The sequence below is a fragment of the Eleutherodactylus coqui genome, chromosome 11 (assembly GCF_035609145.1).
Source record: "Eleutherodactylus coqui strain aEleCoq1 chromosome 11, aEleCoq1.hap1, whole genome shotgun sequence".
Classification (NCBI taxonomy): domain Eukaryota; kingdom Metazoa; phylum Chordata; class Amphibia; order Anura; family Eleutherodactylidae; genus Eleutherodactylus; species Eleutherodactylus coqui.
In genome coordinates, this window is record NC_089847.1 from 53,932,606 (window position 1) to 54,004,694 (window position 72,089).

The following is a 72,089-nucleotide window of genomic DNA, read 5'->3' on the forward strand; positions in this document are numbered from 1 at the left end:
AATTCACACGTTTTTACATCACCGGCAGCCAAATGTGTAAAACGCTGAAGCCCGTGTGAATAAGCCCTCATGCTGTAATTTAGCTCATTTTGGACATGTTCCAGTTAAACTAATATTATGGATTGTCGGTGTTTTTGAGGTTGTTGTCTAGCCTTTGTTCCTTTTCTAGCAATGAAGCTTTTTAGTGTCTGATTTGCTGTTCTTTTCCAAAATGACAATTCAAATATCTATATGAGTTTTGAAAAATGCTGGTTTTATTTAGACAATTGAAAACTTATGAACTGAAATGCAGCAAGCAAAAAATTGTCTGTTTTCCATGAGAAGCCATTAAAGTGCAAATGAAATTAGTAGCAGTCATGCACAGTGTTGCGATATTGAGGCTTTAAATACCCCTTGAATAATTTTTTAGGTTTGTAGTAAACAAGTGCTTTGCAGTTCCACAAAGATGAGTGTCAAGTGCTCCCAGACAGCAGCAGCATTCACCACAGAGCTTCTTTTGGTCACTGACTATATTGCTGTTTCATGATCATTTATATGATCAGGCATGCTAAGTAGAATGTTTACTTTTGTTGGCGCCACATGAAACCATCAGCAATAGATTAGCCGGTTTTCTGCATTGTGATGAGTAATTTCAGCCCTTCAAGATCATTCAATGGCTTTGTGTTTTTTGCACCATATACAGAGTTTATCCCACATCCTTCAAATGTTGAGTTTTTCTCAATCCTCTGGTAAAGTTCTGGTCCAGAATTTAGTACCAAAATGTGACAAGCTTAACTTTTTTTCAAGTTCTTCTGTTCTTTGTTTTTAACCATTGACAGCCAAACAGGCCCACAACATGATACAAAAAAAGCAGCAGTAAATGACTGATGCCAAAAATGCAATACCTAACCCAATGTACTGTACGATGAGGGTCCAAAATGCAAAGAGGTACAAAACATTATGGCACTGTCCATGGTACGAGAGGTAGTGACGGAAAACCCAGATACTTCCTAAAAGAGGAATCCAGAGTTAGATGCATATAACACTTTCAAAACAAACAGAATTACTGTAATGGCATGCTAAATGTTATCTATCTGGCTAATGCCTGCACTAAAGTTTATTCTAGTCATATTATAGTTAACAGGTAAACAGTTTAGTGTGGGTTTTTAGGGTGAATGCACACAGGGGCGGATTTGAATTGCAGAATCCGGAGTGGACGACCACCTCCGGATTCTGCAGCAAACACCGCCCATTTCTTGTGGATTTTGCACAGACGGCTTCCGTGGGAAGAGTAGGAGTTTAAAAACAATCTGCACTGCGCAGGTCCGACGGCGAGTCATGAGGACCATCCACAGCACAAGAAGAAGATAATGAAAGCAGGTAACCTCAGACGCCGCTGCTGCCAAGACCTGATTCCGCTGTGGGATTCTGTATGCGGAATCCGACCCGCCCATGTGCATGCGGCCTAAGGATATGTGCAGAAAATCTGCGCCAAATCCACTGCAGCAAAATTCCCACCAAATGTGGCAGATTTGCAATGGATTTCAGCCATTGCATTTATTCTGGCACACATCAGCTCTCTGCACTTAAAGAACCCTGGCCATGGCAAATAGCTGATTGGCTGATTGCTACTAAACACAATGGGACCACGCAAAAAAAAATCTGAAAAATCTTAGTAAAGTGGCTTTCCCAGTTGAAACTATTGATGATCTATCCTCAAAATGTTCTCATTAGTTGATAAACAGAGGTGTGGCAACCAGCATTAATAGCATAATTTTTTTAGCTAATAGCATTCATTCACTTATTTTCTGTCTAATGTAAGAGAGACCAATGGCAACAAATGTCTGATTGGTTGTTTGTGAGCACTTCACGTGTATAAATTCTTCAGTTCTTACCCGTTATCAGCCAACAGAACCAGAAGATGGACAGCGTGCAGAAGAACAAAAAAAACAAGATTAACTTGTCACTTGAAAGTAGCATCACAAGTGTGCATCCAATTAAGAAGAAAAGTACTCCTTGCACCAGCACGTAGACAGGGATGTGTTTTTCCAGCGCACACTCACCCAAGTAGAATGTTCCTGTGTGAAGGCAAGTTATTAATCCCACTATTCATATGAAACGTCCTGTAAACTTACATCTGTCACCGAAATGCCTATGTCTATTTGTGCTGCTAAACCAGCCATTTTATAATCATAGACCAAATATATTTTGCACTTTTCAACAATGCAGGGTTTCTTAGTATAACTGACATTATGACATATTTTTTGAATTAAAATAACTGGCCATGTTATATATTAGGATTGCTGAACAGAGGATATGTCAGGTTTCTTCAACAAAACATTTCCGACTTTGGAACAATCTATATTTATGGGAAATTAGTAAAATGTTGGGAATATGTGGTATATTTTTTGAAAAGGGGTATAGTAAATCTAACACAGATTTTGGACAGGGACACATATATGGATTTTATTTTTTTTTAAATTTTGCACTGAGGGATAAAGATAAGTGCATTTATTTCCAATCATATCATGTGTTAATTTTTGAAATAATGGCAAATAGACAATTGGTAACTGGGAAGTTATAGTTTGGGCTGAAAAAGTTAAGGTGAGGAAAAGTTAGATTGGAAATCCCAATCATAACTGCGGAGTGGAGTCTAAGGTATTGTGAGATCTTTGTCATAGAACCTGATAGAGGGGGTATGGATTTTCCCACAGGGAAACCCCAGGTCTGTATAGTCTTCATTACCAACAGCTGATGCATGCATGGATGGATAGGATATACAGATTTCTGGGCAGTAAAAGTAGTCAGTTGGGCTGAGGTCAAGGCTAGCAGAGTATGTTCACAGAGATAGAGAGATCTAGGGTAGAGTCCAGCAGAGGTCAGACACAGCTATAGACAGCTAGAAGGTAAGGGTGGTCAGCTGACAGGTAGACATGGGCAGAAGAGAAGCTGGACCAAATGCCAAGAATATGGAACAGATGAACCCTATTTCAGCTATTGGTGCAAAATGGACCATATAGCTCCATCAGTGTTTATTAGGGAAAGGGTCCTTAAGAAGCCTGGAGTGGCTGGGCATTGGCTGGAGATGGAGAATTTTGACACACTACACACTGACCTTTTAATGAAACAGGAGTCAATATGCATGCACCTGAGACACAACACCATGGATAGAAGAAGTAGACGTGCGGCTTTGTGCAGACATATGTATGCATGTAAACACGCTCGTCTGCATGAGCCTTGACATTGTTACTTTTTCAGAACATGAGCAGTCTAAAGGTTCGTTTATTGAGAGGGGAGCTGTAGTTTCCATTGATGCCATTTTGCAAAAGGATATTGTTAAGTTGTGCATCTGGGAATTGTGGTTATACAGGTTTCCATGTGCACAACTTCACAGGTGGAGGATAATTGAGCTTGCTGGGCATGGTATTTGCCAGCCAACCAATTCCTCTGGTCTGCTGCATATAAATACCAGCTTCTCTTGCCAGAGAAGGCTGGTCATTTTATCATGTTTATACATTCTCTGTTAATCCCACTCTGAGGTTAGTTTTAGGGATGTCTAGTCTGTAGTGTCTCTCTCACTTCCCATTAAGACGGTCTGGACATATGCACACCCCCTCTTCTCTTCCCTTTTACAGGTGCAGCCTCCAGACGTCTGATGTCTTATGTGTGTGTCAGGTGGGTGATACCTGACACTGTTCTCCGTATGTTAGTATGGTGTGTGACTCTTTCCCCTTGGTGTGAGGACACTTGCTCTAGCAATGGTTTATCTGTATGCATGTGAGCTCTGAGTGAGGTTTTTTAGATTGGGTTTCTTTGTCACCCTAGGGTTTTGCTTTTATGCATGATGTGTGGTGCGTGTATGAACAGTGTTGTGTTCATTGGGTCTGTGCAGATACTAGACAAGGTGTATGAACAGTCCTGTTCTATCTTGCGTGCAAGTCCCTGGGGTGATGATGTGAACTTTGACATGTTCAGTGTCTGTCTAGATTTCCAGACATCAGGTGTGAACAGTCTTGTTCTGTGAGTTGGTGTGAGCTGCATCCAGTCCTACTGTGGATCATTTGCCATCCAGGGATAGGTAGGTCCCTAGTTTCCAGTACGGGGTCGTCCTTATCGGGACAATCGCCCTGCCTGTAGGCAGCTTCCACGTAGTGGCTGTCCTGTGAGAGTAGGGATATGTTATGTCTGCCCGTGAGACAAGTTCACAGTCCTACGTAGGCATTCAGTATGCATTTTGTGTGTACGTATGGCGTTTGTGTGAACGCCGTCCTGCGTGCGCGCTGAGGCTTGGTGCCCTGGTGTTGCACGAACATAACAGTTATGCATGCAACTCTTTGATAGTCTTTTCTTGCATTTCTTTGGGAGATGGATGAATGATAAATGGCAATTTTGGCTTTTTAAATTAATTTCTATGCCTTCACAGTGCACGATAACAGACATAGTATTTTTATAGTGCAGATCATTACGAACGCAGCGATACATAATGTGTTTATTTTTCGTATTTTTGCCTAAAAGGGGTAATTGTGTTTTTTTCTTGTCTTTGTTAACGTGTTTTTGTACTTAACTTTTTTCACATTTTTGTCTTTCAGGTGGACTTAAAGATGACATCCTTTGATCACTAGTATATTACACTGGACAGATTATGTATTGCAGTGTAGTATACTTTTGACAGTTCTCCTATCGGACCCTGCCTCTGCAGGGTCTGATAGCCTGGTTTGCATGTCAGCCCCCTCCCCCTATCAGCCACCTATATGGCATGATCTTTATTGAGTACAACATGTAAGGGGTTAAACGGATGGAATCAGGAGCCAGACTGTGAGTAGGCAGCTAAGTCCCGTCTCTTCCTGGCACATGACATTCATGCCAGTCTTAGACTAGGCCATGATGCTTTTAAGGCAGTAATTACTGTAAAAGTACATATGGCTAGCTAGAAGGGGTTAGAGGAGTTATTCGTAAACATTTATTTTAGAACATGCTGTTCAGCATGCTGTACTAGAATAAAAAGATATACTCATCTTCCTAGCTCTTCCACCTGCTGTTTTTCTAGCTCCTGGTCCCCGCTGACCTTCCATTTTGGGTGCAGAGCATTGATGTCAGCAACACCTAGTCATGTGATCACTGCAACAGATCACTGGCTAAAGGGAACTGGTTATTAGGAACAACAGTCACATGACCCTGGAGTTAGTGACATTATTGCCGACTCCCTATGCCTGCTAGCCAAGACTTACGTTTCGGGAGATGGGGAGGAAAGCCAAATTAGATCTTTGCCTCCGAGTGAAGGAAACACTGGCTACACCTCTGGTAATAGACAATCATACAATTTCACCTATTCCAATTATGTTTTCTCTATAATACATTCATCATGTTTAAATTGTGAACTCAGTAACTTACCAACAATTATGAAAGAAATCCCAGTTATGCACAATACAGCAACTGCAAGGCACACACCAACTGTAAAAAAAATGTTGAAATCAGAAATTATTGTCAAAAATCTAAATTTAAATACATATGAGAAGGTTGAATGAAATATATTAAGATATATAAGTTCCAAATGAAACAGTAGAAGTATGAATGATTTACTGACTACCTGTTTATATAACTCAGGATCTAGTGTGGGTTGCCACTGTTTGAGCTTATGGTTAGCACTGATGGCATAATCCTACACACTACTAAAAAGAAAGGGCAATACTTGCCAATTTCTGCACTGACTAATTTTTTTAATTATGTAAGGAAAGGAAAGCCTGGGGTGACTAGCTAAACTCCTATGTGTACAAACAGATAAATACAAAGCAAGTAGCCTTTGTAATTCATTACAAAGAGTAATCTAATGAATTCTGAATAATGTGGTCTTGCTGATAAAATATAAGGCTCTTTTCAAATTACTGTTTTTTTTCAAACTATGCTTTCTTTTGGCACTTTGGATTGCATATTATCACAGCGGGTCTAAACATATTGGATACTGAATGCACAACGTGTTTGGTTTGGCTTTATATCAATTCGTGGGTTCACACAGTGTGGATTTGCTGCGGATTGCCGTTGCATATCTGCACTGCGGCAAAACCGCTGCGTTTGCAGTGCAATGCAGCACAAATGAGTTTTACCAAAAAGCTGTTCTCACAGCGCGGCAAAAAGTAAAAAAAGCGCTGCGGGAAAAAAAATCACTTGCGGATTTTTCCGCACGAAAATCCGCAGGAAAATCCGCAAGCCCAAATTAACCTTTGAAGCGGTTTTGCCGCAGAAGCAATTCTTCTGCGACAAAACCGCGGCAAATCCGCCCTGTCTGAATCCTGCCTTAGGCCTCATGTGCACTAGCTAAATGGAATTGCGGATTCCACAGCAGATTTAGCCCATAGGGAATCATTGCCCATCCACGGTCTATTAAATTGATTTTTGCACCCACGGATGGCATTTTAAAAGAATTGCGTTTTTCACACGCGGGAGAAAAAACACGGCATGCTCCATTCTGCCGCGGATTCCGCGCGGATCGGCAACATTGCTATCACATGGATAGCAATGTGTGCAGATATCTGCATGCAAAAAAAATACCATTTAAAGCAAATCCGCGGCAGATTCTGCGCGGATTGTATTTTTCTAGTGGACATGAGGCCTTACTGTTTTTCCTATAAAAGTCAGTTGGGTACAAAATAGATTCAGTATTGGAGACTCTTTTTGTCCTTAGGCCGAGTTTCCACGGGCATATTCCACCGCGGGGTACCACTAATGTCACTCCAATTTTCTGCGCAATTTTCCACGATGAACCTATCTTAACGCTAGGCTCATTGCGGCATGCTGCGATTTATAGACAAGAGTGGAAAATCGCAAGCGATTTTCTGCTCTTGTACATTGGGCTGTGCTTTCCATAGTTATCCTATGGAAAGCGTGTCATGCGTGTTCCGCGTTCGATTTATCGCCACGGAGCACTCTATGACAGATCGCCCGTGGGCACTCGGTTTTAGGTTTCATGCACATCGCAGAGACATGCAAAACACTTTGTCTCCCCATTGCTTCATACTACGGAGTGTGTTACAAAATGGTATGTCTGTTTGCAGAATATATTTTGGTCTCTTTAACCCTTCAGAGATTAAAAGGGTATTCCAGGACCAACATATTGATAACCTATCCTTATAACACTTGGAAACAAAACAGGTTCAGGCAGCACAAGTCATTGTGGCAGGATGTGTAGGTGAATATGGAGTCCAGGAAGTCAAACTGAGACCTGTGATAGGTTCAAAAAGTTGGTAGAAACCTTAAGTCGGGAAAAGCACCAAGATGGCTAGGCAGGAAAATCCTGAAACTTTATTAAGTTACATAGCATCATAAGGCTGAATGCCCATCGACGGATAATCGCTGTGGGATTCACGGTCAGACACCCGCCGCGAATCCCACAGCAATAGCCGTTCATAGACATGCTGTGTTAACAGATTCTCCCCTGCCCACGAGGGGAAATCAAGTACGATTTTCCACTCACGGGGAAGAATCGCAGCATGTTCTATTCATCACGAAAAATAGTGCGGATGGCTTCCATTGCAGTCAATGGCAGCCGTCCGTCCCGCGATACTCCACGCTGTGAGCACAGCGGAAGTATTGCGGGAAATAGCTTTACCGTCCAGTGCCGGCATGTCATGTGCTGCACTGCGGATGCATGTAGGCTCGCCGGTAGAGACTCTCGCTGCGGATCCGGAGAGCTGAGTATGGGGTCTCTGGGGGGAGCTGAGGCTGATTCCGCTGCAAGATTTTGCAGGCGGAATCCGACCCAGCCGTGGGCAGGAGGTCTTAATCATTAGAAGCTGTATCTATTATGCTGTGTTTGTTTAATGGCAGGCATGCTAGTACATGTGTTGGCCAAAGAGTTCCACTCTTGACTCATCTGTTCGTAGAACATTACCCCAAATAGCTGTCCTTGGCAGGGTTTGTTATATCCAAATGTCAGATGAGCTTAGGAATTGTTCATGTAAAGCAGTGGATTCACTTTGCTATCACCCCACAAATCCAATTTTAGGTCGCTCATCTTTATCCAATCGTCATGTATTGCATTATATGTCCTTTCTCTACCCATTTGCAGCAGACAAGTGGTTACAGATGAGCTTTCACTTTCCAAAATGTTAAAGGGCTTTTCCGGCACTAAACTATTGATGACCTGTCCTCAGGATAGGACAACATTACCCTGTTTCCCTGAAAATAAGACATACCATGATTTTCCAGAATTTTTGAGAATGCAAAATGATTTTTCAGGTTTTTTGAGGATGCTTGAAATATAAGCCCTACTCCAAAATTAAGCCCTGCTAACAGTTAATTAAAAAAGTCAAATTAAATAGTATCCAGGCAGCTATACATGTAAAAAGGTTAAACCTTTTTGAACAAAAATTAATATAAGACACTGTCTTATTTTTGGGGAAACGCGGTAGCACACTGGCAGGGTTCAGACACCAGGCACCCCACCAATCGGCTGTTTTTGCAAACCGCAATGATAGTGCTAGTAACTGCATTGAAACTACCACAGTTCTGTACATTGTACAGTGGCCAGGAATTATTGTTTATCTAGTTAAATTAGCACTTGATCTAAACAAATCATGTGGATTCATACTTAGGCCTTAGTCACACGGGCGTTTTTGCCACGATTTGCGGATCGCATGACGGATGCGCTTCCGCAAATCGCGTGACCGGGGCCGAAAAATCGCCTGAAAAAACTGCTCCTAGCCGCGTTTCAATAGAAACGGGCCGGAGCAGTTCAGCGCTGTCCAGCGCATTGAATTCAATGGAGACGGCAATACAGCCGGCTCCATTGAAAGCAATGGGCTGCGGGCGATCTCACGATGAATTTTCGGGAAGGGCTTAAAAATATAAGTCCTTCCCGGAAATTCAGCCAGAAATGTGTAAAAATAAAAAAATAAATATATACTCACCTGGTCCCGGCAGACGGAGTTCAGCCGCGGCCGGCCGGCAGTTCTCCTGAACTGCTGTGAGTAGTATTCAGCAGCCCGCGATTTAAAATCCCCGCCTGCTGAATGAGCTGCCTCATATTGGTCACAGCCTGACCAATCAGAGGCAGCTCTCACTCACACCCATTCATGAGTGAGTGCTGCCTCTGATTGGCTGAGCGCAGGGACCAATCAGGGGCAGCTCTTAGCTGTCATTCAGCTTAATGGTTTTCTACTGGATACCGATGGACTATTTTTCAATAGATCATATGACCTATTAAGCATATACATTTACCGCATGCGCCACAGTGTCTGTTTGTTTGTATTTGTTAACCCCTTAATGCTACAAGAGAATCTATATAATGAAACAAAAAAAATGTTGTATCCCTGCATCTGTAAAAGTCTGATTTATGAAAATAACACATTATTTACCCTGTACGGTGAATGTCATCAGAAAAAAAATAACGACAGAATTGTGCTCTTTGGTCACTCTATCTCCAAGAAAGAATGCATTGAAATGTAATTAGAACATTGTATATACTCTAATTTAGTACTAATAAAGACTACAAGACATCCCACAAAAAATGAGCCCTCGCACAACTATGTCAACAAAAAAATAAAAAAGTTATGGCTGTCAGAAGATGGCGGAAGAAACTAATTTAAAATAATTAAATATCTTTGGAAAGTAGTACAGCAAAAAAATATATAAATTTGTTACCGTAGTAATCGTACTAACCCATGGAAAATAGTTATGTCATTTTTGTTGCAGTGTGTACACCATAGAAACAAGACGCACCCAAAGATGGTGGAATTTTGTGTTTTTTTTTTTTCCATTTCACTCCACTTAAGACCTTTTTTTACAGTTTTTCAGTATATTATATGGTACATTAAATGGTACCATTGAAAAATACAGACAGAACACAGAAATAGCAAAACAGACTTCACAGACAGAGTTTAATACTCGCCGACAAGGAGAACTCAGACAGAACTGCAGGACAGAGAGACAGACTACGTACTTGTGGACCTGCACGCCTAGCCAGATGGAATAAGTATAGGATGTACAAGGTATTCATTCGTATTTTGGCCAAGATACTTAAGCCCATGAGCCCGTATCAAAGGTCCTCATTATCTTTTTGGTCCCTACACTAACAAGACAACTAACCCTAGGAAACTGCTTGCATGCGGGGAAATCGTCCTAACAGGGATGATCCCGCACTGGAACCTAGGGACGTACCTAATCCTAGATGATAAATGATCTCCAGCAAGACACAGTTCACATTGCACGTACGGAAACCTGCACAGATATGCAGGAACATGACACTGATACTTAAACATACTGAACATGCCCGCTCACACCTCATGTCCAGCCACATGCAGAGACACGCAGGGACATGGCACTGTTCATACTGAACATACTAAAAGCTGCAAAGACACACAGGAACATGACACTGTTTACACGGAACATACTGAAGGCTGCACAGACACACAGGAAATAACACTGCTCACACTGAACATCCTGATCAAGCAGAGAAAAGACCAGCAGCCACAGCTGTGGCTGGTATATATGAGCAGCAGACCTGGGGGATTGGCTGGTTGGGGAAATCCCCACCAAGTTAGCTTAATCAACCCCACCTGTGGAGCTAAGCTACTGGGAAACCATGTAGAACAACAGATCCCAGCAGAATGCTCTAACACTGTTGTGTCCCTTGCCGGTGCTGTGTATTTTGCTCCTGTGTTTGCTTACAGGCTACAGCCTGTCCAGTTTATTGAATGTCACAGTCACTGCAGCCAATAACAGCGCCAACCGATTGATCGCTGGGCTCTGTTATTGGCTGCAGTGCCTGTGACATCTCATAAAGAGACTAGGTCAGCCTGTAAATGTCACAGGGAACATCCAGAGCTGCACCATGGAAGCAGGGGGAAAAGTGAGTATATTCCTGTTAGTTATCTTATTGCATGGGCAAGCCCTTTGTTAAATTCCACAACTCAGAAACCCCTTTAACATTCCCATTGACATCTGCCCATCTGCCTCTAAACTTCTATCATTAACCTCCTCCCTAGGCTTTCAAACTTACAGGTTCACCACCAAACAAAGACAGTAATACAACCCGAATTCCCCCAAAAGTTGGAATACTGTAAAATGTAAAGAAAAAAAATAATGCAATGATTTGGAAATCTCATATAACTATATTTTATCTGCAATAGAACAGTGGGAGGTCATTTAGACGAGCATGCTTATGTACGGGCATTGGTGCACACAAAACCGCGCGTTTATTTAGAACCATTGGTTTCCTAAGTTGTGTTCACATATCCGTGTTTAACAGGTGTGCAAACACGCACGCCTGCAAAAGATAGAACATGCGTGAACCACACAGGTCCGTGGTGCATGTAAATATTTCCCACGGGGAGTCCCCTTGTCACTGAACACTGTGACAGCGGGGAGTAAAGAATCCCCTGCCACAGCTGTGGCAGAGGATCGCAATGTTGTTCCATTGCTTTCAATGGGGCTGCCGCTGGCCAGCGGCCCCATTGAAAGCAATGGGATGCAGGCAACCACTGCAGTGATTTTCTGGGAAGGGCTTTAAACCCTTCCCGCCCCATGACGTAAGGGTACGTCATGGGAGTGGGGTACTTCCCGCAAAATGACGTACCCTTACGTCATAGGGATAGCGGGAGATCATAGAAGATCTCGCGCTATCCCGCAGCGGGAGTTGGCTGTCACTAGATGCACCCCCCGCTGTTAACCCCTTCCCTGCCACGATCTAAGTAGGTTGCGGCACGGAAAGGGTTCACAGAGAGAGCGCGCCCCTCTGTGACTCCAGCCGGCTCTCACGATAACATTGCGAGAGCCCGGCTGGTTACTATGGCAACAGGATGCCAGATATCGGCGTCCTGTATTGCCATAGCCTGTGATCGCTATAGTAACCGATAAGGCATGGCAGGAGAGAAGTCCTGCCATGCCTTATCATAGCGATCTGCAGTCCTGCTGTGTAAGTCCCTCAGAGGGACACAAATGGTGTAAAAATAAGAACAAAATAAAGGACGAAAAATAAAAATGTAAAAAAAGTTAAAAAACCCTTTTTTATGCTTTTTCTCATACTAGCATAAAAATTTTTTTTTAAATTAAAAATCCCACATATTTGGTATCGACACGTCCGTAACGATGTGTACAATAAATTGAACATGTTTTTATCCTGTACGGCAAAAGGTGTTAAAAAAATGCTAAAAAATTGAGGCAAAATGCTAATTAGCAATAATAAAACTTTTACAATGTAGTCTACGTCACCAAAAATGGTACCAATAAAAACTACAGTTCGACGGGAAAATAAAACAATTATGCCTTTTGAAAAATGGAGATGAAAAAATACCAAAAATCGTTTGGTCCTCAATGCCAAAATAGGCGTTGTCCTTAAGGGGTTAAATATAAGACCTTCCCTGAAAATCATTCCTAGCTTGTGTAAAAAATAAAAAAATGTATATACTCACCTCTCCGAAACTGTCATGAGTCTTCTCTGCTTGGTCCCCGACACTGTACTGAATCTCTTTCAGCAGGTGGGGATTTAAAATCCCCGCCTGCTCAAAGGGTTGTATCTGATTGGCAGAGCACTCAGCCTATCACGGGCAACACTCAGCCTTTCATTGAATGACAGCTGAGCGCTGCCTGTGATTGGTCACAGTACTCAGCCAATCACAGGCAGTGTTTGGCCATTCATTGCTTGTCTGAATGAGGCCTTATCAGAAGTTGAGAGTGCAACATTTTTCCATTTTTTAAAAAAATTGACTCCTTTAGAAATTGATCGCAGCAACACATCTGACAAAAGTTGGGACAGGAGTAACAAAAGGCTGGAAAAGTAAGTGGTACTAATGAAAAATACACTTTTCTACTAAATCAAGAAAGACATCTAGTCCCCTCTTAAACTCTTCTTTTTTGCCATCACCATGTCCTCAGGCAGAAAGTTCCACAGTCTCACTGCTCTTACAGTAAAGAACCCCTTTTTGTGTTGGTGATGAAACCTGCTTGCTTCTAGACGTAGAGGATTCCCTCTTGTTACTATCGGAGTCCTGGGTATAAACAGATCATGGGAGAGATCCTTGTATTGTCCCCTAATGTATTTATACATAGTTATTTGATCGCCCTTTAGACGTCTTTTCTCTAGGGAGAATAGTCCTAATTTTGATAGCCTCTCTGGGTATTCCAGTCCTCCCATTCCATTTATTAATGTAGTTGCTCTTCTTTGAAACCCCTCAAGTACTGCAACATCTTTCCTGAGCATTGGTGTCCAGAAGTGGTGGAAGAATAATGTTCTCGTCCCTTGCCCCCATACCTCTTTTAATGCTCCTGAAGACTTTATTTTTCCCTTGCAGGAGCTGATTGGCATTGATTACTCCAGTTAAATCTACAGTCCACTAGTACCCAGGGGTCTTTTTCCATTTTACTTTTCCCTAGCAGTATCCCATTTAGTGTACATTGATGACATCCATTTCTCTTGCCCATGTGCACTTTTCCAATTATTGAAGTGAGACTTACCAGCTTGTAGTTACTGGTTCTCTTTTAGACCTCTTTTTGTATATTGGAACCACATTGGCAATACGCCAATCCAGCGGTACAACCCCGGCCTCAATAGTGTCAATAAAGAAATAACGCTCTAGCTATAACGTCACTTAGTTTCCTTAGAATCCTTAGGTGTATTCCAACTCGGCCCAGCGATTTATCAATTTTAATCCCCCTGTGTTAGGCATGCAATATTTACTGTTTATATAATTGAAGAATAGTTTAGGGTTATTTTTGCTCTCTTGCTGGCTCCTCAGCAATTTTGATCTTTTCTTTACATTTTTTTCCCTGTATGATTTTAGTGCTTCAACCTGCCTTCTTGTTTTAATAGTTTAAATTCTTTCTTTTTTTCGTTTATTTTCCCCCTTACAGTCTTGTCGAGCAACATTGGTTTCCTTTTACTTGTAGTTCTTTTATTTTTAAAGGGTATGAACTGCTCACATGAGGTAATTAACCCCTTAGTGACCAGGCGTTTTTGCTTTTTTCCATTTTTGTTTTTTCCTACTCCCTTTTAAAAAATCGTAGTTCCTTTATTTATCCATCGACGTCGCTGTATGAGGGCTTGTTTTTTGCGGGACGAGTTGTATTTTTTAATGGCACTATTTATTGTACCATATAATGTACTGAAAAACTTAAAAAAAATTCTTAGCGGAGAGAAATGGAAAAAAAAACGACATTCCACCATCTTTCGGTGCGTCCTGTTTCTACGACGCACAAACTGCAACAAAAATGACCTGATATTTTTATTCTATGGGTCAGTACGATTACTACGATACCAAACTTATATAGTATTGTTTTTGCTGTAGTACTTGTATTTTTTTTTAAGATATTACATTTTTTTCAATTATTTTCTGCGGTCATTTTGTGCGCGCGATAACTTTTTTATTTTTCCGTCAACGTAGTTGAGTGAGGGCTCATTTTTTGTGGGATGTCCTGTAGTTTCCGATAGTATCAATTTGGAATACATACGACTTTTTGATCGCTTTTTATTGCGTTTTTTCTGGGAGACAGGGTAACTAAAAAATGTATTTCTGGCGTTCTTTTTTCTTTTTTTCGGACGACGTTCACCGTGCAGAAAAAATAATGCACTACTTTGATAGATCAGACTTTTACGGACGCGGCGATATCAAATACATATTTTTATTTTATGATTTAGATTTTTTAATAATAGATATGGCAAAAGGGGGGTGATTTAAACTTTTATAACTTTTTTTTTTTTTTTACAATTTAAAAAACTTTATTGATCTTTTTTTTTTACTTTACTTTGAAGTCCCCTGGGGGACTTTAACATGCGATGCTTTGATCGCTCCTGCAGTATGACGTAATGCTATAGCATTACGTCATACTGCTTTTTTACAGGCAGTCTTTCAAGCCACCCTGTGTGGATGGCTTGATAGGCAGTCTGCTAAGGCAGCCCTGGGGCCATTCATTAGGCCCCCGGCTGCCATGACACCTGCACGGATCCCCCGATCTCACCGCGGGGGGGCCGTGCGGGACCCCCAAACAGCGTTCGGGGGATTTAAATGCCGCTGTCAGAATTGACAGCGGCATTTAAAGGGTTAATAGCTGCGATCGGCCGTACGGCAGAGCGCGGCTATTGCCCGCGGGTGTCAGCTGTAATAAACAGCTGACGCCCGTGCTGTATGGAGGGAGATAGCGGCGCTACCTCCCTTCATACACGTCCTGCAGCTGCAGGACGTAAAAACACTATGGCCCGGTCGTTAAGGGGTTAAGTAAACTTCTCTCATGAGGATGTTGTCCCAATCAATGTTACCGGTAGTAGTTCTTAGATAATCAAATTTTGCTATACTAAAGTTTAGGGGTTTTTTGTCGCTCCCTTATAAAGCTGCTTATTTAATGACAGCTGGAAATTAATTACATTGTGGTCACTATTTCCCTAGTGTCCCTTACCGTGCACCCCTGAGATTCTGTCTGGTTTGTTAGTTAATACTAAGTCCAGAGTGGCCCTTCCTCTAGTTGGGTATGGTAGTTCTCTTTAATTGTTCTCAAGAACTTATAACCCATGAGAGATTTGCCTGGCCCCGGAGCCCACTGCCGGACATCGGAGCCCGCCGCCTGGCCCCGGAGCCTGCCGCCATGCCCCCGAAGCTGCCGCTGTGCCGCCCGAGCCTGCCGCCGTGCCCCCGATGCTGCCCGCCGTGCCTCCGGAGCCTACCGCCGGGGCCTATACATACATACATACATACACGCATACATGCATACACACGCATACATATATACACATGCACACACACACACATATATACACATGCACACACACATACACATATATACACACACATACATATATATACATGCATACACACGCATACATATATACACATGCACACACACACACATATATACACATGCACACACACATACACATATATACACACACATACATATATATACATGCATACACACGCATACATATATACACATGCACACACACACACATATATACACATGCACACACACACATACACATATATACACACACATACATATATATACATGCATACACACACATACATATATACACATGCACACACACACACATACATATACATACATACATACACACACATATATATATACACACGTGTGTGTATGTATGTGTATATATATATATATATATATATATATATATATATATATATATATATATATATATACATATACACAGACACACGTGGGTGTATATATGTATATATACACACGCACATATACAAACACGTGTGGGTATATATATATGTGTGTGTGTATGTATGTATATATATGTATGTGTGTGTGTGCATGTGTATATATGTATGTGTGTGTATGCATGTGTGTATGCATGTATATATATGTATGTGTGTGTATATATTCTTTATATTTATTTTGCTACTAATGGTACTATTAGATGTTCTGTCAGTTCTAACTATACTAACCCCACCCCCTGCTTGACCTGCATTCCCATTACTTGGTGCCAGGTCTATATCTACACTGTCTACCCCCTGTTTCTCTTTTTGCCCTCCCCCAGTTACTAATTTAAACTGTCCTCCAGCCTTCTAGCCATCTTCCCTTCCAATTAAGATGCAGCCTGTCCCTACGGTAGAGCCTGTAGCCGACAGGGATGTCAATCCAGTTCTGCAGTAACACAAACCCCTCCTTATTACACCAACCCAGGAGCCACTTGTTTACCTCCCTAAGATCCTGCGGCCTTTCTAGTGTGGCTTTTGGTGCAGGTAGTATTTCCGAGAAAACTACGTTGGAGGTCGTTGCCCTAAATTTGGGTCCTAGGTCCCTGAAATCATTTTTGAGGGCCCTCCATTGATCTCTAATTTGTTCATTGGTGCCAACGTGCACCATGACCACTGGATCCTTACCAGCCCCTCCCAGTAATTTGTCAATCCAATCCGTAATGTGTCAAACTCAAGCTCCAGGAAGACAACACACCATTCAATGATCCCAGTCTTTGTGGGAGATTGCCCTATCTATTCCCTTTATAATTGTGTCTTCCGCCACTAGGACCTGTCTAGCCTGCCCTGCATTCTCCGTCCCCGTCCAAATGGAGCAGTCATCTCCCTGGCGTTCAGAGGGCATGTCGTGCTGCAGCAGGGCTGGATTTGGGCTTCCAACTGTCCGACGAGCATGCATCTTGGGTAACAGTATCCACCCTCGATCAGCTGATCAAGGACCACAAACATTGCACAAGTAGCACACTGGATGGCATTGTCAAGCATGGCGCTCATCCTAATAAGGATCTACAATTTATTTACGGAAGTAGTGAAGATTGACTATATCACACTCCAAACACGCCTCTGCCCATTCGCAGACACTCACGCTCCTGTATGAAACACCAACCTTATACTCTACAAGCTGCTCTGACTGGGCAGTGCTGGCCAATCAAAGGAGTGTATAGTGTGTTAGACTAATGTGTGCGTCAAGTAGTCAGAGAAGTTGTGCAGCATATTAAAACAATTCTATGTCCAGTGATGTAGAATTTCTATAATATGTGAAGGTCAAAAATACAATATACTGCAATACTGAAGTAATGCAGGATATTGTAGAAGTGATCAAACGATTGCAAGTTCTTTAAAGCCAGCTGCACAAGGCCGGATTTGCATTGCAGAATCCAGAGCGGGCATCCACCTCCGAATTCCGCAGCAAATACATTTCATAACATACTATTGAAAATCGCTTTTTCCTGAACATGAGCGGAAATCAATTGCGATTTTACGCTCACGGCGGAAAAATATGACTGGCTAATTGGACATGCAGCCTTTCCGCAATTGACATTGCAGAAAGGTCCCAGATTTCTGGATTCTGAACGACTAGAGCACATTTGGGACCCATACGATTGGTAGGGTCCAAGTTTATTATATAAACTAGGTAACTCTGAGGAATCTTCTATTATTGAATAGTGACAGGCGTATTTCAGCCACCTATCTAGTGATCATCTTTGATATATATTCTAAAACAAATCTTTTCCTACTTATTTAGGGGCTTATCGATGCCCGGCTCGTGATGAACTATCGAGTACCCCGATAGGGAAACGCGTCGAGCAAGAGCAATATAAACGGAAAAGCTTTAAACACTGTAAACTCAATACCATACTGGTTTGAAGAGCAATCTAAACAGAAAGTGTATAAAACAGTGAAAACAAATGCACTAAACGACATTGATTCAAACATTAAAAACTACAAGAGTCCCAAAAGAAAAGTGGTTTGCTTGATTCGTATAACATATATACCTTTACTAAAAAACAGTCTCCATTTGGAGAACATACGAATCATACAACACCTCAAGTGCTAAATACTTACCTTGATAGGGGGATCTGCCCCATCAACTAAATCACAAGTGACTCTTGAGGATCCTGGTGATGGTTAGACGGGAGTTGGTGACACATAATTCCCTTCCTCACCAATCCCAAGATCCCTCTTTTTAGTTGTTTGTCTGTCCTGTCACTATACGTTTTATGTAATTGTTTTTCTTTGGTTGGCCTTGATTTTTAAAATAATTCCTAATAAATTCTATATCTGTGACGGCAAGTGGGGTTATACACTTCTGTATGGCCATATACATGCACTTTGTAATATACATCGTGCATTAAATATGAGCCATACAGAAGTTATTCACTTACCCACTCTGTTGCTGGCGTCCCCGTCTCCATGGTGCCATCTAATTTCAGCGTCTAATCGCCCGATTAGACGCACTTGCGCAGAAGGGTCTTCTCCCTTCTGGTCGGTCCGGGCACGAGCGGCGTTCTGGCTCCGCCCCCTTTTACGCGTCATCGCGTAGCTCCGTCCCATCACGTGTGCCGATTCCAGACAATCTGGAGGCTGGAATCGGCAATAGACCGCACAGAGCCCACGGTGCACCATGGGAGAAGACCCGTGGTGCATCGTGGGTGAAGATCCCGGCGGCCATCTTGGAGGAAAAGAAGGAAGAATTTGCAGACAGGGGATTCGGGTAAGTAACATTTTAAATTTTAACACATCCCTTGGGTTTGTCCTGCACTGAACGGGGGACCTATGCAAAAAAAAAAACCCGTTTCGGCGCGGGACAACCTCTTTAATGCATGAGTATCTGAGGCCTATACAAAATGTAGCATGTGTAAAATTGGTGTTCATGGGATTGGAGAGGTGTGAAGTCTTTTGAAGGAAGGATGGCTGTTTTTTTTAACCTAATTTATTATGTACTTAATTTGTTTATCTACACTTTATTTATTTTTCTATATTTTACTGTATTATACTTATTAATTGTTTTCACTATGAAGGCACCGGTTAGCAAGAAACAGATTATCTATGTGTTCCCTGCTGTCCTAACATATAGATCACCAATAACAATGCCCTAATAGAAAGAGCCCATTAGATTACTTTAAGCCTTAGCGCAGTTGCCAAGGTAAAAAAAAAGGCCACACCACATCTAATTCTAGGTGTAGCTTTTCAACCAACCAATATGACTCTGCATGCTTCCACCTAATCTCAGTTTACCACAGTTTATGGCTGGTGCCATGTACTCAGGGCCGTAACTATAGGGGATGCAGGTAATACAGTCGCTCCCGGGGCAAGGACCCTTCTCCATATAGGAAGCCCAGTACTATGAATAAAGCATTATAGTTGGGGGCCCTGTTACAGGTTTTGCATTGGGGCCCAGAAGCTTCAAGTTACACCTTTGTATGTGCTCATATGTCTACAGCTGAGCTACAAATTGTAAAAACCTTGTTGGGGTTACATTTAACCTCACTAAGTCAATTCTATTTGTTTTTAGCTTGCATTATTAAAATGTGTTCTATTTTTGTTTTAGATAGCAAATATGCCACACTTTTATAACTGAAGAAGAGCAAATAATAGAGATGAGCGAACACCAAAATGCTCGGGTGCTCGTTATTCGGAACAAACTTCCCGCGATGCTCGAGGGTTCGTTTCGAACAACGAACCCCATTGAAGTCAATGGGCGACCAGAGCATTTTTGTATTTCGCCGATGCTCGCTAAGGTTTTCATGTGTGAAAATCTGGGCAATTCAACAAAGTGATGGGAACGACACAGCAACGGATAGGGCAGGCGAGGGGCTACATGTTGGGCTGCATCTCAAGTTCACAGGTCCCACTATTAAGCCACAATACCGGCAAGAGTGCCCCCCCCCCCCCCCTCCCAACAACTTTTACTTCTGAAAAGCCCTCATTAGCATGGCATACCTTTGCTAAGCACCACACTACCTCCAACAAAGCACAATCACTGCCTGCATGACACACCACTGACACTTCTCCTGGGTTACATGCTGCCCAACCGCCCCCCCTCCCCCCCACAGCGCACACCAAAGTGTCCCTGGGCAGCCTTCAGCTGCCCTCATGCCACACCACGCTCATGTCTATTTAGAATTGCGTCTGCCATGACGAGGGACCGCAGGCACACACTGCAGAGGTTGGCACGGCTAGGCAGCGACCCTCTTTAAAAGTGGCGGAGCGATAGCCCACAATGCTGTACAGAACCAATGAGAAATAGAATCCTGTGCCACCGCCATCAGGAGCTGCACACGTGGGCATAGCAATGGGGAACCTATGTGCCACACACTATTCATTCTGTCAAGGTGTCTGCATGCCCCAGTCAGACCGGGCTTTTTAATTCATAGACACAGGCAGGTACAACTCCCTATTGTGAAGTCCCTGTCGACCCACAGCATGGGTGGCTCCCTGGAACCCACCGGCGGTACACAGAAATATCCCATTGCATTGCCCAACACAGCTGAGGTAGTAATGTCGTGCTTAATGCAGGTGGGCTTCGGCCCACACTGCATGCCCCAGTCTGACTGGGGTTCTTTATAAGTGTACAGATGTAGTAAAAACTCCGTGTGCACCTACAGCATGGGTGGGTGCCAGGAAGCCACCGGCGGTACATAGAAATATCCCATTGCATTGCCCAACACAGCTGAGGTAGTAATGTTGTGCTTAACCCTTTCCAATCCAATTTGTATATGGTTTTCCTAGGGGGCTTACTCTTTTTCTGCCGTTATACAACGGCGCTATATGCTGGCTAAAGCCAGTACTGCATGAGCTGACACGTAGGATAGGCTCCGACAGCAGAGAGGCTGGCAATATACAGTAAGAGAACCCCGACGGACGTCTACCAACAACGGAGCTGTACAGCCTTAAACCCTAATGTCTTCACAGGTCACACAGTGGACTGGAAAGGGTTAATGCAGGTGGGTTTCGGCCCACACTGCATGCCCCAGTCAGACTGGGTTTCTTTATAAGTGGAAACAGATGCATTTATAATTCCCTGTGGACCCACAGCATGGGTGGGTGCCAGGAAGCCACCGGCGGTACATAGAAATATCCCATTGCATTGCCCAACACAGCTGAGGTAGTAATGTCGTGCTTAATGCAGGTGGGCTTCGGCCCACACTGCATGCCCCAGTCAGACTGGGGTTCTTTAGAAGTGGACACATGTAGGTTAAACTCCCTGTGGACCCACTGCCTGGGTGGGTGCCAGGAAGCCACCGGCGGTACATAGAAATATCCCATTGCATTGCCCAACACAGCTGAGGTAGTAATGGCGTGCGTAATACAGGTGGGCTTCGGCCCACACTGCATGCCCCAGTCAGACTGGGGTTCTTTAGAAGTGTACAGATGTATTAAAAACTCCGTGTGCACCTACAGCATGGGTGGCTCCCTGGAACCCACCGGCGGTACATAAAAATATCCCATTGCATTGCCCAACACAGCTGAGGTAACGTCAGCTGTAATGCAGGTGGGCTAAAAATTAATTTGATTACACTGTAGGCGAGGGCACACAAAAATTGCTGTATCAACAGTACTAGTGTACATCCCAAAAATTGGCCATGGCCAGCCAAGAGGGCAGGTGAAACCCATTAATCGCTTTGGTTAATGTGGCTTAAGTGGTAACTAGGCCTGGAGGCAGCCCAGTGTAACGAAAAATTGGTTCAAGTTAAAGTTCCAATGCTTTTAAGCGCATTGAAACTTATAAAAATTGTTCAGAAAAATTATTTGAGTGAGCCTTGTGGCCCTAAGAAAAATTGCCCGTTCAGCGTGATTACGTGAGGTTTCAGGAGGAGGAGCAGGAGGAGGAGGAGGAGGAATATTAGACACAGATTGATGAAGCAGAAATGTCCCCGTTTTGGATGGTGAGAGAGAACGTAGCTTCCATCCGCGGGTGCAGCCTACGTATTGCTTACGTATCGCTGCTGTCCGCTGGTGGAGAACAGAAGTCTGGGGAAATCCAGCCTTTGTTCATCTTGATGAGTGTTAGCCTGTCGGCACTGTCGGTTGACAAGCGGCTACGCTTATCTGTGATGATTCCCCCAGCCGCACTAAACACCCTCTCCGACAAGACGCTAGCCGCAGGACAAGCAAGCACCTCCAGGGCATACAGCGCTAGTTCAGGCCACGTGTCCAGCTTCGACACCCAGTAGTTGTAGGGGGCAGAGGCGTCACCAAGGATGGTCGTGCGATCCGCTACGTACTCCCTCACCATCCTTTTACAGTGCTCCCGCCGACTCAGCCGTGACTGGGGAGCAGTGACACAGTCTTGGTGGGGAGCCATAAAGCTGGCCAGGCACTTAAAGACTGTTGCACTGCCTGGGATGTACATGCTGCTCGATCTACGCACATCCCCTGCTACCTTGCCCTCGGTACTGCGCCTTCTGCCACTAGCGCTGTCGGCTGGGAATTTTACCATCAGCTTGTCCGCAAGGGTCCTGTGGTATAGCAACACTCTCGAACCCCTTTCCTCTTCGGGAATCAGAGTGGGCAGGTTCTCCTTATACCGTGGATCGAGCAGTGTGTACACCCAGTAATCCGTCGTGGCCAGAATGCGTGCAACGCGAGGGTCACGAGAAAGGCATCCTAACATGAAGTCAGCCATGTGTGCCAGGGTACCTGTACGCAACACATGGCTGTCTTCACTAGGAAGATCACTTTCAGGATCCTCCTCCTCCTCCTCAGGCCATACACGCTGAAAGGATGACAGGCAATCAGCCGGTGTACCGTCAGCAGCGGCCCAAGCTGTCTCTTCCCCCTCCTCCTCATCCTCCTCATGCTCCTCCTCCTCCTCCTGTACGCGCTGAGAAATAGACAGGAGGGTGCCCTGACTATCCAGCGGCATACTGTCTTCCCCCGCCCCCGTTTCCGAGCGCAAAGCAGCTGCCTTTATGGTTTGCAGGGAATTTCTCAAGATGCATAGCAGAGGAATGGTGACGCTAATGATTGTAGCATCGCCGCTCACCCCCTGGGTAGACTCCTCAAAATTACCAAGGACATGGCAGATGTCTGCCAACCAGGCCCACTCTTCTGAAAGGAATTGAGGAGGCTGACTCCCACTGCGCCGCCCATGGTGGAGTTGGTATTCGACTATAGCTCTACGCTGTTCATAGAGCCTGGCCAACATGTGGAGCGTAGAGTTCCACCGTGTGGGCACGTCGCACAGCAGTCGGTGCACTGGCAGCTTAAAGTGATGTTGCAGGGTGGCAGCGTCCGTGTGGGACTTGCGGAAATGTGCGCAGAGCCGGCGCGCCTTTACGAGCAGGTCTGACAAGCGTGGGTAGCTTTTCAGAAAGCGCTGAACCACCAAATTAAAGACGTGGGCCAGGCATGGCACGTGCGTGAGGCTGCCGAGCTGCAGAGCCACCACCAGGTTACGGCCATTGTCACACACGACCATGCCCGGTTGGAGGCTCAGCGGCGCAAGCCAGCGGTCGGTCTGCTGTGTCAGACCCTGCAGCAGTTCGTGGGCCGTGTGCCTCTTATCGCCTAAGCTGAGTAGTTTCAGCACGGCCTGCTGACGCTTGCCCACCGCTGTGCTGCCACACCGCGCGACACCGACTGCTGGCGACATGCTGCTGCTAACACATCTTGATTGCGAGACAGAGGAGGAGGAGGAGGGTGCTTTAGTGGAGGAAGCATACACCTCCGCAGATACCACCACCGAGCTGGGGCCCGCAATTCTGGGGGTGGGTAGGACGTGAGCGGTCCCAGGCTCTGACTCTGTCCCAGCCTCCACTAAATTCACCCAATGTGCCGTCAGGGAGATGTAGTGGCCCTGCCCGCCTGTGCTTGTCCACGTGTCCGTAGTTAAGTGGACCGTGGCAGTAACCGCGTTGGTGAGGGCGCGCACAATGTTGCGGGAGACGTGGTCGTGCAGGGCTGGGACGGCACATCGGGAAAAGTAGTGGCGACTGGGAACTGAGTAGCGCGGGGCCGCCGCCTCCATGATACTTTTGAAGGACTCCGTTTCCACAACCCTATACGGCAGCATCTCAAGGCTGATGAATTTTGCGATGCGGACGGTTAACGTTTGAGCGTGCGGGTGCGTGGCGGCGTACTTGCGCTTGCGCTCCAACAGTTGCGCAAGCGACGGCTGGACGGTGCGCTGAACTACACTGCTGGATGGGGCCGAGGACAGCGGAGGTGAGGGTGTGGGTGCAGGCCAGGAGACGGTAGTGCCTGTGTCCTGAGAGGGGGGTTGCATCTCAGTGGCAGGTTGGGGCACAGGGGGAGAGGCAGGGGTGCAAACCGGAGGCGCTGAACGGCCTTCGTCCCACCTTGCGGGGTGCTTGGCCATCATATGTCTGCGCATGGTGGTGGTGGTGAGGCTGTTGGTGTTGGCTCCCCGGCTGAGCTTTGCGCGACAAAGGTTGCACACCACTGTTCGTCGGTCGTCAGGCGTCTCTGTGAAAAACTGCCAGACCTTAGAGCACCTCGGCCTCTGCAGGGTGGCATGGCGCGAGGGGGCGCTTTGGGAAACACTTGGTGGATTATTCGGTCTGGCCCTGCCTCTACCCCTGGCCACCGCACTGCCTCTTGCAACCTGCCCTGCTGATGCCCTTGACTCCCCCTCTGAAGACCTGTCCTCCTGAGTAAGCGTTGCACACCAGGTGGGGTCAGTCACCTCATCGTCCTGCTGCTCTTCCTCCGAATCCTCTGTGCGCTGCTCCCTCGGACTTACTGCCCTTACTACTACCTCACTGCAAGACAACTGTGTCTGATCGTCATCGTCCTCCTCACCCACAGAAAGTTGTTGAGACAGTTGGCGGAAGTCCCCAGCCTCTTCCCCCGGACCCTGGGAACTTTCGAATGGTTGGGCATCAGTGACGATAAACTCCTCTGGTGGGAGAGGAACCGCTGCTGCCCAATCTAAGCAGGGGCCCGAGAACAGTTCCTGGGAGTGTTCCCGCTCCTGAGCAGGTGTTATTGTAGTGGAGTGAGGAGGCTGGGAGGAAGGAGGAGCAGCAGACAGAGGATTCGGATTGGCAGCAGTGGACGGCGCAGAACTGCGGGTAGACGATAGGTTGCTCGAAGCACTTTCTGCCATCCAGGACAGGACCTGCTCACACTGCTCATTTTCTAATAACCGTCTCCCGCGTGGACCCATTAATTGGGCGATGAATGTGGGGACGCCAGAAACGTGCCTCTCTCCTAATCGCGCAGCAGTCGGCTGCGACACACCTGGATCAGGAGCTTGGCCTGTGCCCACACCCTGACTTGGCCCTCCGCGTCCTCGGCCGCGTCCACGTCCTCTAGGCCTACCCCTACCCCTCAGCATGCTGTATTACCAGTGATTTGATTTCACAGGCAGGAAATAAATTGGCGCAAGACTGCAGGCCAAATATAATTTTTTCCCTTTTTTGAAAACGAAAAGCCCCACTGCCTCTAGTGAATGAATAATCTAAGTTTAATAACTGTGCTGTTTTCCTGCTAATGTGTCACAGAACGTGAGGGTAGCAGAGTTATTAACTGTGGCAGAGCAGGTATTTTTTTTCCCAATTAAGGAAAGCAAATGGCGAAGCCAGGAGTAAAACGTAGCTGGGTGCGTCTGATTTTTACAGGTTGCAGACGCAGCCGACACGTGTCCACCGGCGTTAGGACGGACAGAGGCAGGACAAATAGAATTATTTTCCGTTTTTTTGCACCAAAAGGCAGCACTGCGTATATTCTATGAACATGAGACGTTTAATAACTGTGCTGTTTTCCTGCTAATGTGTCACAGAACGTGAGGGTAGCAGAGTTATTAACTGTGGCAGAGCAGGTATTTTTTTTCCCAATTAAGGAAAGCAAATGGCGAAGCCAGGAGTAAAACGTAGCTGGGTGCGTATGATTTTTAAAGGTTGCACACGCAGCCGACACGTGTCCACCGGCGTTAGGACGGACAGAGGCAGGACAAATAGAATTATTTTCCGTTTTTTTGCACCAAAAGGCAGCACTGCGTATATTCTATGAACATGAGAAGTTTAATAACTGTGCTGTTTTCCTGCTAATGTGTCACAGAACGTGAGGGTAGCAGAGTTATTAACTGTGGCAGAGCAGGTATTTTTTTTCCCAATTAAGGAAAGCAAATGGCGAAGCCAGGAGTAAAACGTAGCTGGGTGCGTCTGATTTTTACAGGTTGCAGACACAGCCGACACGTGTCCACCGGCGTTAGGACGGACAGAGGCAGGACAAATAGAATTATTTTCCGTTTTTTTGCACCAAAAGGCAGCACTGCGTATATTCTATGAACATGAGAAGTTTAATAACTGTGCTGTTTTCCTGCTAATGTGTCACAGAACGTGAGGGTAGCAGAGTTATTAACTGTGGCAGAGCAGGTATTTTTTTTCCCAATTAAGGAAAGCAAATGGCGAAGCCAGGAGTAAAACGTAGCTGGGTGCGTCTGATTTTTACAGGTTGCAGACGCAACCGACACGTGTCCACCGGCGTTAGGACGGACAGAGGCAGGACAAATAGAATTATTTTCCGTTTTTTTGCACCAAAAGGCAGCACTGCGTATATTCTATGAACATGAGAAGTTTAATAACTGTGCTGTTTTCCTGCTAATGTGTCACAGAACGTGAGGGTAGCAGAGTTATTAACTGTGGCAGAGCAGGTATTTTTTTTCCCAATTAAGGAAAGCAAATGGCGAAGCCAGAAGTAAAACGTAGCTGGGTGCGTCTGATTTTTACAGGTTGCAGACGCAGCCGACACGTGTCCACCGGCGTTAGGACGGACAGAGGCAGGACAAATAGAATTATTTTCCGTTTTTTTGCACCAAAAGGCAGCACTGCGTATATTCTATGAACATGAGAAGTTTAATAACTGTGCTGTTTTCCTGCTAATGTGTCACAGAACGTGAGGGTAGCAGAGTTATTAACTGTGGCAGAGCAGGTATTTTTTTTCCCAATTAAGGAAAGCAAATGGCGAAGCCAGGAGTAAAACGTAGCTGGGTGCGTCTGATTTTTACAGGTTGCAGACGCAGCCGACACGTGTCCACCGGCGTTAGGACGGACAGAGGCAGGACAAATAGAATTATTTTCCATTTTTTTGCACCAAAAGGCAGCACTGCGTATATTCTATGAACATGAGAAGTTTAATAACTGTGCTGTTTTCCTGCTAATGTGTCACAGAACGTGAGGGTAGCAGAGTTATTAACTGTGGCAGAGCAGGTATTTTTTTTCCCAATTAAGGAAAGCAAATGGCGAAGCCAGGAGTAAAACGTAGCTGGGTGCGTATGATTTTTACAGGTTGCACACGCAGCCGACACGTGTCCACCGGCGTTAGGACGGACAGAGGCAGGACAAATAGAATTATTTTCCGTTTTTTTGCACCAAAAGGCAGCACTGCGTATATTCTATGAACATGAGAAGTTTAATAACTGTGCTGTTTTCCTGCTAATGTGTCACAGAACGTGAGGGTAGCAGAGTTATTAACTGTGGCAGAGCAGGTATTTTTTTTCCCAATTAAGGAAAGCAAATGGCGAAGCCAGGAGTAAAACGTAGCTGGGTGCGTATGATTTTTACAGGTTGCACACGCAGCCGACACGTGTCCACCGGCGTTAGGACGGACAGAGGCAGGACAAATAGAATTATTTTCCGTTTTTTTGCACCAAAAGGCAGCACTGCGTATATTCTATGAACATGAGAAGTTTAATAACTGTGCTGTTTTCCTGCTAATGTGTCACAGAACGTGAGGGTAGCAGAGTTATTAACTGTGGCAGAGCAGGTATTTTTTTTCCCAATTAAGGAAAGCAAATGGCGAAGCCAGGAGTAAAACGTAGCTGGGTGCGTCTGATTTTTACAGGTTGCAGACGCAGCCGACACGTGTCCACCGGCGTTAGGACGGACAGAGGCAGGACAAATAGAATTATTTTCCATTTTTTTGCACCAAAAGGCAGCACTGCGTATATTCTATGAACATGAGAAGTTTAATAACTGTGCTGTTTTCCTGCTAATGTGTCACAGAACGTGAGGGTAGCAGAGTTATTAACTGTGGCAGAGCAGGTATTTTTTTTCCCAATTAAGGAAAGCAAATGGCGAAGCCAGGAGTAAAACGTAGCTGGGTGCGTCTGATTTTTACAGGTTGCAGACGCAGCAGACACGTGTCCACCGGCGTTAGGACGGACAGAGGCAGGACAAATAGAATTATTTTCCGTTTTTTGCACCAAAAGGCAGCACTGCGTATATTCTATGAACATGAGAAGTTTAATAACTGTGCTGTTTTCCTGCTAATTTGTCACAGAACGTGAGGGTAGCAGAGTTATTAACTGTGGCAGAGCAGGTATTTTTTTTCCCAATTAAGGAAAGCAAATGGCGAAGCCAGGAGTAAAACGTAGCTGGGTGCGTATGATTTTTACAGGTTGCACACGCAGCCGACACGTGTCCACCGGCGTTAGGACGGACAGAGGCAGGACAAATAGAATTATTTTCCGTTTTTTTGCACCAAAAGGCAGCACTGCGTATATTCTATGAACATGAGAAGTTTAATAACTGTGCTGTTTTCCTGCTAATGTGTCACAGAACGTGAGGGTAGCAGAGTTATTAACTGTGGCAGAGCAGGTATTTTTTTTCCCAATTAAGGAAAGCAAATGGCGAAGCCAGGAGTAAAACGTAGCTGGGTGCGTATGATTTTTACAGGTTGCACACGCAGCCGACACGTGTCCACCGGCGTTAGGACGGACAGAGGCAGGACAAATAGAATTATTTTCACTTGTTTTACAAGCAAAAGGCAGCACTGCGTATATTCTATGAATAATAACTGTGTTGTGGCCCTGCCTATACAATTCTTTCCCTGCAGTATCAATGGAGGGTGGAATGCTCTGCAGAGGCGATTTTGAGAAGCAAAAAAAAATGCAGCACAGCTAACAGCAGCCTGGACAGTACTGCACACGGATAAATATGGCCCTAGAAAGGACCGTTGAGGTTCTTGAAGGCTACACTCACTCCTAACACTCTCCCTGCCTATGCAGCACTTCTGTCCCTAATGCCAGGTGCAACGCTCTGCAGAGCCGATTTTGAGAAGAAAAAAAATGGCACTGCTAACAGCAGCCAACACACAGCTATCAGTGGCCCTAATAAGGACCTTTGGGGGGTCTTGAAGCCTACACTAACTACCAATTCTTTCCCTACAGCAGCTCCGGTACAAACAGCACTGTCCCTCATCTAACTCACCAGGCATCTGAGCCGAACCGCGGGAGGGGCCGACTTTTATGTTCGGGTGACACCTGATCTTCCCAGCCACTCACAGCAGGGGGGTGGTATAGGGCTTGAACGTCACAGGGGGAAGTTGTAATGCCTTCCCTGTCTTTCAATTGGCCAAAAAAAGCGCGCTAACGTCTCAGGGAAGGAAGTGAAAGTAACCAGAACACCGCATGGTGTTCGTTACGAATAACGAACATCCCGAACACCCTAATATTCGCACGAATATCAAGCTCGGAAGAACACGTTCGCTCATCTCTAGCAAATAACACTTGCATTAGAGCAGTAATATTAGGCTCCCTGTCCACGGCCGTGACAGAATATCGCTAGTGATATTCCGCCGCTGGGGAGCAGGGGGGAGAAATGCCAGGTCTTCGCACTGAGCCTATGTGACAGATAAGCTCACCACGGAGAATCGCATGTCGCTATGATTCTCCGCTTGTGGACGTCGGTGCTGCGCTTTCCATAGCTATGCTATGGAAAGCGTTCACTGCGTTACGTGTGGCCCGGATTATCGCCGCGGATAACGCAATGAACTATCGCCCGTGGACAGGAGCCCTTATCCTTGCTACTAATATTAGTATTTACTTTTTCAGATAGATATCAGATATTTCCCATCTTTCTATCTTTAACTGAAGTGGATTACCTTATTTTTATTTTACTCCCCTGTGGGGGGGTCACCGTCTATATTTTTGTTATTGATTTGGTCATTTTTCATTTTATATTGGCTTCTATTTTATATTATTTAATAAAAGTAAAGTTTTAGAAGGACCTATTAGAGGTAAAAAGGTAAAAAAAAAAAAGATTTTTTAAAAATATATAGTTGTTTATTTTTTTAATTATATTTATGATAAAATAAAGTACTGGAATGGGTTTTTCATTTTGTGTTAGACATTTTGATATAATTTGTATAGTCTCGGATCACAGGGTGGATTTGGCGATGGTTTTGGTTGGCGTCAGGCGTGGGTTACTTTCTTTTTTATATGTATGTATATATTTATTTTATGCTGTAATTATTTTTTTTTTTTACTTATTTTTGTAAGTTTTTTTTTTAAACATTTATGACCTCCATGACATCCTATAAGACCTCTGGGGGTCATTCCCTTTTTTTTTTTGTAATTAATACTTTTTCATTAGTTTGGGCATATATAGGAGTCCCAGTTACAGGGAAAAACATCCCTTTGTAGTGGCAGTAGTCACTGGCAGGGCTGATCTGGTCTTGCTGGCACACTTTTGCTTTCTCTCTGCACTACATAGCGCTCATTGAGCACCAAGTAGCCTGAAAAGTCGAAGGCAGCAGCTGTTAACAACCACTTCTGCCTTCTCATTCAGGGTCTCAACTGTGACAAACAACTGAAGTTCTGATCTGCTCCTGCTTGATTGCAAGAGTTATAATTCTGTTTTTTTTTTAATCAACCGGGATTAAGGGTGGCTTTACACGAGCGTGTGCGTACATAGGTGCGCACCGCTCTACGCGCAAAAACATGTGTGTGCGCAGGTCCGTGCATTGCCTTCAATGGAGCCGTGGCTGCTGCCGGCGGCTCCATTAAAGGCAATGGTCTGCCAGCACCCCTTAATTGTTTTTCAGGGAAGAGCTTTAAATATAAACTCTTCCCTGAAAACCAAGCCAAGCAGCAGCTGCGGCTCCATTGAAGGCAATGTGTGCATTCCCTATGGTGCACGCATGTCCTATCTTTGTCGGCGCACGTCTGTAAAACACGGACATGTGAACACACCATAGGGAGTGCAGTTGTTTTAAGAGACGTGTGTTTTTGTACACGTATGCACACACATAAATACGCTCGTGTGAAGGCACCCTAAAGCCTAGGAAATGTACTTTGCTTGGTCAAGGGGTTAAGATATTACGCTGTAGGTGCTGTGTTCTATTTTTGAGACTGTAGTTGATTATGATCTCTTAAAATGTTAGAAAAATATATGATTATATCAAGATTGCATTCTATTTTATTGCAAAACTACAAAAACAATTACACATTGACTCCTCTCTCTGCTGTCTTTGATATCTCTGTCTGTAGGAGTCAGCATCAGTGTGTAATACTGTCACCTGCTGGCCAAATTAATTATGTTGTGTCTTAATGAGAACAATATTAACGCTTTTGTCTCTGCTGTGAATGTCTTCAGGAGTGGACTGGGGTTGGAGTGCATGAAGTGGTAACAGTTAAGGCCTCTTTCACACGGGGACCTACGTGCGTAAAAAACTTGCAGCTATTAGAACCAATGGTTTCCTATGGGATCATTCAAATTTTGTTTTGCATGTCTAAAATTCCTTCATCTGAACGCTCCCCTGGGAAAATATTGGTTCTAATAGCCGCAAGTTTTTTATGCACATGATTTTTGAGCACGCAGGTCCCCATGTGAGATAGGCCTAAACTAGAGGCTAAGCGGCAACAATTGAATTGGAGGCTACATTTTTAGTTGTCTAATAGGCTATTAGCAGACTGGTTGCTTCTAACTAAGTTCTTCTAACTTTTAAGTCTGTTTCTTGATGAACATTTGTTTTCAATCAGCACTCTAGGGACCAAAAGCTAGATTTTTAAAAAAAGCTTAGGCCACTTGAACATCGCCTGATATCGTTTTCGGCCGTGTGTAGGCAACCTTAAAGGGGTTGTCTCACGAAAGCAAGTGGGGTTATACACTTCTGTATGGCCATATTAATGCACTTTGAAATATACATCGTGCATTAAATATGAGCCATACAGAAGTTATTCACTTACCTGCTCCGTTGCTGGCGTCCCCGTCTCCATGGCTCCGTCTAATTTCGGGGTCTTCTTGCTTTTTTAGACGCGCTTGCGCAGAAGGGTCTTCTCCCTTCTGGACAGTCCGGGCACGAGCGGCGTTCTGGCTCCGCCCCCTTCTACGCGTCATCGCGTAGCTCCGCCCCATCACGTGTGCCGATTCCAGCCAATCAGGAGGCTGGAATCGGCAATGGAACGCACAGAGCCCATGGTGCACCATGGAAGAAGACCCGCGGTGCACCATGGGAGAAAACCGCAGTGCATCCCTGGGAAATGACCGTCGGCCATCTTGGGAGAAGAATTTTATAAGTTCATTTTTCATCACATCGGTGAGTAGCAAGCGGTTTAAAAACTGCTTTAAAATGCTATTTTATGCCAGGGGGGTGACAGAGGGAATGGGCTAATGTAAAATTTTGATGTTTGCCGCGAGACAACCCCTTTAAGGATTGACAGATTCTTGCTGCAGCTGTCTTAACTGTCAGCTGAATGCTTTTTTAATTGATAAAGGCGGCAGCAAAGAGAGGTCAGAATAAATATCAGATGTTACCCATTGGATTATTCAATAGGTAATGGCTGCTTTACGAGAAAACTGTCACCCTTGCATTTGTGCGACAGTACCCAAGACAAATATTTTGCAAATTACTCGTGGGCTGCATTCACATGACGTATATCGGCTCGGTTTTCACGCCGAGCCGATATATGTCGTCCTCATCTGCAGGGGGGAAAGATGGAAGAGCCAGGAGTAGGAACTGAGCTCCCGCCCCTTCTCTGCCTCCTCTCCGCCCCTCTACACTATTTGCAAAGAAAGGAGGTGGGATGGGGGCGGGGCTAAGTTCCGCGAATTAGCCCTGCCCCGCCTCTCCCCATTTAAAAAAGTGTAGAGGGGCGGAGAGGAGGCAGAGAAGGGGCGGGAGCTCAGTTCCTGCTCCTGGCTCTTCCATCCTCCCCCCCCTGCAGATGAGGACGACGTATATCGACTCGGCGTGAAAACCGAGCCGATATACGTTCGTGTGAATCCAGCGTTAAAAAGAGGGACAATTAAAGCAAATTCAGGACTGTTGACAAGTATGAACATGTATGGTTAATTTGAGCAACTATCAAAACCAATATGAGGGGAAAATTGTACTGCTGCATTTGTGTAATGAGTGCTCACTAGACTATGATTTGTTTTACAATTATACATATAATAATAATAATCTTTATTTGTATAGCGCCAACTTATTCCGCAGCGCTTTCAGGCATAGATAAATGCAAAACAGTACAACAATTACAATGTGAGGTACATTCGGTTTGAAACAAATGGGTTGGGGGTGGTACAGGAGGTGCAAGGGGGGGAGGAGAAAGACATGGGAACACAGGCAATAGGGGATTTCATGTGGAAATCAGTTATTAGAAGGCAAACGGGGTGGGGCGCCATAGGGAGGTCAGGAGATTTGATATGCTTCCCTGAAGAGGTGCGTTTTTAAGGCACGTCTGAAATTTCGTGCATCGGGAATTGTCCGGATGCCTTGGGGTAGAGCATTCCAGAGGATGGGTGCTGCTCTGGTGAAGTCCTGTAGGCGAGCATGTGAGGTTCGTATTACAGGGGTGTTTAGTCTGAGTGTGTTAGCTGATCGGAGTGAGCGGGCTGGGTGGTGTACTGACAGGAGGCCGGCGATGTATGCTGACTTGGCGCCATGCAGAGCTTTATGTCTATCTAATGTCTATGGCCACCTTTGAGTGTATGGCTGCCTTTTATTTTTAGGGACTGAGAGAGAAATAGACGAGTTCGTCAGCAGTAAAATCACAATATTCTTTATACTGCCTACAACTTTCAGTAAGGGCTCATTCACAAGACCGTATTTTCATTACGTATTATGCACGCGATGTATAGCCATGTTATGTGTGGTGAATGGAGCCAATGAATGTAAATGGATTTTCATGGATCCATTGACATAAAAGTGTTAACGACCACTTGTCTGTCCATCCGTGTGTGCCATGTGAGTTACATGCTCTGCCCCTGATCACATGGTGGTGATGTCATCGCAGGTCCTACAGCATAATAAAACATGCAGAGCCTGACAGTAGCCGTGTGCTCACAGGACCTGTGGGCTCTGACCCCCATCGCTGATGATCACATGATGGTGACGTCATCACAGGTCCTTCACTTTGCAGAGCTGTGCGTGTGACAGACGGAGCAGCAGTGGCATGCGTGTGACAGATGGAGCAGCAGAGACATGTGTGTGACAGACGGAGCAGCAGAGCCGTGCGTGTGACAAATGGAGCAGCAACAGCTGTGTGTGGGTGACGTTCATGTAGCAGAGCTGTATGTGTGACGTGCCTGTAGCACAGCTGTGTGTATGTAGCATGCGCAGACCGCCGACTCTGGTCTGCGCATGCGCCGGCTGCCCGGCAGCCGGCACATGAAAGATCCGGGGTCGCGGGAGCAGGTGAGTGATGCGCTGCTCTCTGCAGGGGCTCGGGTTAGGTCCCGCTGCAAGAATTCTGCAGGCAGCCTATGTGAAATAACAAACTCCAGTAATGCACATGATGCTATGAATGGATTTAAATTAAGAGGGTTTAAAGGGGTCAAAAATGAATGTATCAATGGTGGCTAAAATAAGCTTGATAAAATGGTTTGGTTATCTGAAGCTTCATATTTGTTTAAACATAGTCTGATTGAACTAACGAATACACTACTAAGAAAACTGATTTGGAAAAATGCTTGTGCCAGAAATGGAGAGAAATGTCTCCAATGTTCCATTGTCAACGGTGCGCTGTCACTTCCCAATTGTAAGGTATACTATATTGCAGTTTCAGTAGTAATGAGATAAAGTCCTAAAGATATCACTGTCATATTTAGTCATATGTGTCATCTTTTTGTCATCTTTTGGACTTGTTTTAGATCATGGATACGGGACCACATGGTGCTCTGTGGAAATTGTCAGTGCTGTATAGCTCATCTAGCTGCTGGAGTAAAATGAAACATTTCTTGGGTAGAAAATACTGGTCACATACTGTTTACTCATAGCTGGCATAATTTACACAGGATCATTGGATTAATAACAGATCTTTTATTCCGCACCAAAATCCGCAGGTCTAACTGCAGATTTTGATGGTAAATTGCAGGCAAGTTTAAACCATTTTCAATTGTGCATCAAAATGCACAGGTAGCCCTGCAGATTTGGGTGCAGAATTTACCACTTGTTGCAATGTATCTTGTGGGCTAATTCCACCCTTGTGAAAGGTGCCTAAAGGCATCTACTATATTTATCAATTGTATGAAGGGAATAGGTTTTAATTATGTGAGCGCTAACAGAGTGGGTTTGAGCATAGTAACAATAATAATAATAATCACTTCATAATAAACTGAGATGGATATGTTACGATTTGGGGAATGTTTATGTCTCAAATACAGGGAAATATGCTTAGACATACCTTTGAATAATATTGAGCACAAGGGTGTTTTTTTCACAGATATGTAATAATTTAATCACAGCATAATAATGTAGTATTTAAGTGAGGAGCACTATAGTGAGTATGATCCTGATGGTTGCAATACTTTCATAGTATTCCAGAAATACTTTATAGTATACAGGGTGCACAGAACCCCCTCTTTTTTATATGAGGTGGAATATAAAATGGATACCAAGTGTAGCAATTATGATGATGACAGAGAAGAAGTTTTAGAAGGGTGAATGAGAGAAGAGGGGGGATGAATTAAGATGCTGCAACTATAACTTTGAGGACCACAGAAAGGACAGTAGTCATTTGCCCGGCCATTGTTAAGGACTGGCGGGGACAGATGGTCAGGGAATCCCTATGCCTGCCCTCTCCTGTGTCACTGCCTACTTGCCCCCCTGGGCTAAGCCCCAGGGCGACAACTGGGCGACGGTCTCTGGGCTTATCTAGTGAACCTAAGGAAAGAGGGACAGGGAGACCACAGGTGAGCACCAAGTAGCTGACAGGGCACAACAACAAACAAACCAGAGAGTAGTCAAGAACAAGCCAGGTCAAACCGGGAAAACACGTGCGCAGTACAGGAGGGAAAAACAGAGTCAGAGTCAAATGCACAGCCAAGGTCATAAACACAAAGAAGTCAGGTCAGATATATTGCAGGTCAAAACCAAACACTGGCAACCAGTGTCTGGGCCAGCACAGTATATATGCAGGACTCCCCGCCCAGAGGGGCAGGGAGAAGACACATGACGCCCAGAGGGAAACATAAAGACGAACAACACTGGTTCCAGGACAGAACTTTGTGCTACGTCACTTGAGACATTCTTCAAATTGAATGTTCAGCCATTTATGATGACTCTTTAACCCCTTCATGACGCGGCCCCTTTTTTTCCCATTTTCGTTCCCCCCCCCCCTTTAAAAAAATCGTAACTCCTTTATTTATCCATCAACGTCGCTTTTTGAGGGCTTGTTTTTTGCGGGACGAGTTGTAGTTTTCAATGGTGCTATTTAAAGTACCATATAATGTACTGAAAAACTTTTAATAAATTCTAAGTGGAGTAAAATGAAAAAAAAACGACATTCCGCCATCTTTCAGTGCATTTTGTTTCTATGGTGCACAAACTGCAACAAAAGGACACGATAACTTTATTCTATGGGTCAGTACGATTGCTACGATACCAAACTTGTATAGCTTTTTTTTTACTATATTAATCTTTTTTTTTTTCAAAGACATTTAATTTTTTTGCAATTATTGTCTGCCATCATCTTGTGCTCGCAATAACTTTTTAATTTTTTCGTCGGCGTAGTTGAGCGAGGGCTCAATTTTTGCAGGATGTCCTGAAGTTTCCATTAGTACTAATTTGGAATACATACGACGTTTTTATCGCTTTTTATTGCATTTTTTCTGGGAGACAGGGTGACTGAAAAAGTGCATTTCTGGCGTTCTTTATTTTTTTTTTTTCGGACGACGTTCACCGTGCAGGGTAAATAATGTGCTACTTTGATAGAGTGGACTTTTACGGACGCGGCGATATAAGATATGTATTTTTATTTTATTATTTAGATTTTTTAATTATAGATATGGCAAAAGGGTGGTGATTTAAACTTTTATTTACAACAACTAAAAAAACTTTATTGAACATTTTTTTTTACTTTACTTTCGAGTCCCCCTGGGGAACTACAATATGCGATGCTTTGATCACTCCTGCAGTATGACGTAATGCTACAGCATTACGTCATACTGCAATTTCACAGGCAGCCTATCAAGCCACCCCACGGGGATGGCTTGCTAGGCAGTCTCTCATGACACCTGAATGGCTCCCCTGATCTCACCGCGGGGGGGCCGTGCGGGACCCCTGAAAATCGTTCGGGCGATTTAAAGGGTTAACATCGTTAGGGGCATTTAAAGGGTTAATAGCAGCTGACGCTCGCGCTGTATGAAGAGAGGTCGCCCCGTGACTTCTCTTCATACATACCCCGATGATCCAGGACGTAAATGTACGTCCTGGAACGGGAAGGGGTTAAGTACGATCACTAAGCAAGTTGTGAATCGACCTAACAGTTGCCTTGTTAATCCCAGATTTGGTAATTTTTCCAATAAGGTTGGTATGATATGCTTTGTCAAATGTTTTGCTGAAGTCAAGATATACTACTGTATATCCACTGCATTTTCCTGATCAATCCAGTCTATGATTCTGTCATAGAAGAAAATTAGATTAGTCTGGCATGACTTGTTTGTTACAAACCCATGCTGACTTGTTAATTACTCCATTCTCATCCAAGTACTTGCATTCATGCTGTTTAATAATGTGTTCAAAGATCTTTCCCAGTATAGAAGTCAGGCTCACAAGCCTGTATTTTCCTGGTTCCACCTTCTTCCCTTTTTGAAGATAAGGACAACATTTGCCCTTCTCCAATCTTCTGAGACTACTGCTGCTCTCCAGGAATTTTGAAAGATTGCGGTGAGTATTCTGGGATGTAATTCATCTGGAACTGGAAACTTGAATTCATGTAAGTTAGCTGAGTGTTCCCTCACCATCTCTCTGCTTATAGATAGCCTGAATTCTTGTATTCCTTCGATAGCACAGGGAAGATCAGCTTATGTTACATTTACATTCTAAGAGAAAACAGATAAAAACTAGAAATTTAAATGTTCGGCCTTCTCAACATCATTTTTAACAAATTCACCTTTTTTTATTCTGTAAAAGTCATATAGCATCTTTGACTTTTCTTTACTTTTGACATACCCTCAAAATGCTTTTTTGTATTGCTTTTGCCCTCTGTTGCAAGCCTTAATTCATTGTTAGCTTAAGCTATTCTGATGCTTGCCCTGCAATTTCTGCAGACTCCATTATATTCTTCTTTCAATGTGCCCCCCTCTTTCCATTTGATAAACATTTTCTTCTTCCTTTTTATCATGTGTTAAAGTTCTGTGTTCATCCATCCTGGTCTCTTTAAATGATTCCCATTATTCCTTCTTTTAGGGATTGTTAATGATTGCTCTTTAAGAATTACATTTCACAAAATTTCCCAAACTTCTTGGACATTTCTGTCCATAAGAACATCCAGGCATTAGGTACTTCCTACCTCTTTCTCAGTCCATTAAAATCTGCCTTTGGGAAATCCAACCTTGAAGTTTGAGTCCTCACAGGTCTTTCTCCATGTGTTATCCAGAATTCAACAATAGCATGATTGCTGCCTCCTAAGGTCCCAGCCACCCATACTTCCTCAACCATTTCCTTCCTATTTGTAAGAATTAGGTCTAAGCAGATCCCCTTGTTTTATCTTCTACCTTTTGGAAGATAAACTTTTCAGCAGGAGAGGATAAGAATTTTTTGAACCCATTACTTTTGCCTGAGAGAGATTCCCAACAAATATCTGAATAGTTAAAAAATGTATGACATAGTGATCATGGGAGATTTTGAGAACTTGGCCATTTGATGTAGAAATAATTAAACTGTATCTACTATTTGTACAGGCATGCTATAGTATATGCCTACAATGGTGTCCCTTCTGTTGTTACGGTATCTACTTGTATTCTTACCCAAACAGTTTCTACAGAACTACCATGCTCTGAAGCTTGAATCTCTGTGGAGATGTATGCTTTTCTAACATACAATGCAATACCTCCTCCCCTCTTATTAAGTCTGTTTCTTATAAATAAACTGAATCCTTCAAGCCTTGTATTCCAATCATGTGTATAATTCCACCAAGTTTCTGTGATGCCTATGACATTATATTTAGTTTGTGATTAGTGTCTCTTGCGCCTCTACTTTCCTTCTAAATCTTTTGTCTTTGTTCTTTAATTCCACTTCTAATAGCAAGGTTGTATTCATTATTTGTATATTTTTGCCTGGCCTTTCACTTCCCTTCCTATATTGTTCTACTTTAAAGCTCTCCTGTTGAGTGTAGCAAAGCTCTACACAGCTTTATTTTAGTTTCTGACTCCATATTGCTATTATTTTCTATTAGTATTTGTCAAGTAGAAAATAAAAACAATAGGGAAGCGAATAGTTTTACTGTCATCTGTAACACAGCCATAATAAGGTTTCGTATTACGGACATATTTAAATTGTCTGAAACTGGCCTCATTGTATATTTGCCATACTGAATCGCGTATGATAATTTTGATGAATTTGTTTGAAGAACAAAATTATCCAACACTGTTCCCTCAAGCTTAAAGTGACCCTCCAGACCTGGACAAAGATGGCCACAGCGCTTCTATGACTACCTGTTGCATACTATGGATTACAGTAGTATGCATTGGGAGTCTAAGACACTACATACTGCTCTGACTGGCCAGCAATATCAATGTGGACAGCACTCATCAATTAAAGAAGGTATACAGTCTTAGACTAATGATGCATACTAATGCACAGAGTGCCTCAGGTAGTCAGAGAAGTGGTGGTGCCATCTTTAATAACTGATTCCATCACCTTTAGCAGCAATCATATTATATTTTAATATTCTATCGATATATGAACTACAATTCTCTTCTAATTTTGCTTATCTCTTTGGAAAACTGACGTCCATTATGTCTGGCATGAAGAAATGTCTGAATTAAAATAAGATCAGCGTGACAAAATCAAAATAATGGTGATAGTGTGCTGGTGAACTAAGACTTGATTTCTGTGGACTTGGACAAGTTGTCGATATTGCAGTAACAATTAGAGTATATTCTCACAAGGTAAATTTGTTTCAGAAATTTCTATTGCGGCGCTCACTTCCTTTATCAACCAATTTCTTAAAGGCACACTGTCACCACGGAACAGCATCAAAAACTATGTTATGTCACTGTTCGGTGAGGTGAGGGAGAGCTGAGAGATGTATTTTTTATACTCACCTGTTTCCCAAAACCCATGGTGCTCTCTAGTGAATTCCACGTGTGGTCTGAAAGTTTGAGTCTTTTCAGACCACTGTGAACGTGCACACCCATAAATTTCTACCGTGCATCGCTGAAAATAAGACACTTCTATTCAATTTTGCCCCAAAAGAAGCACAGTGTCTTTTTTTTCTTCGGGGGTGGGGGTAAACTCACCTCGCAGCCAGCGTCTGTGTCCCCAGCGATGGTGTCATCTGTGGTGCGACAAGCTGCTCTGTAATTCTCCCGCTGGCATCTCTCTCTGGTAAACAGGGCTTTGAATTCCCCCACTTCCAACAAGCGCTGTGATTGCATTGAGTGGCAGCGAATCACAGCCGGCACTTGATGAACCAATCACAACCATTCAGTGATGTCATTCACCGAATGGCTGTGAATGATCAAACACCGGCTGTGATTGGCTGGCGCTAAATTCAATCAGGAGGGAGGGCCATCGCTGGGGACACAGATGCAGTTTGCAAGGTAAGTTGCATTTTTTTTACCCAGGGTAGTTATGTCATATTTTCAGGGGAGAGCTTATATTTTAAGCCCTCCCCTCCTGAAAATCAGGGTAGGGATTATTTTCAAGGTTGGTCTTATTTTCGGGGAAATACGGCATGTCAGTTTTTCAGTCCACACATGGACTGCATTGGTGGGCAGGGTGGGAATGGGAGAGTGGGTGAGTATAAAAAATAATATCCCTCGGGTCCCCGTCGCCTCACCAACTTAGATTATGGTGCTGTTCCGTGGTGACAGTGTCCCTTTAATGTATCTCTGCATCAATCACAGAACTGTTTCATCACATCATTGCTGCAATATAATATATCTTCCTTCTAATGATACAGTTAACCATCTCATGGCCAGTAGAAAAACAAAAATTGTTAGCAATAAATGATTCTATAAAAGCAGTTCTTGCATTCAGCTTGGTGTAACTGCTCCACAATACACTGCAGAATGACAAGATCTTTTGTAGTTGTCATATTTAAAGCATCGTTGCACTTTTACTCTGTACAAGGAGAACAGCTCACATGGTTTGATGCTAGAATAATAATTATTTACTTACTAGTGTAGAGATCTGGCTTGCAGCATACTTTGTTCTGGAAGGTAAAATAAATGACATCAGATTTAGAGTCCATCAAGGCCTAGGAAGACTGCGTTTCTCTAGCTGCAACTTTCTATATAATCGTAAAAGCAACAGGTGTGGAAGAGTGAAGACTTGGAATTGATCATTCATCCAGGAGCGGTGGCATTCCACTACTGTTAGCTTCCCTTCAGAGACTTGACATCTGTACAAATGATTCAGTGACTGTAACAATTATACTTAATTAGTGTCCAAGAACAATTGATAGGTTAAAGCCTGGATATCTGTACTTCTCAGTTGCTTGCTGCCTGCTTATTCCTTTGTAATCCCTTTAAAAGTCATGCAGATTCTTACCCCTGCCATTGCTGGTTAAGTTGATGTACCCAGGCTTCTGAATGACTAACCAGACAGAAGTGACGATCTAAGAAAAAACATGGAGACACAACAAGTTAATACAGTAACGTAGAATATAATAATGGAAACACAGATTCAGCTACGTCTTATATGGGAAGAATAACAAGTGTCATTTTGATGCTGAAATAAAGGGCCAAACAGAAATGTTCTATTAAATCACATTTAGTGGAAGTAAATAAGGACATATGAAGCATTCCTTGACTCATCCACATAGACAGAATCGTTCTGTGCAAAATCCTTCAATAGAAGCGTCATTATCTGGTCTGGTATCTCCTTCTTCTGTCTCTTGTTCTATAATCTCACTTTCTTGTTTAAATCTTATCCTCTTAGAATCCCCCTTCTCCTCTCAACCTCCAGTGTTATGTTCAGCAACCCTTATCCCCTCTCTGTCTGCTTCACTGATTTTCAGTCACTGAAAAAAAAAATCCGCAGCTGAGATTTTATGAGCGATTCCAAAAGGTGTCAGTCCTGCCCTGTTGCTTGCCCTTACAAGTAGAACTCCCCCTCCTACTTGAATCCCTTTCCCACCCCTGGAATCGAAGTAGTGTATCTTTGAGTGCGTTGAAATGTCTTCTTCCCATAGCAACAGCAGAGAATAAATATGAGCTGAACAGAGGAGCAACACCTCCCTCCTTCTCCATGAATCGCCCTCCCTCTAAACCTTTCTCTTCTATCTATCTATCTATCTATCTATCTATCTATCTATCTATCTATCTATCTATCTATCCATCCATCCATCCATCCATCCATCCATCCATCTATTCATCCATTCATCCATTTATCCAATCAGCTATTCAAATCAAATTCTCAGTCTTTCTTTGCCTGTCTTTTCATATACCTGTGCATGTGCCTGTGTGCCTGTGCACTGCAGCTATACAATACACATGTCAGTATCTTACATTTAGGGTGTCAAACTAATTTTCACCAAGGGCCTCATTAACCTTGTGGTTGCCTTCAAATGACCAATTGTAATTGTAAGACTGTATAGTAATAGTGACCTCCATAGTGGCTGCAGTAGTAATAGTGAACCCAGTAGTAATAGGGTCCCCCATAGGGGCCCCAGTAGTAAGTGACCTCCATAATGGACCCAGTAATAATAGTGACCCCCATAGTTACTCCAGTAATAGTGACTTCAGTAGTAATAGTGACACCAGTAGTAAGTGACCTCAATATTAAGGGGCCACAGTAATAATAGTGACTCCCATTGTGGCCCCACTAAAAATAATGACACCCCCCCGTAGTGTGCCCCAGCAATAAAAGTGAACCTAGTAGTGGACCCAATACTAATAGGGTCCGCCATAGTGACTCCATTAATAACTCCCATAGTGGTTGCAGTAATGATAGTGACCCCGTTAGTGCCTTCAGTAGTAGTAGGATCTCACACAGTGGCCCCAGTAGTGATAATGACCCCCATAATGGCTCCAGTAGTAAGTGTTCTCCATGGTGGGCCCATTAGTACCGTAATAAGTGACGCCCTATAGTTGTCCTAGTAGTAATAGCGATCCCCCTATTGGCCTCAGGCCGGCCAGCATCCCTGCAGGCATTCCACCCTTTCCCTCTGCATCTGTGCTGCATACAGGATGGCGCACGCAGACTGTGGAGGGAAGAGGTAAGCACTGCCACGTTCAGACGAGTGGAATGCCCGCTAGGTTATTGCACAGACAGCAGGCCACATAAAATGAGGTGGCGGTCCGGATTTGGCCAACAGGCCTTGTGTTTGATATGTGTGCTCTACATCTTGCAATGTTACTCTTTTTCCTACATGTTGATTGTTTCTATAACTAACCCCTGTTAATACTTGCTAAAGCTTTACAATTTGCATGCAAACAGACTTAAGTATCAAATATATTGAATGTTAAATACAGAGAGAAAAGGAATACTCACTTCTAATGTACAGCAATACAAATGTGAGTGGAAACATGGGTCACATTCCTGCTGAATTTTTTCTGACTTTGCGTGAGTACAGAGATCATAGTTTCACAATTTCGTGACCACATTTCCTGCTGATATTAGGAAAGTTAACCCTTACATAGCATTGTGTAAATTCTGGAGTTTGTCATGTCACATACTGCTGAACAAATCATAGCATATATGAATAGATACAATGCAGTCCATATCTAAAAGTTACTGAAAAATTCAAGTATGGTACAACATGAGAGATCCCAGCAAGGAAACTGCCAGACCAGTGTTTCAGCAAAGACATTTTCCAACATTTGGAACCACTGATGTCCGAGCTGAATTAAAAATGCTCTCGTAGCCTATCAGACAATTTACATACATGGTTTTTCACACGGTCCAACAGTCTGTGTAAGAAAATTACTGCATGTCCTATTCTAATCCATTTTCACAGACCAAAATACTGTAGGCCATGCAATGTGCAGCATCCATGGAGATCAGAGAGAATGGGTGTCTGTATTCTGTCCATTGCAAGTTGCACCCGAGTTTCTTGAGTGACTCCTTGTCTCCCACGCAGTAGTGAATCTGTTTGAAACCTCTTATCTGACTAAATACAGTAAGCAGGAATACCAAGAACCAGGATAGCAAAATAGCTTCTCGCTTATCTGCAATATAGTAACTTTTGTTTTCCCCACATTTAACACATTCTGCACTCAAAAAGTTCTTACTAAAAGTTGCAGCCAGTACAAAGAATATTCTGATTTCACTGCTGGCAACTCGTCTATTTCTCTCACAGTCTCTAAAAATTAAAGGCGACCATACACCCAAAGGTGGCCATAGACATTAGATAGACATAAGTAGAAGGTTGAATGACTGTAAAACAATTATCTAGTGAACAATCATTACCCTAAAGGCCCATTTAGACACAACAAGTATAGCTCAAAATTCGGTCAAAAGCCGTCTTTTGAACGATAATCATTGTGTGTAACTGCACTGACATCATGAAGTTTTCGTTATCCCGTCGATGAAAGACGACGATAAGCCTTATCAGGAATTCACAGCGGGATACAGCTGATAATATTATTTTAGCTGTATCCCACTTCCTGATGACATGCGGGGCACAGAGCGCTCGGCTGTATAACAGCTTGGCGCTCCATGCAGAAAACATCTGGATGCAGAAGACAAGCGGGTATAACAGCCGGGCGCTTGGAGCGGAGAACAGCTGGATGCAGAAGACAAGCGGGGACACCCCACTTGTCTTCTGCATCCTCCGCTGGCAGCGCAATGCGATCGCTCATCTTGAGCGATCATCTTGGGCTGCAAATGACACAACGATTATCGCTCAAAAGTCGCTTGAGTGACACCTTTTGAGCGATAATCGTTGTGTCTAAATGGGCCTTAACGCAGCAATGCAGTTTTTCACCCAAACTAGTTTTCCTAGCTGTTCAAATTGGCCATACATGTTAATACTTGCCAACAGTCCTGAATTTAGTGGGACTATACATATTTTTTAAGAACAATAGTGCCAAATATTTGTCCCGGGTACTGTCGCACAAACACAAGCGTGACAGTTTTCTTTTAAATCAGCCATTGTCTATTAGATTAATCTAAAAGGTAACAGCCAATATTAATTCTCACTTCTTCTTGTCGCCGCCTCCTTCTCCAGCGTCTACACTGGCACATTTTCAATGAAGCACAGCAGAGGGTGGAGCGTTTTCTGGTAACCTTCCTGTGGCCGTCAAGGGCTAAGCGTCAGTTGATGAAGGAGACAAACACTGACACGTAGATAATAGGAATTATGTGCAAGATTTTAGTTATTCATCATACACACCCTTATCTGCAGTTACAGATATTCACTTATTGCCTTTGGTAAACTTCAATTTGTTCATGTTTGTGAGGAACTGTCTGGTAGAAGCCTACAAACAACAGCTGGTTTGACCTGCTGGCATTTCACTACAACTGACACATCACCCAAGAATTTATCCAAAGAAGGCAATGTGTAGGAATGTAGCCTACTTTGAAATGCTGCTGCCATGACATAAGTATAAAACATGGAACTGCAATCTGCTCAGCGAGGGCTGACTATTCAAACTACATCAGTGTCGGACTGGGGTGCTCAGGGCCCATCAGTAAAATTCATTCTGGGGCCCAGTACACAGCTACATGCAAATATTTCTTGATCCTAATTGAAAAATTCCTCACTACTGTGTTCTCCATATATTTCAACAGAAAGGTGATTGTGTTTGCATGTGGCCCTGTTTCCACTGAAGTAAATGGAAAATACAGTGAGCAGGAATTGGTAGAATCCCAATCACCCAATATATGTGCAGCTCGTGTGGGGTCCACCCTGTCTCAGGGCCCACCAAGAAATTCACCTGTTCTGTGGGCAAGTCCCAGCCTGGTTTGATGCAGTAGCAGAATATGGAAAGCAATGAGTGTCTCTATACAAACCTTTTGTGCACTGATAGCTAATGTTAATTGGTATAAATATTGATTTTTGTATTGCCTAACAAGCAGTTATTAACTTGAGAAAGCGCATGGGCAAAACTTAATTTGCCATGCTGATTAAGGAAGGTATACGCTCATTGTCAAAATAAATCACCTAGATGGATTTGTCAGAATCAAATGAAACTTTATATGTGTGATTGTAACGTTGATAGAAGTGACAATATCAGAGCAGAAGGATAATTTATTATCCTGAACACTTGGAGTACCCTTCTAGTGCCCTGTTGGGCTGCCTCTAGCTTGGATGCAAGATGTGATACGGGTGGCCATAGAGCCATATAGGTTCCGTATGGTATTATGTGGCATGTTGGTCCACATTTACTGTAACTGAGCCTTTAGATCAGCGGTTCCCAAACTGTGCTCCACGGAGGGGGTTATTACTGAGGGGGTTAATATTACTGTGGCTACTGGGGGGATTAATATTACTAAGGTGTTATTACTGAGGGGATTAATATTACTGTGGCTACTGAGGTGGTTAATATTATTTCTGTGGCTACTGAGGAGGCTAATATTACTGGGGCCAATATTGCTACTGAGGAGGTTAATACTACTCGGGCCAATATTGCTACTGTGGTGGTTAATGCTACTGGGGTCACAATAGCGATCACCTATTACTACTGGGGCCGCAATAGGGGTCACCTATTACTACTTGGGCCACAATAGGGATCACCTATTACTACTAGGGCTGCAATAAGGGTTACCTATTACTACTGGGGTCACTGTGGGGGTCACCTATTACTGCTAGGGCCACTGTGGGGGTCACCTATTACTACTGGGGCCAATATAGGGGTCACCTATTACTACTGGGGCCAATATAGGGGTCCCCTATTACTACTGGGGCCAATATAGGGATCACGTATTACTACTAGGGCCAATATAGGGTCACCTATTACTACGGGGGCCACAATAGGGGGCACTATTACTACTGCGGCCAATATAGGAGATGCTATTACTACTAGGGCCACTAATAGAGGGGGTCATTATTTGTACTTGAAAAAGGCCTGTGTTGCGGAGGCCGAAATGCATCGTACTAATAAAGCTGTGGAAATTGGAACACCTTCGCCTATAGCGAATTCTATACGCCGCCTGGGATTGGGGGGTGCCTGGTGCTTGGGCACCCCTGTGAAGTAAGTTCCCGGTTTGGTTATCCTATTCTTTGATTACATTATACCGTTGGAGAGCTGAGAGTTTTTTTCTCTTTTTTTGTACCAGCCTAACCCAGGAAGAAGTGCAGAGCAGTCTTAAAAAGATTAAAATTGACAAATCACTGGGTTCTGATGGCATACACCTCTGAGTTTTACGGGATTTAAGTAATGTGATACAAAGACCCTTGTTTCTTATATTTAAGGAGTCTATAGTGACAGGGTCTGTTCCACGGAATTAGCGCATAGCCAATGTGATGCCGGTCTTCAAAAAGTGAAACTGGAAATTACAGGCTGGTATGTCTTACCTCTATTGTGTGTAAAATGTTTGAAGAGTTTCTAAGAGATGCTATCCTGGAGTACCTCAAGGAAAATAACTCTATAACTCTATATCAGCATGAGTTTATGAGAGATAGCTCCAGTCAAACCAACCTGATTAGTTTCTACTATGAGGTAAGTTATATAATGAATCTAGGAGAATCACTGGATCTTGTGTATCTTTTCCAAAGTGTTTTAAAATGAGAATACTTGATCTGAGCTAGAATGTGTCTGATTGGGTAAGTAACTGGCTCAGTGATAGAGAGCAGAGGGTGGTTATAAATGGTACATACTCTGATTGGGTCACCGTTACTAGTAGGATACCACAGGGATCAGTTTTGGGCCTTACTCTTTTAAATATATTTATTAATGACCTGGTAGTAGGATTGCACAGTAAAATATCAATATTTGCAGATGACACAAAACTATGTAAAAAAGTTGAAACTAGAGAGGACACAAGGCAGTTGCAAGAGGGGGCTTGGGCAGAAAAGTGGCATATGAGATTTAACACTGATAAATGTAAAGTTATGCACATGGGCAGCGAAAATACATGTCCCCATTACACACTAAATGGGAAACCACTTGAAAAAACTGACATGGAAAAGGACTTTGGGATTTTAGTTAACTGTAAGCAATCAGTGTCAGGCAGCTGCTGCCAAGGCAAATAGGATCACGGGGTGCATCAAAAGAGGTCTAGGTGAACATGACAAGAGCATTGTTCTTCCTCTTTCCAAGTCACTTGTCAGACCACACATGAACTATTGTGGACAGTTTTGCACACCGATTCTCAAGGAGGACATATTAGAGCTTGAGCGGGTACAAAAGCGGGCAACTAAAATAATAAACAATACCCAGAAAGGTTATCAAAAATAGGATTATTTAGTTTAAAAAAAGACAGCTGACAGTCAACCTAACAACTATATATAAACATATCAAGGAATAATACAAAGATCTCTTCCATCATCGATTTATACCCAGGACTGTGCCTGCAACAAGGGAGCAGCCTCTGTGTCTAGAGGAAAGAAGGTTTCTACACCGAAATAGAAGGGGGTTCTTTACTGTAAGAGCAGTGAGACTATAGAACTCTCTGTTGTGAAAGCAATTTCGATAAGAGGGAGCGATACAATATTGTATGTTATAATCGTTAACAACTTCGAGTGGGTTGTTGATCCAGGGATTATTCTGATTGCCAGATTGGAGTCAGTAAGGATTTTTTCCCTCTAAATGGGGAAAATTGGCTTCTACCTCATTTGTTGTGTTTTTTGCCTTCCTCTGGATCAACATTCGGGAGTGATAGGCTGAACTGGATGGATATACCGTATGGCTTTTTTTGGCCTTACGCACTATGTAACAATGGTTATCTGTGGCATGTGAATATGGCTTCCTCTTCTTCTTGTTGTCTTTAACATAGCTGTATCCTGTCCTGTTAATATATGTTATATACAGTATATATTTTTTTGTTTTGCTACGGTCTGTTTTGGTGAGGTGTTTATGCAAGGTCCTTGCAGACAGAACGATATACAAGGAATACTGTATTTTGAAAAGATATAATGTCAAACTCTGGTAAATGTCTGCATCTGAACACAGAGGTGACCAAGGCCTGCATTAGGTCGAAACACGTCCTGTTCCTGATATGTGGCACCATTTATAAATAAAGCATGTTTGTTTACACGTGAAGCCGACCTCTCTTTGGCTATTTCCATGTGCCGACAAACCCATCCAAAATCAAGCCCCACTGGGATCAACTACAAAGCACAATGAATCACAATATCACATCTGTTACCCTGATTGGTTCTGAAAGTGGAGTGATTCATGTTAATAGGTAGGCTGCATAGGGGACACTGTTCTTTATGTAGATTCCCTCTCATACTGCTCCAGACTCTTGCCTTAAGAACAGTCAATATGAAGAGGTTCAGGATGCACCAACTACTTTTCCTACCTACAATGAATTGTAAGCTAGTTTTGTGTTTATTATCCTATTCCAGAATGTTTTTGTTCTGTTCTCACATACACACAATATTCTGCTCACAGCACTTGATTTACCCACGTAGAAGTTATTGTCCCATCTACATTGCACCGCTTTCAAATAGCAATAATCCTATTTTCAATATATACAATTTTTGATCCTACAGCAGCCTACAACCTCTGTTGTAATATGTAGCCCACATACAAAAACGTCTTATCTGCTTTCATAATAAGCATCGACACAGTCAGGAAGGTGCTGTAACTGTGGTGATGAAGCAATGAATCACTCTTCAGGGACACAATCATTCACACATTTTGGTCTCTTATGTTAACCTCTGTGTATTTGCGACACAGCTCTGAACAATTGTCACATTTTCTTGCAGAAAACACTCTCTATATTCTTATGTGCTGCTGCAAGACATAAACAAGCGCAGATGGTAAGCAAAATAATACAGCATGTGTCAGAGAAAAGGCGTCAGGAGCAACTTCCATACTGCAGAAAATTTCCTTAGACAAAGCCTGCCCACACGTAGGGTGGCACATTTACATGCAGAAGGAATTTACAGCCAAGCCACTGCTATAGTATGACTCATTAACAGAGGCAGGAGGGACCTATACATCTCACTCTGACACAAGCCAGCAGCGATAGAATCTGTTAGGCTCAGAATAAAGCAAACAGCCAGGAGCAACAGGTCTGTTTCTCACATGGTCCTGTAACACAGGAAGGAGGTGGAGATCTATTGCACCTACAGAACTAGAACTCCTGCTGCAAGGGTATCAAATGGTCACAATGCTAAACCATTATTAAATGGTGCATAGAGATGGCATGTTCTGTTCACTAGACAAGAAGAGCCTCAGAACCATGTAAATATATACAACACATATTTTCTGTGATTGAAGTGATAGTGCTTAATCAGTTTGCAGATATATATACATAGTATTCAGTTCATACGGTGGTAGACTCTCCTTTTTGGCTAGCTCTTGCAGGTTTGCTTCCTGTTATTCTTCTTTGTCTCCTCCCATTTCTGCAGTTTGGAGAGACTCCACATACTTCATAATTATTTTGTTTACATTGTTTAACTCTTTTTTACCAAAACTGAAATTTAAAAGCAAATTTCAACATTTATGTTGAGTGCTCCGTAAGGACGTATGCAGCTGATGGCTGCCTCGTGTTCATGTCACATTTTAGGCATCCATATTAGGAATGAGCGAGCGTATTCGGAAAAGCACTACTCGCTCGAGTAATTTGCTTTATCCGAGTATCGCTGTGCTCGGGTCTGAAGATTCGGGTGCCGGCACGGAGCGGGGAGCTGCAGGGGAGAGCGGGGAGGAACGGAGGTAAGATCTTTCTCTCCCTCTCTCCCGCCCGCTCTCCCCTGCTCCCCGCTGCGACTCACCTGTCAGCCGCAGCGGCACCCGAATCTTCAGGGACGAGCACAGCGATACTCGGATAAAGCAAATTACTCGAGCGAGTAGTGCTTTTCCGAGTATGCTCGCTCATCTCTAATCCATATACATTTTAATGCAAAAAATGTATAGACTGGAATTGGTCAAAAGTAGTTCAAAGTTCATACTTCTGTCTATGTTTGACCTTTCCTACATTCATGTATGTTTTTTGTTGGATGGAAAAGAGTCGCCTGCCACGCTTTCCTGTCGCACAATAGAACGTATGTTCAATGTATATGTTTCTCTTTCACACTATAGTTAATAGGAAGCACACGGAAACATAAAGCTATCTGTTTTCAGACATTTAATGTATGTATGTTTTTGGCTGTCAAATGCCTAAAAAACAGTGTTCAACTACAGAATCCGCATGTTTTTAACTTGTACTTTCAATGTATATGCTAAATGTACATTAAAAACGTGGTTTGAACAACCCCTAACACACACTGTAAGCAAGGAGTTATGGCCACCACATGCTTTTTTTCTGTGGGGAAATTTAAAGCAGAAAGTGTAAAGAACAGCCTGGATGAGCTCAAGGAAAACATCACAAACATGATCCACAGCATCACCGTTAAAGATTTGCAGGTGGTATCAGCCAACATGCTGTAATATGTCCACAGGTGCATAGAAGTAAATGGGGACTATTGTTGCTCATTGTGATCATCTGGACTATAAAATCTAGCTGATTTTTGCAAAGTTAGATCGGGTCATCTCAATCTGATTTTCTGCAAAAATCATCAGAAAATCATTTTACAAATTAAAGTAAGTGTGTTTCTACAAATGTGACTCAGTGGTAAATACTGTTACCTTTTAGTTCTGGGGTACAAGGTTCAAATCTAGAGATGAGCAAGCATAATCGTTAAGGCGATTTACTCGAGAGAGCATCGCCTTTTTCGAGTAACTGCTGGCTTGTCCCTGAAGATTCGGGGGGGGGGGGGGGCGTGGGGGGTTGCGGAGGGGATTGAGAGGGAGAGATCTCTCTCTCTCCACCCCTCTCCCCTCCGCCGCCCCCTGCGGCCCCCCTGAATCTTCAGGAACAAGCCAGCAGTTACTCGAAAAAGGCAATGCTCTCGCGAGTAAATCACCTTAAAGGGGTTCTGACACTAAAAAAAAAAAATTGTACTCATCTTGCCTGGCCAAGACCGATCGCCAGGCATGTCCCTTCCAGCCGGCATATTCTTCTGTGGCTTGTAGAAGCAGAGCAGGAGCGGTCAAAATGACCGCTTCCTGCTCTGCTCCGTCCGTCAGCCACTTCCGAGGTGAACGGACGGGCCGCCCACAGCAAGCACGTCACAAGCAGTGCTTGCTGTGGGCGTCCCGTCCGTCCTGGCTGAACTCCGAGATTCTGCGCGTGCGCAGTGGAGACACGGCCTGTCCTGACTCCTGTCAGAGGGCACCTCTCAACTGCGCATGCACGCGATCCCGGAGCGGCACGCCTCGTGGAGGAGGAAGCAGAAGAACAGCGCCTGCCGGGAGATGACCCCCCCCCGATGTCAACAACAACAGGAGACAAGGTAAGTATCATGTTTTTATGCTTTAACAGCCATTAAATAGTGGGTTCCCTGTGTCCATTAGGCAGACCAGGGAACAATGGCTGCTAAAGCATAAAAACATTATTCATGTCAGAACCCCTTGAACAAGTATGCTCGCTCATCTCTATTCAAATCCCATCAAGGATAGCATCTGCATGGACTTTGAAAAACTCCATCTAGATGTTACCCTTGGTCAGATTTGAACCTACAACTCCAGCATTGCTAATAACTAAGCCACCAAACTTAACCGTACTGCTCTGGGGTAGAACAATACGAATAAACACAAAGAGAACATAAAAAACCTATTCAGAGGTTTACCTTGATTTGCGGAATCTGCATAGCTTTTCTATCTGCTGATATTGATATTCTAGGTAAGTGTGTGGCATTTGTAGTTCAGTTTATATCGTGTTCAGTGTGTATGCATGTAACCTGCCATCCCCAATCCCTTCCCTCCAGCCCTCGTTTGGGGTGCATTCATGTAAGTCATTTCCCCACAGCCTGCATGGACGTAACAAGAACATACACAGTCCATGCAGATGTTTTACTTGAGCAGATTAAAACCTAGGAACCCTGCAATGCCAGGAAACAGTGCTAAAAACTTTGCCATTGTAGGAATAGGAATAAGGAGAAGGAGGAGGAAAATAAGTAGCATATGAAGGAGAAGAGGGAGGAGAAAGGTAAGAAAGAGATTAAGGCCTCCTTCCCACGAACGGATTTCCGCCGCGTAATTCGCGGCGAAAATCCGCTGCGTTGCCCGCAGCTATTAGGTTCTATTGAACCTAATAGCACAATGCTCACGATGCGTAATTCCACCGCGGAATTACGCACCGCGATTTCTCCCGTTCTCACCCGCAGCATGCTCTATTTTCTGCGGGTGAGGACGGGCTGTACGCACTGACGGCTTCCATTGCAGTCAATGGAAGCCGTCCGTTCACGCTATCTCCCGCTGTAACCAGCGGGAGATAGCGTGAAAAAACGCTTTCCCGCCCACCGCCGCGCGTCATATGACGCCATATGACGCGGCCGGCCGCGTCACGTGACACGCTCGGTGACGCGGCGGCGGTGGGCGGTGACGGGTGGTGACGCAGCGGCGGTGGGCGGGGAAGCGATTTCACGCTATCTCCCGCAGGTAAGTATAGGGGCTCTGGGGGGCGCCGTGACGGGCTTCACAGCGTAATATTACGCGGCGGAGCCCGTCACGCTCGTGGGAAGGAGGCCTAAAGAGAATAAGATGATCTTCTTTCCTTCTCCTTCTTTTTCTCTTTCTTCTCCTCTGGAGAAGGAACTAGATGAGTTAGGAGAAAAAAATCTTGGTGGCCAGCACTGTTGCCTTCTAGTGCTGGGGTTCTTGGTTCACCTCTGATTATGGACAACATCTGCATGAAATTTGTATGTTCTCTTTGTATTTCTGATTACTGTTCTTCATCTTCTCCTCCTTTGGAGAAGTGAGAAAAAAAGAAATGTGCTGGCTCAGTTGTTAGCACTGCTGCCTTGCGGTACTTGAGTTGTAGGTTCAAAAACTCATAGAATCATAGACTGGTAGAGTTTGAAGGGACCTCCAGGGTCATCGGGTCCAACCCCCTGCCCAGTGCAGGATTCACTAAATCATCCCAGACAGATATTTGTCCAGCCTTTGTTTGAACACTTCCATTAAAGGAGAACTCACCACCTCCTGTGGTAACTCATTGATCACAGTTTTTTCTAATATCTAATTTGTGTCTCCTCCCTTTCAGTTTCATCCAATTGCTTCTAGTTTTTCCTTGTGCAAATGAGAATAGGGCTGATCCCTCTGCACTGTGACAATCCTTCAGATATTTGTAGACAACTATTAAGTCTCCTCTCAGCCTTCATTTTGCAAGCTAAACATTCCAAAATCCTTTAACCGTTCTTCATAGGGCATGATTTTCCGACCGCTCACCATTTTTGTAACTCTTTTCTGAACTTGCTCCAGTTTGTCTATGTCTTTTTGAAAGTGGGATGCCCAGAACTGGACATAGTATTCCAGATGAGGTCTGACTAAGGAAGAGTAGAGGAGGATAATTACCTCACGTGATCTAGACTTCTCTTAATACATCCCAGAATTGTGTTTGCCTTTTTGGCTGCTTCATCACATTCATGTTGATTCATGTTCAGTCTATGATCTATTAGTATACCCAAGTCTTTTTCATATGTGCTGCTGCTTAGCCCAATTCCTCCCATTCTGTATGTACTTTCTTCATTTTTCTTGCCCAGATTTAGAACCTTGCATTTCTCCTTGTTAAATACCATCCTGTTAGATGCTGCTAACTGTGCAAGCTTTTCTAGATCTTTTTGAATACTCTCTCTCTATTCCCTAGTGTTAGCTATCCCTCCTAGCTTTGTGTCGTCGGTAAATTTGATCTGTTTCCCATCAATTCCCTTCTCCAGATCATTTATAAAAATGTTGAACAACACTAGGCCTAGGACAGAGCCTTGTGGAACGCCACTTGATACATTCATCCACTTGGATGTGCAGCCATTTTTGACCACTTTTTGAGTACGATCACTCAGCCAGTTGTGAATCCACCTAACCGTTGCCTTGTCAATCCCATATTTGGTCATTTTTTCAATAAGTATAGTATATGATACTTTGTCAAATGCTTTACTAACAAGGAAATGAATGTGAGGACAGCGCACCAACCCACTGGACAAGGACAAAATAAAATAAATGTGAATATAAGCCGGAGTTACCCGGTGAAGGTGGGAATGCCCCAGGATGGGCTACCCACACAACACCTCCAGGTCCTGGTATGTGTGTAGTAAATCCAAATAATGGGAATCCATGTTCTTGTTTCACAGATCCCTGGAGGAGCCAGTCACAGCCCGTTGTGTCCTAAGTATAGGGCTCGACCACTAGATAATATTGAAAATGCAAAGGAAAAAGAAAAAAGGCCCGGCGCTTCACGAAACAGATCCAAACAAAATCAGACCAAAAAAGATCACTTAAGGATTAAAGATGAGCGAACACCAAAATGTTCGGGTTCGCGTTATTCGAAACGAACTTCCCGCGATGTTCGGGTGTTCGTTTCGAATAACGAACCCCATTGAAGTCAATGGGCGACCGGAACATTTTTGTATTTCGCCGATGCTCGCTAAGGTTTTCATGTGTGAAAATCTTGGCAATTCAAGAAAATGATGGGAACGACACAGCAAGTTCTCCTCTGCCACAGCTGTAACAGCTGTGGCAGAGAAGAACGATGTTAGCCCATTGAATTCAATGGAGCCGTCAATACAGCCGACTCCACTGAATGCAATAGGCTGCCGGCGATCGCGGGATGAATTGTCGGAAAGGGGTTAAATATATAAGCCCTTTCCTGCAATTCATCCAGAAATGTGTAAGAATAAAAAATATATATATACTCACCTGGTGCCGACAGACGGAGTTCAGCGCGGCAGGCTGCAGTTCTCCTGAACTGCTCTGAACAGCTGTGAGTAGTATTCAGCAGCCGGGGATTTAAAATCCCCGCCTGCTGAATAAGATGCCTCTGAATGGTCACAGCCTGACCAATCAGAGGCCAGCCCTCACTCACACCCATTCATGAATTCATGAATGGGTGAGTCAGGGCTGCTCTCCTGCCCCTGAGCCAATCAGAGGCAGCCCTGACTCACCCATTCATGAATTCATGAATGGGTGTGAGTGAGGGCTGGCCTCTGATTGGTCAGGCTGTGACCATTCAGAGGCATCTTATTCAGCAGGCGGGGATTTTAAATCCCCGGCTGCTGAATACTACTCACAGCTGTTCAGAGCAGTTCAGGAGAACTGCAGCCTGCCGCGCTGAACTCCGTCTGTCGGCACCAGGTGAGTATATATATATTTTTTATTTTTACACATTTCTGGATGAATTGCAGGAAAGGGCTTATATATTTAACCCCTTTCCGACAATTCATCCCGCGATCGCCGGCAGCCCATTGCATTCAGTGGAGTCGGCTGTATTGCCGGTTCCATTGAATTCAATGGGCAAACATCGTTCTTCTCTGTCACAGCTGTTACAGCTGTGGCAGAGAAGAAGGATTTGTCTTCTATATGTTCTCAATGGGGTTGGCGCTGCTGCCGCCGGCCCCATTGAGCGCATATAGAAATGATTTCTCAGGGAAGAAAGTTAAAGTAACCCGAACATCCGAACATCGTGTGGTGTTCGTTACGAATAACGAACATCCCGAACACCCTAATATTCGCCCGAGCATCAAGCTCGGACGAGTACGTTCGCTCATCTCTATTAAGGATCTTTAATAAAGGTACATATGCAATGCGTTTCGTTGCGGTCACCGTGACTTTTTCAAACATATCCAAACATAAAGCACAATGCAATTTAAACAATAAATGTGGGATTTACATCAACCAAAAGACCAATACAGGGCCTCCGCGCATACGTTCTCTTCTTTTCCGGAGCACTGAGAAGGTCCGTCCGTACCGGCATGACTGGCGCCATACGTCTGATGGAACTTTTTATTGCTTTTGACCTATGTTGCAAGCCTCAATTCATTATTAGTTTAAGCTTTTCTGACACTTGACCTACAGTTTCTGCAGACCGCATTATATTCTTCTTTAGATATTCCCCTCTCCTTCCATTTGATAAACATATTTTCTTCCTTTTTAACATGTGTGCAAGTTCTGTGTTCATCCATCCTGGTCTCTTTAAATGTTTCCCATTCTTCCTTCTTTTAGGGATTGTTAACGATTGTGCTTTGAGAATCTCATTTCGCAATATTTTCCAGCCTTCTTAGACATTTCTGTCCTTAGGAACATCCAGTCATTAGATTTTTACCCTCTTTCTGAGTTCATTAAAATCTGCCTTTCTGAAATCCAACCTTCAGGTCTGAGTTTTCTCAGGTCTTCCTCCTTTTTCTATCCAGAATTCAAGGATAGCATAATCACTGCCTCCTAAGGTCCCAGCCACCCTTACTTCCTCAACCATTATCTCCCTGTTGGAAAGAATAAGGTCCAAGATAGCAGATCCCCTTGTTTTCTCTTCTACCTTTTGGAAGATAAAGTGTTCAGGAAGAGCGGCTAAAAATTTGTAGGATCCATTACTTTTATTTGAGAGAGACTCCCAACAAATGTCTGCATAGTTAAAAAACTCCTATGTTGTACTTTTTTGAGAGCTTGGCCATCTGATGATACTCTTTCTACTTCTGCTTGTCCAGGTGGCCTATAGTAAATGCTTACAATGGTGTCCTTTCTGTTGTTCTCTCCTTGTATTCTTACCCAAACATTTTCTACAGAACTACCATTCTCTCAAAGCTTAAATCTCTGTGGAGATCAATTTTTTTTCTAACATACAATGCAACACCTCCTCCCCTTTTTTTAGGTCTGTTTCTTACAAATAAGTTGTATCCTTCAAGCCTTGTATTCCAATCATGTGTATAATTTCACCAAGTTTCTGTGATGCATATGACATCATATTTCTCTTCCTGTGTTAGGAGCTCCAGTTCTCCTTGTAGAAACATTTTAGTTTGTGATTGGTCTCTTGCTCCTCTACTTTCCTTCTGAATTTTTTGTCTTTGGCTTTTCTTTCCACTTCTAATAGCAAGGTTCTTAAATGTATTAATTAGCTGTATATTTTTACCTGGCCTTTCATTTCCCTTCCCATATTGTTCTAGTTTAAAGCTCTCCTAATGAGTGAAGCAAGGCGCCCACCAAATATATACTTGCCTATTTTTGTAAGGTGCAACCCATCTCTAGCAAGCAGTCAATCGTATAGGTAATTCACTCCATGGTCTAGAAATCCAAATCTTTGCTGATGGCACCATCAACGTAGCCAGTTGTTCACCACTAGAATCCTGTTCCATCTTCTTATTCCATGGCCATCCACTGGGAGGATGAATGAGAAGACCACCTGTGCTCCTAGTTTCTTCACCTTCTTTGCAAGGTCTCAAAGTCTCTGCAGATAGTTGCAAGGTCTTTTTTTGCAGTGTCATTTGTCCCTACATGTATTAGTAGGAATGGGTGGTGGTCTGTAAGACTGAAGAGTCTTGACAGCCTATCAGACACATCTTTGATTTGGAAGACAGCACACCTCTCGTGAGGTGTAAGGTCTGCAAACAGCAGCCTCTGTTCCTCTCAGTAGAGAATCCCCTACAACCACCACTCTCCTTTTCTTCTTCACAACCTCTGTTCTGTTCTTTGTGGGTAGACGCATATCTTGCTTTACCTCTTTCGCCTCTGCTCTGTTCTTTGTGGGTAGAAGCATTTCTTGCTGTACCTCTTTCTCCTCTGCTTTGTTCTTTGTGGGTAGAATCATTTCTTGCTGTACCTCTTTCTCCTTCTGCTCAGGAACTAGTACCAGGCCATCCTGCGTGAGAACCTGGTACTGGTTCCCGAGCAGTATGGGTGCTGGCTGACTCCTGATCCTCCTGCTTCTTTGGGTCACATGCTTCCATGTCTCTGCTTCTGCACTTACACTAGACATATCTTTCTCTTCAACATTTTGAAGACTTTCCTCTGCTCTGTCAAGGAAATCCTCACCTTCCTTGATGAGCTTCAATTTAGCTATTCTCTCCTGAAGACTATGCACCTTTTCCTCCAGTAGAGACACAAGCTTGCATTTCTGGCAGGTGAAATTAGGCTTTTCCTCTGGTAGGTCCAAGAGCAACATCTGAACACTGTTTTAATGTTCTCTTTGTGCTTTTCTTTCTGTTCTTCTATGGAGCAAAAATGAAAGGTGTGGTGGCTCAGTGGTTAGCATTGCAGTTCTGGGTTCGAATTTGCCTAAGAGCAGCATCTGGATCTAATTTTTATGTTCTCTTTGTGTTAATTCTTCCTGCTCTTCTACTCCTTTTTAGCAGAAAGGACAGTTGTGGTGGCTTATTTGTTAGCAGTGCACGAGTTGTAGGTTCAAATCCAACCAAGGGCAACAGCTGGATAGAGTTTTTCAAAGTCCATGTTATCCTTGATGGGACTTGAACCTAGGACCCCAGCACTAAAAGACAAAAATGCTAACAACTGATACACACACGTTAATGAAACTGTTTTTCTTTTTTCACCCCCATTGATTTTAATGGGAGTTGGAATCGGCTTTTCAGATTTATGATATTTTTTTTAAAATTGGGTAGGGCAGTCCTCACCCAAATATTTTACTAATTGCTCAACGTTAATGAGGACCACTTCCAGTATTAGTTATAACATGTGGGTAAATCAATAAAGCTTTGGAAAAAACAATCCACTTGTTCGTCCTTCCTGTCGCAGTATTGTCGAAGGTGGGCTGACCCTATTTTCCTGTGGTAGTATAATTTATTAAACCTTAGTCAATAAGAAGCAATGGTGTAGCTTTATTCATACTGGTATACACTATATGGACAAAAGTATTTGGACATTGCATGTTTCTCAGAAAAGTGCTTTATTATTTGATTTAGTAACGTGTTGACCCTCCTTTTGCTTGTATTACTGCGGCAATACGTCAAGGCATACTTTCCACAAATTCTGGTCTGTAAGTCTGGGCAGGGATAGCTCGCCATTCCTTGTGCAAGGCTGTGAGAAGAGATTGTTTTGAAGATGGACGTGGGTGGCAGTGTCGTACCCGTCGCTCTAGTTCATCCCATAAGTGCTCGATCAGATGAATGAATAGTAGAGATGAGCGAGCACCAAAATGTTCGGGTGCTCGTTACTCGAGTCGAACTTCCCGCGATGCTCGAGGGTTCGTTTCGAGTAACTAACCCCATTGAAGTCAATGGGCGACCCGAGCATTTTTGTATGGGACCTATGCTCCGCTAAGGTTTTCATTTGTGAAAATCTGGGAAATTCAAGAAAGTGATGGGAACGACACAGAAACGGATAGGGCAGGCGGGGGGGAACTACATGTTGGGCTGCATCTCAAATTCCCAGGTCCCACTATTAAGCCACCATAGCGGCAAGAGTGCCCCCCCCAACAATTTTTACTTCTGAAAAACCCTCATTAGCAAGGCATACCTTAGCTAAGCACCACACTACCTCCAACAAAGCACAATCACTGCCTGCATGACACTCCACTGCCACTTCTCCTGGGTAACATGCTGCCCAACCACCCCACACGACCCAGCGTCTGCTGCACACACAAAAGTGTCACTGCGCTCCCTTCAGCTGCCCCCATGCCACACGCTCACTTTCTAGCCACACCACCCTCATGTCAATTTATAATTGCCTCTGTGATGAGGAGGAACCGGAGGCACACACTGCAGAGGGTTGGCAGGGCTAGGCACCGACCCTCTTTAAAAGGGGCGGGGCGATAGCCCATAATGCAGTTGAGAATCACTGACAAATCGACGTTCGATCTTCATTCCAATCCTGTGCCACCTCCGTCAGGAGCTGCAAATGTTGCCAAGAGTTACGTAGCGATGGGGAATCCATGTGCCCACACAGTGTTCATTCTGTCTAGGTGTCAGGTGGCTCGTCCACGTCCTCTAGGCCTACCCCTTCCCCTCAGCATGGTGTATTACGAGTAGAGCAGAAACAGAACGCTGTAATTAAATGTGCCGCTTATTGGCCTGTGGTTGGAGGCTGACTTCACTTACGAAACGCACAGCAGAGCCAGGAAACAATTATGCGCAAGCCTGTAGTCAGACCTAGGTGCGTATGACTGAGCTACTGGAATTCACAGGGCAGAACCAGTCAAATGGCCAAAGGCCAGTGGTAGGCCTTAAGTATTTTGCTTCAATTTTTTAAAATGGTGAGGTGAAAAACCAGACAGACACCGTATGCAGCGTATATATGTATACTCTTTCCCTCTGGCGGGATGACGGCGATCATGTAACGGACACAGCAGAGCCCAGAAACAATTATGCGCAAGCCTGCTGTAACGCTTAGCTGGGTAATAATGAGCGACTACTACCCCCAGCAGACACGCAGTAAACTGAACACGGTCACAGGCAGCCCAAAGATTTTTTTTTTCCAATTTTTTTGAAAAAGCCCACTGCCTATATAGCCAGTATATCTCTTTCCCTGTACCACTGTCCCTGCCTCACCAGTACTGCCCCTATACTCAGTAAAATGACTGCAGACTGAGGACGCTATGGTCTGCACGCCCGATATACAAAAAAAAAAAAATGTGCAAAACTGCTAAAAGCAGCCTCAACAGTACTGCACACGGTCAGATGTGGCCCTAAGAAGGACCGTTGGGGTTCTTGAAGACGAAGATAACAGCCTAACACTCTCCCTATAGCAGCTACAGCAGGACAGCACTTTCCCTAATGTCTCTCAGCGTGCATCTGTGGCGAGCCGCGGCCGGCCCCAGTTTCTATACTCGGGTGTCACCTGATCTCCCCAGCCACTCACTGCACGGGGGTGGGATAGGGCTGGAACTTCACAGGAGGAAGTTGTAATGCCTTCCCTGTGTTTCTATTGGCCAGAAGACGGCGCAAACTTTTCTGGGAAGAAAATGGAAGTAACTCGAACATCGTGTGGTACTCGTCACGAGTAACGAGCATCTCCAGTACCCTAATACTCGAACGAGCATCAAGCTCGGACGAGTACGCTCGCTCATCTCTAATGAATAGTTATTACACAATGAGCAGCTTTTTATTTTACCCATGCCCTTCCCAGCATACTGTTTGGCAAACTCAGTATTTGCATATTTGCTGATTTTCTGCAGTGTCCAAATACATTTGGCCATATAGTGTATGTGCTGATGTAACATATACACATACCTGAGTTAGAAGTGATCAGTTGGCTGCCGGATCATGGTTGGTACAAAGTGAAGAATGCTTTGCTTTAACCCGCGCCAGAGTATCTTCTATAAAGGAAACCCAGATAAAGGCCATATAAGCAGAAAGGCTGCCTGCAAAAATGGCTTGAAGTGGTGTCCAACCCTAAGCAGTGGTGATACTGAGCTGGCAGCATCTCTTCTCAGGGAGGCAGTCTTGTCAGTCAAGATGCAGGGAGCTTGGTTCAGCAAAATGCCATGGTGAGTAGGGCCCTAGTTTCCAATCTGATATATGTCACTTTATGTGGGAATAAGTTTTTTGATGCTGTTACTCATCAAAGATTCTTAGGACCTTTTCCAATTGCAGCAAGGGTCAGCCAGGTGGCATTCCGACTGAAGCTCCTGGGCAACCTGAGGATTCACCCTATCTTTCTCGTTTCCTTACTAAAGCCATTTCCTGTTCAGGGCCAGGGCGAGTTTGTGGTAGAGAATATTCTTGACCCCAGACTTCAGAGAGGTAAAATACAGTACCTAGTACAATGGAAGGGGTATGGTCCAGAGGAAAATTCATGGGAGCCAGACCAGAATGTGCATGTACCAAGACTCACTAGGGAGTTCCACAGGAGGTACCCCCATAAGCCAGCCCCTGGGACATCCAGAGGATACCCTGGAAGAGGGGGGCTACTGTCAGGACTTGCAGCGGGAACCTCTTGTACTGCAAGCACTGACCCTTCTTATTGAGCTATCCAGCTTATGAACACTTTCCTTGCATATGTCTCAGCCTTGTTCTCTGATGCCAGTTATCTAGCCCCTGTCTCATGTTCCTGACCCCGCCTCTTACCTTGATTGCATCTCCTATAAAAGCCTGTCTTTGCCACTACCTCAATGCGTGATTATTGTTTTTACCACCTTGATCAAGCTCCTGTTTCTCCTCCTCCTCTAATGCATACTGATACCTGCTGCTGACCTTTGGCTTCTATTGATTACACTTCTGTCTCATCCCATTTGTACTGCATACCGTGACTTCCCGATAACGACTCCTGGCTATTTTAACTACTCTCCAGCGACTGGCTCGGCTACTACACCTTCAGCACCAATCCAGCATCGGTAACACGCGACACTACCTGTGCGGGGACAATGCCCCAATTGGGGGCGGCCCAGCGGTCTTTGGATCTGGGCCCTTGCTGCCCCTAGGAACCCTCGTACCCAGGCTAGGCTGCATACAAATTCCACAACCAACAGGGACAACTAGACAGGATAAGAATACAGCAGCCAATACGCAAACATTAGTAGCAGATGTTAATGCTATAAATGCCAGGTATTTGTTGACATTTTGGCCAAAATATGGAAGCAAGAGGGCCACATCACGGCTCCGGGCTATAACGCTAGTCCCTACACTAACCAGGAGTCCAGCAACATAACCAAACAAAACCACAAGACACAAAACTCTCTTGCAGCCACCACACCTAGAACCTGCTCACACAACACACAGAAAGAGAATGAGAACAGAGAAAGCTGACCACACCCACACCTAGGAAGACAGCTTTTATATGTACTGACCTGGAGTGATTGGCTGACTGGAGACACACACACGCCCAGCCAGCACAATCCTCCACACCTGAACAGAAGAACTCCAGAGCACCTGAAGAATCACAGGTCTCAGGAGACAGACGTGACACCACAGTCTCACTGCTCTTACAGTAAAGAACCCCCTTTTATGTTGCTAATGAAACCTTCTATTTTCTAAACATAGAGGATGCCCTATTGTTACCGTCATAGTCCTGGATATAAATAGATCATGGGAGAAATCCTTGTATTATCCCCTAATGTATTTATACATAGTTTTTTGGTCACCCCTTAACTGTCTATTTTTCCAGGGTGAAAAATCCCAATTTTGATAGCCTTTCTGGGTATTGCAGTCCTTTTATTCTGTTTATTAATTTAGTTGCCCTTCCTTGAATGCCCTCAAGCACTGCAATGTCCTTCTCTGAATACTGGTGTCCAGAAATGTACACAGTATTCCATGTGAGTGCCCTATATTGTGGAAGAATAATGTTTTCGTCCATCACCCCTATACCTCTTTTAATGCACCCTAAAACTTTATTTGCCTTTGCAGCAGCTGACTGGCATTGATTGCTCCAGTTAAGTCTACAGTCAACTAGTACTCCCAGGTCTTTTTCCATATCACTTTTCCCTAGCAGTACCCCATTTGTCTGTCCTTCTCTGTTACAGTTAAAGAGAAGTTTAACAGAGAAGGAAAGACAGAATGCAGGAAACACTCTTGAGAGAGACAGTACAGAATAGGGATCAACAGGACACAGAGTGGCTCATCCCCAGGATGCAAAAACATAGTAGAGTGGACATGACCCATATAAGTTTCTACTATATATTGAGGTGGTCTGGGGTCTGATTTATTTAGGGGATTTGTTATGGTGTCTTATTTATGGGTGGCTGTTATGGGGTCTAATTAATTTAGGTGGTTTATTCTGGAGTCTAATTTATTTTGGGCTCTAAATGTTTGCTATGGTACTCAGCATTTTCTGGTTGTCCCCCTGTCTCCTCAGACACTAGAAGTATGGCTCTGGCTCTAGTGCAAAACTTCGGGGCTGATCTCTCGGGGCTTTTGCTGATGGGAAGTGACCAGTAATTGTTTATTTGAATACATAGATGTGCCACTTTTTAATCACTTTTTGTAAAGTCTGCACTTAAATAGAGGGAAGTCCCTAGAGGGCATATTAGAAAGGGTTATTCAGAGTGGACCACAGGAGACTACATATAGAGATACAGTATCTAGAAAACCACAATTTGCCCTAGGTCTCCGATTCTTCAAGTAGTTGTACCTGTTGCACCTTTACACTGGGCTCACTGATGTTTTAAAACAGCCTTGTTGATGCAATACGTCTGATTCAGCTGTTTGTTACATGGCAGATTGCCATGACTCACATTTATATTTTGCTTATTGTCAATATCAGTTGACTGTTGTTAACAAAGCTTTATCCCCTTTTACACAGCGAAATATGGGGATAATTAGATGTCAGGTATAGGGTGGGGTTCCTGAGGGTTTCAAAGTATCATAGTGTAAGACAGCTGGGCAGGTCCTCAGCTTCGCATGTGAGTAACAACAGAAAGTAAGACAACCGTGAGTCCATATTTTCAAGCTAGCTTAATTTGCAGCAAACGTGCCAACAACAACATACAATTGAAATCTGCAGATACAAGTGTTCTAGCAGGAGAGACACAGGTGAGTATATGTGTTGTTTTTAATGCATATAACAGACATCTAATATAAATAAGCCTACATGCTTTTTCCTGCACCAGTCTTTTAGCACTTTTCCTCACCTTAGGATTATTTTGGTGTCCTTCGATTCCTTAGACCCTCACCACCGCCGTAAAATCCCCAAATTTGAGGTGGGTACATTGAGTGACCCGTCAAGCCCCGTCAAAGTTCTCCATATTAATTATAGCGGCGAGTGGTAAGCGCCGTTAGGGCTCACACCCACTGGTGATCCGATTTCCCTGCGATGAGAGAGTGAGTGAAAATGCAGGATAATGAAATCAATGATTTTCAATTATTACATTCACATTTGTGATGTTTTCAATGTAATCTTGCATTGCAAAGAAGAATGGCCGATATCGCCCATTGTCTTCAATGGGGTCAGCGGCAGCTGTCTTTCAATGACAGATGGGAACTGCCGCTGATTGGCCACAGCGCTCAGCCAATCAGAGGCAGCGCTTTCTGGAGGCAGGGATTTTTCAATCCCCGGCCTCCAGAACAGGGAAGAAGACTGCCAGGGCTGGAGAGAAGAGCCAGACGGGTCTTCTAGGTGAGTTAAACTTTTTTTTTTTTACTTTTTTTAAAGCTTGCTATGATTTTCAGGGAAGTGCTGGCCCCATTGAAAGAAATGTGATAGCATCACGGGCTTCTGCCACAGCTGTGACAGCTGTGACAGAGGATTCCTTTGTCGCCGCGGGGGTGAAGGAATTCCCTGCCATAGCTGTCACTGCTGTGTCAGGGGAGCGCAATGTTCTGCCTATGTTTTCAATGGGGCTAGCACTGCTACTGCTGGCCCCATTCGAAACAATGGTCGATATTGCCCATTCTTCATTACAATGTGGGATTACATTGAAAACATTGCAAATGAGAATGAAACCATTGAAAATCATTGGTTTCATTATCATGCGTTTTCACTCACTCTCGCATTGCAGGGAAGTTGGATCGTCAGTGCATGTGAGCCCTTAGGGAGATTCATAGTTTTGCGACATCTCTCTCCTTCACGGACACGAGACTATGAACGTCCCTACTGCATGAAGCACCGGAGAGAGATGCAAACACACACAAACGAGCAGCGCAGAGCAGTGAGGGAAGAAGGCGAGCGGTGAGGGACTCAATGCTGACATGCTGACACACACTCACTCAGCGCCGCTACGCACACTCACTCACACATACACTCAGCGCTGCCACACATACAATTTAGCGCTACCACACACATACACACACACACTCAGCGCTACCACACACACACATCCAGCGCTGCCACATACACACTCAGCACTGCCACACACACACTCAGCGCTACCATACACATACACACATACACTCACTGCTGCTACACACTGCCACACACACACTCAGTGCTGCTGCACACTGCCACACATGCTTAGTGCTGTCACACACGCTCAAACATACACACACTCAACGCTAGCACACAGATTCTCTCACACACACTCAGCGCTGCGAGACACACACTCAGCGCTGCCACACACACACACTCAGCCCTGCCACACACACACACAGCGCTGCCACACACAACGCTCACACACACACTCAGTGCTGCCACACACACACTCAGCACTGCCACATACACTCAGTGCTACCACACGCACACACACTCAGCGCTGCCACATACACACTCAGCACTGCCACACACACACTCAGTGCTGCTACATGCTGCTACACACACACTTTTCCAAGCTTTTTATGTTAGTGTAGCGAACTTCGGGTCAATTAGTTATTATAAGGGGGCAACAGGGCCATTATTATTACCAAAAGGAGCATTCTTGTTACCAAAATAAGGACAGGCAAGACATTACTATTACTAGAAGGTGGCCATGAGGGGCAATTATTACTAAAATGAGGCTAGGATGGACATTATTACTAAAGGGGACGATGGGGGGCATTATTATTAAAATGTGGCCTAGATGGGTATTACTACTAAAAGGTGGCACTAAGGTGCATTATTATTAAAAAGGGGCCCTGAAGGACTTTATTACTAAAAGGACATTGAGTGGCATTATTACTGAATGCGAACCAGGAGGGGCATTGATATTACTAAACAGGGACCAGGAGGGGCATTATTATTATTACTAGGAGGGAGTCATGAAGGGCATTTTTACTAAAAGGGATCCAGGATGGACATTATTACTAAAAGGTGGACCCGAAGGGCATTATTACTAAAAATGGGGGCCCTGAGAGACCATGATGGTATTATGTGGTCATGGTGTGGTGGTATTATTTTGGTCTTTACATAGTTTACATATTATTTCATGCTGCCCATGATTAGGTTAGAATGCATCTTGGGACAGGTTCCCTTTAAAAATTGAATATGCCCATCTACATTTCTGAAATTGTGTGGCTAATTGTGTTTATTTTATGTGGCTGACCTGGTTTTTGCTATACTTAAAATGGAGTCAAAAGGGGCTATAAAACTAAAGTAGTACTTCATGTGCTAATTTGCAGGGGCTCTGTCATTATCTAACAAAGGAATATGGTGATGTCATGGTGTCAGCCCCAGTCCATGTGATCCTGTTTCAAGCACTTGCTCACTGTCATTCTGGAGCTGGGCAATGACATGAACACGTTTATGCTGGTTTATTGTCTGAATGGTGGGCTGCCTGGAGTAACAGCTAAGCCAGTCAATCAAAATTCGTCTTGGCACATTTTTAGCAAGCAGAAGGAATGGGGAATCAACTTGGGTTCACGGTGGCTATGCACTCTGACTCCCATCTCTAATTCTACAAGTAAAAAGAGTAATGGTGGATGATGGTGATTGTCATTTGTGATGCCAGTCTACAGCAGGCCGGAGTGAGGGGTAGCTTGGTAGTTGCACTTCCACCCGGTCTTGCTACAAACAAAGTTTATGGTTGATAGGGATTGTGATCCCTGCTGCTGGAGGGTGGTGCAGTATGATACATAGTGCAGATGTCTCCTAGTGGGAAAGAGTTTCAGGGGTCGGGGGAATGATAAAATTCACTTTTACTGCACTTCCAGACAAACAAGGCAACATTCAGTACAGTCTAATTCCTGAAGATCAGAATTTGAAGCTTGGTGCCTGGAGATACCATCCTCAGTATAATATGTCGTATCTGGCACTGGTGATACCGCCCTCAGTATAATGTGTCGTATCTGGCACTGGAGATGCCGTCCTCAGTATAATGTGTCGTATCTGGCACTGGAGATACCATCCTCAGTATAATGTGTCCTATTTGGCACTGGAAATACCACCCTCAGTATAATGAGTTGTATCTGGCACTGGAGATACTGCCATCCTTTTAACCCTTTCCAATCCAATGTCGGGCCTGCCCAGACATCATCATTTTCCTCCACAGCTCCGATGTCGGGACAGGCCCGACACTGCACCCGATCGTCAGACACATTGGGTGCAGGTACACTCCTGCACTGGTCCTCATTGAGGACCCCCAAGGAGAAGGCAGAAAGGGTTTTTAACAACTCTGTCTCCCGTATATATCTGTATTTATCTATTTAAATATCTGTTTTCTCTCAGAAAATAGATGGAACATCAACTGATCTTCCCAGTGCTATTGGGGGAATAAAAGAATGTAGGCTATCTATAAGCTGAGAGATGGCGAGGGAACACTTAGCTAATGTAAATTCAAGTCTCAAGGTCCAGAGGAATTACATTCTAGGATACTAAAGGAAGCAGCAGAGATAATTGCTGAGCCACTGGCCGTAATCTTTGAAAATTCCTGGATAACAGGAGAAGTCCCAGAAGATTGGAAAAGGGCAAATGTTGTCACTATCTTCAAAAAAGGGAAGAAGGTGGATCCAGGAAACTACAAGCCTGTGAGCCTGACTTCTGTACCGGGAAAGATCTTTGAACAAATTATTAAAAAGCATGTATGCAAGTACTTGGATAAAAATGGAGTATTTAACCAGAGCCAGCATGGATTTGTAACAAACAAGTCATGCCAGACGAATCTAATTTGCTTCTATGACAGAATCACCGACTGGGTTGATCAGGGAAATGCTGTGAATATAGTATATCTTGACTTTAGTAAAGCATTTGACAAAGTATCTCATACCATACTTATTGAAAAATGACCAAATATGGGATTGACAAGGCAACTGTTAGGTGGATTCACAACTGGCTGAGTGATAGTACTCAAAAAGCTGCACATCCAAGTGGAAGAATGTATCAAGTAGGGTGCTACAAGGCTCTGTCCTAGGCCCTGCTCTATTTTGCGCTCACACATTATGCATTTCCGACATGCTAATGTGATTGGAACTGTGTAAGGCAATGTAATTGATTGTCTGTGAACCACAGCTATCACACAGGCTTACAGAACCACATAATACACAATCCCTGTACGGTCATGTGAGCCTGGCCTTAATTACACACACTAACACACTCTCTCACTAAGACTAACTGCACAATGATCTTTCTAGAAAATGGGTGTGGCAATTTATGGTCTCTAGGTGTAGCGGGCCGGTACCCACCTTGGTCTAGGGAAGATGGTGGGGTAGAAGACTTACTCTGTCACGGGTGGCTCTACCATCCTCTTCTGCAAAACCCAAAGTGTAGTTGGCCCAGCCGTACACAGGACCCATAAATAACAGCTGTGTAGAGAATCTTTTAGTACCTGTTTGTCTTTGTGACGCCAGTGCCCCTTTCAAGTGATCAACGTAAATAACAGTCCACAGTTAAAGAAATAGATTTCAAACTGGAGGCATATGGTTTTCTCTTTACTTGAAAATTAAATCATAAGGTTCCATTACATGTCATTTCACAGTCTTAAGCATTAGTATGCGAACACTCGTACTCCTTATTCTCCCCTCTACAAGTTTGTATCCAAAAGTCACTGTTCCCCTTTTTGTGCATCCGCAGTCTAAGTTATCAGTCGGATGTTTGCTGGGGTATTCCATTACTCGCTAAGCGCATTTCACAAATGCTTTTCTTCTCTACTCAATTCACACTCCACAAATCTAGTTACTCAGTCTCTCTCACATGTACTTGTTACTGTGATAGATGAATGGAGGAACCATGTACTCACCACTGCCTACTCCAGGAAAACAGGATCTGCTCCCTACACTCTCCAGAGGAAGGGCACCCCATTACCATAAGAGTGAGCCCAGGATGCGGCATGGATAAGCTTCCGATCTCCTATCTCCTCACATGGTTTCCTTTCTCCATCACATCTTCACTCACGTACTGGAGCAACTTACTGTTCGGCTCCTCTCTAACAGCTCACACGCACGCACCTCTTCTCTCTCCCTCTTCCCGACTACCATTTACCCATAACTCCTCCACCTTGCATCTGAGTCATTCAACACACGTCACGCTCAAAGCAGGTTAGGAAGGACAAGACACATAATCAGTCTAGACTGAAATAACACCAGACATCAGACATTAACCCTTCTGTGACTTGTCTGGGCCAATACACATAACATCACATAGTCTACAACACTTAACAGTACAAAGAGACAATAACATACACACACCATGGGAGGTAGCTATTAAAGTGCTGTGGGGGCCCCTACCTCTGGGACACTACATAGTTCCCATGAGCATAAGGCACAGGGGCATAGTCATGGGTTTGCTCTACCCACTGATTGGGACTTGATGGTTCCTCTAATCACCAACTCCATTTCAACACATGTATTATTAAAGTGACATATCCGTATTAATGATCTACATATATTATTAAAGAGAAAATGACCATTTTAATAAACTATATGTAGTAGTTTTGTAGTGACAACTCTGGGTTACTACACTTTTATTCTGACTTCATCTCTGAGAGGATGCCAACTATACTTTTCATCTAGTCTGTGTAGCCACATGTCTGAAAGTGCTCTTGGTATGGTCTGTTGACTTATATCAGTGGACTTTTGTCAGAAGGTGTTCTGGAATAGTCTGTGTTTCCCTGTCTAATCTGATTTTCCAGCTACACCTTGCTACCTTGAGGCATAGTGGTCCTTTATATATAGTTTGTAACATCTATTCTTAGCCACTTCCCCATTTTCATCTAGGAAGAGTAAGGGTCATAGGTCACTCAGGTTCCTGATGTGGGGCTGCCCTAATCAGGGCGATTGTCCTGCTTTTAAGCAGGGATCCCTTTCGTCTCTATTTGAGGGTCAGGTTCCCTTCATCCCCGTCTTTTGTTTAGTTCTATATAGGTATATTGTTTTGTCCAAGTTTTGTTTGTAGCTTTTATATCCATCCTATTACACAACTATTATATCTGTTATAGACAAGATGTATTGGTGTTCAGAATGGATGTAGAAGGTACTTGTAATTGACGTAATTGTACTACGGCAATTATAGGAATAAATTCATTGGGTTTATGTTTTATGCCAATGGCCAAATTAAAGATTCTAGGTCTACACTTTATGTTTATGTGCCACTGCATACTTTACAGAGATAGTTTGATGCCATGTTAGCCAGTAGAGCAAAATGTGAGTGTTCTCAATAAGAGAAA

The 72,089-nt window shown here is 43.9% G+C and overlaps 1 protein-coding gene across 6 annotated transcripts; it reads right to left on the minus strand.

Moving 5' to 3' along the window:
- Positions 1-232: 232 nt before the first annotated feature.
- LOC136582851 (transmembrane protein 272-like) lies at positions 233-50,741 on the minus strand. 6 transcript variants are annotated; one of them, XM_066584121.1, is made up of 6 exons: positions 50,721-50,741; positions 41,883-41,949; positions 41,511-41,544; positions 5,371-5,430; positions 1,875-2,057; positions 233-989 (listed from the first exon to the last, which is right to left on the minus strand). In XM_066584121.1, exons 2-6 carry the CDS (start codon positions 41,889-41,891, stop codon positions 805-807), a joined length of 471 nt encoding a protein of 156 aa, XP_066440218.1. In that variant the 5' UTR covers positions 41,892-41,949; positions 50,721-50,741; the 3' UTR covers positions 233-804. The 6 variants fall into 6 exon arrangements, with proteins under 6 accessions (XP_066440218.1, XP_066440216.1, XP_066440217.1 ...); XM_066584119.1 differs by lacking the exon at positions 50,721-50,741 and adding an exon at positions 43,827-43,860; XM_066584120.1 differs by lacking the exon at positions 50,721-50,741 and adding an exon at positions 42,471-42,523.
- Between the last annotated feature and the right edge of the window lie 21,348 nt (positions 50,742-72,089).

Bases quoted from the DNA above. Each gene is read 5' to 3' on its own strand.
- LOC136582851 (XM_066584121.1), bottom strand. The intron at 2,058-5,370 runs GTAAGTTACTGA...GCCTTCACACAG, and splicing joins GATTTCTTTCATAATTGTTG to GAACATTCTACTTGGGTGAG. The intron at 990-1,874 runs GTAAGAACTGAA...TTCCTCTTTTAG, and splicing joins GTTCTGTTGGCTGATAACGG to GAAGTATCTGGGTTTTCCGT.